This window comes from Cavia porcellus, unplaced genomic scaffold, assembly GCF_034190915.1.
Source record: "Cavia porcellus strain 051 isolate PalLab524CR breed Dunkin Hartley unplaced genomic scaffold, mCavPor4.1 scaffold_15, whole genome shotgun sequence".
In the NCBI taxonomy this organism is placed as follows: domain Eukaryota; kingdom Metazoa; phylum Chordata; class Mammalia; order Rodentia; family Caviidae; genus Cavia; species Cavia porcellus.
In genome coordinates, this window is record NW_026947498.1 from 33,191,973 (window position 1) to 33,264,061 (window position 72,089).

The window sequence follows — 72,089 nt, forward strand, 5'->3', positions numbered from 1 at the left end:
ACATTGTAGGTGAGATCTATGTTCACTGACTGCCAGTTTCAGCCTTCATGCCTAACAGCTTTCCTAGAGCTACTTTCTGTCCCTTTGTCACAGTATTTGATCTCTGATTATGGCTAATAGAATGAATCCAATGTTTGAGAAATTAGCAACTAAATTAGTTGGTCCGCACAAAGCACATTTGGAGTTTCTGATTGGTTCTTCTACTGAATGGGAAATGATGTTCATTTAAGAAGGTAAACCTAAAAATCATCAGTCTTTCTTCATATTGTCTTGAAATCTTCTAAGACACCATTAAATTTAAAAAATTTATATAACATCATTATCTTTTAAACACCAAGGATTTTCATTCAAAAGAATATCATTGACACTGTGTTTTTCCTAGCTGATATCAAACTCACTTGTAGTCATAAAATTAACATTCTCCTTTGAAAGTAATTTTATTTCCCTTAGGTGAAGTGCATTACTTGCCTAAGATGCTGACTGTACTTTAACACACTAAGGTCTAATCAGAAATAATTTATTAAGGTTAAATTTGATAGAACAATATTTTTCTAACACACTACTATCAAAATATTAGATAGCACATTTATTTTATGTGAGCTGCATTTTAAGTGATGTGCACATCAAATTTAATATATGACCTTACTGTTTCAAAAGTAAAGTGAACATCAAAATTTCATACTTAATGGAGGTAATCCTTTTTTTTTTTTTGTAGTATGACATTAACATTTAAGACTACAATAACATGTTGGTTCATGAATGTTTCTGTTTACAATCAAAATTTGGCAAAATTTTTGCTTTCTTTCATAAACTGCACAGTCAGTGACAATACAACCATGGCCATCTTTCCCCTCCAAACACAAGTGATGTCATCTTCCCCCAAATCATAAAACAAAATAAGTTCATGAACTGAAGTACTACTGTACTGTACTTTGAAAATCTAAAAGCACCAAGTGAAATTCTATTTTACTAACTACAAATATTGTATTGTTTCACTTGCAAATATGCAAGAGATGAGAATGGTGAAAATGTCAGCATTTAAGTCTCCATGAAAAGAAAAAAAAAAGTCACCTAGGAATAGGAGAGGAAGCCAAATGAGCACAAGTTCAGTTCCCAACCAAGAAGATGGATAGAGCAGGAGGAAGAAGTCCGACAATATGCCCACAAGGAAACACTAAAACTTGTGCTCCAAAACATCAAAAACACTCACTGAAGCTGATAAAATTTGTTTTAAATTAAATAAACACTGGATGAAACATTTGGAAGACAGGGCGCATAAAACGAAAACTCCTCTGTCAATACATGTACATTTATATTATTGTCATGCTATTTTTATTACTGTAGCCCCACAGGGCAAAGAACCAAACCCAAGTCTGTTATCCTTGAGCTCTCCAATAGTTTACTTGGATAAGTTTTGGACTTTCTTAGGACTTGTAGCCTCTTTTTTACTCTTTTTATTCCTCCTATTTGGAATTGCAATGTCTAGTCTATGTCTGTCCTACTATTGTATTTTGGAAGCACATACCTTGTCTAGTCACAAGTTCATGGCTGGAGAATTCTGGCGACTTAGAAGAAGATGTTTAAAAGAAAGCTTTGGACTTCATCCTTAAGTATTTGGAGACATGGATTGTTTGGTGCTGGAGATGGATCAAATGTATTTTACATCTAACAGAGACATGAATTTAGGAGGTCAGGAGAACCATGAGAAAATACTTCTCTGTCTTTTAAAATTCTGGGTCTATGACATTCTTTTCTGGAGGACCAAATGTATGATATAATTTTTTTTCTGCACATACTATATGCTGATTTCAATATCAGTGTTCAAATTCTAAATCATTTAGATATATGTTCTCATTTGTGCGCTACCCAGCTCAGTCATAGTTTATTAGGTAGACTCATGTCATTGATCCATAAAAATGAAACTGTGAAGAGCTGATTTGAAAATATATTTATTTTAGTTATTTTATTGTTAAATATTATAATTTATGTATCATGTATTTGACACCAAGGAACAAACTCAATGCCTCACACATGACAGGAAAATGCTATTTTTATGACCTTATGAAGGAGCAAAAAAAGAGGATGAGAAAAAGAACACGGAAAGACAAAACAAATAGAATTTCCAACTGTCGACTCCAGCAAAAACAAATAATTTGTCATGTAGTCTGGCAATAAGTATATTTGAGCAAAACCTAGTTGCACTGTGGGAGGATTTAGCTATTTTAAACCATAATAGTGCTAGTGATTTAGATAATTAGTTTTGTACAAAATACAAAGCACAATAACATTCAAAAACATGGTCCCTCAGAATTCACCTTGCACTGATGAGATCTGACGGACACTGAGATGAGGCTGCTCTCTGATGTGCAACAATGGCTTTGAACAGAGCAGTGGACTTTCAGCTGCTACTTTCCATTGATTCTTTCCCTTTAATCCTTCTTCTTCATATAAGCCAGTGTTATTATTTGCAAATTAACATCCCATAGCAGCATTCCTTTGCATAAAATCTTTACACTTCTTAGTATCTAACAGACTCATCCAAACACACACACACACACACACACACACACACACAAGCACACACATCTATATCTTCTCATTAGGTCATAAAGTCCACTTTTTCATGCCTCAAGCCTGCACAGACTTGTCCAGTTGGCTCCAAAATTGTTCAAACTACATTGAATTTTGCGTTTCACTACTGGAATTCACTGAATCCTTTCACATTCTACTTTAGTGCTAAATATTAATATCTGCAAAATAATTTCATTCTTAGTACTCATGTTTTAGAGAAAGTCATCTGACCTGGCATTATAAAGTAGTCATACAGCTCTGGAATTTTATGCAATTTTCTATCAAACTATCTCTATTGAGTGATGGTCTTTTGTATTTAGAGTGTTTCCTTCCATACAGGAAACTCCATGACAATAATATTATTGGTTTTCTTGTTCACTCCTAAATGACACAGTGAAGAATGATCAATTAGGAATTATTGTGGAATGAATGAGTGTCAATGGATAAATCATTCACAGTCAGACATTGGGACACTGTACCAAATTGATACATGCTAGAGCATTACTTGGAATTCGTTACATGGGATAACTAAGTAAATGTATACCTAGCCACATTATTCCTAATTTAGAATTAAGGAAAGTAAGTCTTGAAGAATATAAGTTTCTTAAATTCTTACAACTAGAAAGTGGTGGAGCTGGACTTCATAATTTTGTATTTCTGATTTCACATTTGGATATCCTATACCCCTACTGTCCAATGATACATTATGCGATGTGACTAAAATATATGGTTAATGTTTAAATAAAAATATATTACAGTAAAAAGTGAATCGCCATTAATACACCTCAAAACATTCTCTCTCCCTTCACACACACTTACTCCTTTCTCCTTGCTACTTTCTGAAGAAATTCTCTTTTAAGTGTTTACTTAGTTGCAGCATCATGGTGGTCTGAAGGTTCTGAATGGATTAAAAATGTTTACTTTTTATGGTCATTTTGACTTGATGGCATAGCCAGAAGTCACTTGGTGCTATAGCCCATGAACAAGGTAGATGAGGACACGCTGGAGCAGTCTGTCTTTCTGTTGGGTGATGCTGGGCAACAGTCTACCAAATTTTACATAAAGACACTCACAAAAGAGGTCTTCAAGAACTGATTCAGAAAGTAGCAATAGAGACAGGATAAGGGTGTTTAAAGCAAAGGGAAATTAAAGGAAATTTATCTTTTAATGTAATAATTTTTAATGAAAACATTCACTATATATTTTGACCGATCTTTACATTACCACACTAAATTTGTAAATCTTTGTCTTGTGATCTCTTAATTACCCACCTTTGAGTCATCTCAGCTCCCTTGTTAAAATATAGCCTTGAAAATTTAAGCAATATGTTCAACAATGTTTGCTGTCAGAGAATATACATTGTGAAACTGAAGTTTTAAGAAATCATCAACTGAAAAAAGGACATTTTTAAAATTCAGTAAAGGTGACACATTTAATTCTGAAAATAATGCTATTTCTGCTCTAGCAGTTTTTCACTCTTGTCTTCAGAAATTGAGAAGACACTTAATCACTAGCCTCAGATTTGTGCCTGAACTACTACTTAGAGCTCTTACTGCTTCAGAAACATGGAGGTGGTATCGAGAATTGGGCAAAGAATAGAAAATGAAGCAGCTGAATATCCTCAAATCTGACCAGAAACATTCTGTGCTGTAAATACAAATTCACTATTTGAAATAATGATTAAATATATTAGCAAAGAGAAATAAATTATTAAAGGAAGGAGGTATATACCAAATTATGCAATGATATGCAAGCTTAAGACAATTTAAGTACAGCATATTTAGGTATTATGGTTATCAATAATAAGTGACTAAGTAGACTATATACAATATTTTATATGCTTAAACAATATAATTACTCCTGTATTAACTAAAAATAGATATTCATATCCATAATAGTCTCTTATTAATACAATAATTTTAATAAGTGTTAATAATTCACTTTGCTATTCAAATATAGTACTGCTGCAGATTTTGAAATGGTGTTCAACTTTAAAAACACATTGTAAAACACTTTCTGAGGAAACTTAATAATAAAGCTTCTTCAAAAGATCCCTCTAATAGTCTTAGAACAATAAAACAAAATGTATTATCTTTAGAAAAGTGGTGTAATTTTGTCAGTAAATAGCCATCATTAAATTAACACTGAGTCTACTAATGTGAGCTTAATGCCTAAGAGGTCCTGAAAAACTGCTCAGTTGCATGTACTTGGCAACACGACAGTATTACTATTTTATAAAGTATTTTGTAAACACGAATGACTGATTCTTTCCCAAAAACATTTTATTTCATGTTTCTGACCAAATCCTCATTAAAAAAAAAAAAAAAAAAAAACCTCTGTGATACTATCAAAAGGCAAATATAGACTCACTCTTAAGTTGTTTTCCCTTATTTCACTAATTATTGGCACTTTACCCAAGACCCTGAGCAGCGTATATTTTTATATCCAAGTCTATCTTTGACAACATTGGGAGTCAAACAGAAGGATTTGCTCTGATGTAGAATTTTTTTTACAAAAAAATGCAGTTCGCATCTTCAGTTTTCAGAAAAATCTACTGAAAAGCTGTACTGAAAATAATATTTTTATAAAACCAGCTTTTATTTTGTTATTTTACATTAGAAATAAGGGAAGTGATGTTATTGCTTTGAAAAAGAATTTAAAATGTTTTGTGCAAATAGCTGCATTCATCTCCAGTTCCACAGATAAAAATCACATGTGAATAAATTACAGATCTTTAGTATTCAGCCTTTTTGTTTTTTTGGATACAGAGTCTCACTATGTAGTTGACACTCCTCTTGAACTCAGTAATATGTAGCATCCCCAAGTGGCCTCAAACTTTCAGTGATCCTCCTGTGTCTGCCTAGGTTCACAGGTATGCAACCCCATTGTCTAGCATTTATTTGCCTTTTTATAACGTATTTTGAGAGTTCAAGAATAGATTGCTACAGGTAGAATTACCAAGGACTCTTTAATCTTATAAATAACTTAAGGGCTTGTTTACAGTAAAGATTCTTTGGTCCACTGCAAACCCATCCAATTATCTTTTTTAAAACTATGCTTTAAAAAAAAAAAACTGAGAGGCTGAGGCAGCAGAATTGCAAGTTTGAGCCTAATGCTAGCAATTTAGCAAAACTCTAAATAAAAACTAATAAAAATGCTGGCGATGTACCTCAGTGCAAAGAGGAAGAGTTCAAGTCCAGAGAGGAAGATGCGGAGAAGGGGGAGTGGCAGAAGAATGGGAAGAAGGAGAAAGAAGAGGGGGTGCAGAGAAGGAGGGGAGGAGAAGACTAAAGAGAACAGGAGGATGAAAAACATTTTGTGATTAGAAATTTTAAACATATGAAAATTGTATATATTAATATTATGAACTCGAATGAAAACATCACTCAGCTTGAACAGTTAATAAGCAACTCATGCAAGACTCCATCTTTACTGTAAAATTTTTGGAACAAATTTCAGACATTGTTCTCTATCCTTAGAGATGAGAGAATGTATCCCACACCTAAAATCTCCTTTCAACATGGCCACAAAAATAGTTTCACACTTAAGTACCTAAGTGAGTCCCTGTACTTGCTAAATATCTTTAAGTAGCTAGTCTCAGTTCACATTTTCAATTTTGAGATAAATGCACTAATTCTTACAACTGAAAGAGCACAACATGTACTTTATTTGTATCTCCTTTTAGTGTGACTGTTATGGATGAATATGTAACTTACAAAGAGCCCTCCAGATTCTCATCCCAGCAGTCTGTATGCTCTGGGAGACCTGGCTCTCTCAGAGCACAGGGGCATTTTCTCCTCTCATTCCCAGATGTGCTAGGTCTGCTGCACAGCTCCAGGGTTGTCAGGTGTCTCAACATAAACTCAGACAAGACAGTTGACCTTTCTATTATTTGTTGCTCCGTGCGTAAAGCAGTGATAATACCTTCTTCACAAGGATGCTGTGAAGATTAATGAGCTAATATCGATTAAGCACTCTGAACCTGTGAGAAGAAAGGCTGCTTTGAAAAGCCTGTAAAAACCTCACAGCCTTTATAACACTCTTCAGGAGGAAACTGATCAGTCATCTCTGCGAGCACACTGTCTTCTGTGAATTGTGTGATAATGATGAATTAATAAGTACAAGTCAGTTTCTCTCAAACTAAGCAACTATAAATTACAAGGATATGCTCGTAATATTTTATATATTGGTAGTATGGCCACGATAACTTACGTATAGATTTTGCTGTTTGTCTATGTGGTAATTTATATGTCTTTCCATCAAACAGACATAAAAGTATTGTAAAAGCTGATGTAATCTTCAACTTAAATAATAAAAATTAAGCCTCAATTTTATCAAATCCTGAAATAACAGAAACATGTTTAATCTTATTGCAAAAAATGTAAATTGGTTTTTGACAATTTGTATAGAATCATTGATTTTTAAAATTTTATAAACTTAGATGTGTTGGTGCTGTCAACTAATATAAGTCATTTTTATGGTATGACAGTCATTTTGGTAAATATTGGCAAGACTTTTGGACTGAAAACAAGAAAATTTCAGTCTTAATCATTCTAAAATAATTAATATACTTGCAATCATGAACATAGCTCTATTTCTCTGAGCTACAATTCATGCTCTGGTACAATAAGTCATTTGTTCATCTAGACTGCTATTGTATTAATTAAAATTGTCCAACAAAATAAATAATTCAATTTATTTTTACTTGATTTTGCATTTCTTTTAAACTAAAATGAAGACTTCAAAATAATGAGAAATGTAGAGTAATATGAAGTCAAAATCTCTTTTTCTACTATACTTTAGATATCTTCTTCTGAGTTCTTGAATCCTGTTGTAATTTATAAAATTATAGGCTTAGAGAACTCACTTGATTAATAGCCCCATATCTCATAAACTTTATTGGTAACTAGAATAGTAAGATGTATGCTATTTGAAGTTTACTATCAAAACCCAGCAAACGATTTATTTTTGAATTCTATAAACTATTGCTTCAAAACATTGGCTTTCCTACTAGATTCAAATAGAAATACAAACAAATAAAGCCATGAACTTAGCAATAATTGTCTAGTATGTAATTTTTCAAATACTATTTTAAATAAATCATTGCCATAGTTTGTGCTTCTAGTTTTGAAATTTCTGCTATTTTTTCACTTAATCCCTTTATTGCATGTTTTAATAAAATGAAAGTTTCAGGGTAATATAGACCTAGTTGCTTATTTTGAGACAATACACAGAAAGATTATTCTCAATGTAATAAATAGCTTAAACAGAATTAACAGATACCTGAAAGGAATATAATTTTATTGTCTGTATATCCAAATGTCATTTATGATGAAAAGTCAATTGTGAATATAAAACCAGGTAATAAAGAAATAGAAGAAAATGAGAGAAAGCATTGGTCAGCAATACAAGTGGAACCATTTCTAGTTAATTAACAAGATCTCAAAAATTGCATTGGCTTAGAAACATTGAGAATGATCTTTTCTCCAACATGACATCAAGCATTTCTAAAGAAGAACATAGATGTCTCATTCTGAACTGAAAGATCTTACCTAGCATATATTTATATAAAAGTATATATTTACATTGTTAAACAGTTCCTACCAAGGAAATGAAATATATTTGCCAAAATGTCATTTGTCTTCAGATTAATGCAATGTAAAATTTTTCCTCTCATTTTATAATTTTAAAAATCCACCTTCAGAAGTCACATAGTAAAGGACATTCGATAATGTTTCAGCCTAATTCTACAGTATATTTTCATCTTTAGAAGACAAATTGGCTGGAGACTGTATTTTGTTTCCTTTTATCTTTGAATTCAAGCCACTTGTTTTTCATCCTATTCAGATCACTGATAAGTAGTGAGGATTCAATTTGTCCAATATTCTTAAGATGCTATTAGTATATGAGAATGTAAACATAGTAAATTTGGTCACAAACTCCTGGAATTCTAACTTTCCAATGGTTTTTAAAATTCTTAGGGATAGACAATATGTTTTTTTCACTTCATTACACAGAGTACAATATTTAGTAAATGTTTAAAACAAAGACATCTATTGAAAGTTGAGTGCTTGTAACCATGTTTTCCACTGTTGCTGTTTGATAGTGTTGTTGTGTTTGTTACCAGAAGGTCACATTTTGTTTTTAGATTCTTACTTCTGTTCACTAAAGCAGAATAGAGTGGCCTAGTGTCTACTTCCTATGACATCTCCTAACAATTTCATTTGTGTGTCACATGCTACGGGCATTTGAAGAGCTCTATCCACTTCAATCTTATTTTTTCTATTCTTGATATTTGACAAAGACTAAGAAAGATTAACATTTTATATCATTAATTTGAGATCTCTATTCACTGGTAGTTATTGTAGTCATCTTTCCATTCAGTGACGGTACTTGTGAGTTGTCTCAGAGTTGTAGGGTGTTCTATAGTTAAGGCCAATTGCTGAGCACCGTGAATCTGAGAGTCAGAATTCAATCCCTTTGGGAAGAAGCTAACCTCAGTGATATTCTGACTTAATTTCTACACTCCTGAGATTCAACATTTGAGGAAAATTAACAATTTGTAAGTCCAGTTCAAAACTGGAGACCTAAAAATCCTGTTTTTAGGGCCAGGAATATTGCTCAATAGCTTAAGCTCCATCTGTCTAGCAAAGGTAAGTTCTGAGTTTGAACCCCTGTGCCAAACAAAAATAAAAACACAAACAAAACTCAAAAAATAAAAAAAAAAAAACCCTCCTTTTGTTTCAATATGTTTACGTAAATCATGAATTACTCTTATTTTGACAAGGACTGTGTAACTGTTTCTACACCACTTTTTTAGTCTTTTGTTTGCTCTGATGCTATTTTACACATAGCTATGTTTTTTTTTTTTAATTCCCTAAGAGATCCTTTTTTGTTCGATTTGACTGATTTTGGCTGTTACATTTCAAAACTGCAAAATCACTTCCTTCTCTAGAAACTGTAACTACTTTGAGACTTTTAACTGATATATTTGTGTATCTTTCATATCTAACTCCCAGTTTTCTCACCCAACCTCTCCCAACCTCTCTCCATTCTCTCAATCTCTCTGTTTCTCTGTCGCTGTCTCTGTCTCTCTCTCTCTGTCTCTGTCTGTCTGTCTGTCTCTCTCTCTCTCTCTCTCTCTCTCTCTCTCTCTCTCTCTTTCTCTCTCTCTCTCTCTCTCTGGGTCTCTTTCTCTCTCCCACAGTCCCTTTTTGATCTTTCTGATTTTTTCTCCTCCTCTCTCTTTCTATGTCCCATTTTCAATTGTGGTGAGGTACTATATGAGATTTGGTATTCTCTACTACCTTTATTTTGGTCTCTTCTTTATCAGTCTTTAGGGGAAAAATAATTATTAGTGTCCATTTGATAAGAAGAGGATGATTATTATAAAGATTATATGAATCTGAGGTTTTGGGAAGGGCTAAAGGTAAAATTTTCACAGTCTATAAGGATGTGAGTTTTTAGAAAAAAAAAAAAAAAGAACAGATGCCTTTACTATATTTTCTTTCACTGGTAGAAAAGAAGGAAACAATATTGTTTTGCAAAGTCATAATTTGGTTCACTAATTACAGATTTATTTCATAGATGAATAAGCCATCTTTCCCTGAATACTTTATGGGAATGTCTTACATTTTCCAATTCTTTACTTCACATATTCATTAATAATACAGGACATGTGCAGGCATTTTCCTAAGTATGAACTTTTCAATTTCTGTAGTAATACTGTGTCAACATGGCCATTATAATTAGGAATGCAGTTCCTCTAAAAATTCTGGTTTTATAAGGATGTGTGTATGTGTTTTGATGCATGAGCATATGCGTGCATGTAATGAAGCACATGCTTTTTATCTTTTTCTTTATCCAGTAGAGTCTAAATATTTAAATCTGAAAAATTAGAAATTTTGCTAATTTTGTAAAATAACTGCCTTCTTTTCTACATAAACATATGATGACTATCTGATAATTTCATTCACAATCTTACTTTATAGACAATTCTGAATGTTATTATAAAATTTCTTTAGTAACTTCAAAGCATGGCATATTTGTATAAACTTCTAAAATGTGCCTATATCATTAGTTTGCAGCAGCTGTTTCTAGAAACTATACTTTGATGTCTTATTTTGGTGGGTGTTTGTAAAGGAAAAGACAGAACTAAAGATCCAAGTAGCAAATACAACAAATAGAAAAAAGTGAACATAGACTAATTCTATTCTACTTCAAATGTCTACTGTTCGACCGCAACTAGTTGAAATTCCACCCCAATTACTCTGTCACTGTTTTCCGGAAAGGGATGCTTTTGTGAAGCAAAGTTTTGGACCAAAGATACAATGAGTGGCAGAACATTTGCTGAAATACAAGGTCCTCCCCCAGTAGCACAAATGGTAATAATAAATAATAAGATGACTTTAAAAATAGCAATAATTGTTTTAAAATAATCACACTCAACTCCTCCTAGAAAACTGACCAGCGTACTACAAAACTAATAATAATAACAATGTAATGACTATTTTAACACTATGCTGTGACACTCATTTTATTGAGTTTTTGGTAAATGTAAAGATTTTGAATAATTATAATGCTTACTTTTTTTAATGATTAGGTAGCTCTCTTATGGTGATGTGAATACCTTTTCAGTACCTCCACACCACTGTGATATGCGTGCTTCTCTGCTCTACCTCAGGCTTCCATTAATGTGCTGTTTCTTTAATTATCTCTTTTAAAGGGGCCGATAGTCAACTCATATGACATGCATAAAGAAATATTTAATGCTACCTTTTAGAAGGTTTCTACTTTCAAAAATGGTAAGAACATATTAGGTGTGCTAGAATGTCCAATAAATGTCATTCAAAAGTGTTCTAACACTTCACAAATCAGACCCTGGGTTACATCAAAATATTTTATAGTGTATTTGTTTTCAGTAAAAGAAGAAAAATACTGATGCAGCTGTTCTTGAGTATAGGGCTAAGCTACTGTTGTGCTATTTACTAATCCATGGATAAAGAGGGTAGTTTCAGAGCTGATTAATTTTTTTTAAATATGGTGAGTAGAATTGATGAAATATTTCAAAGTGATATTAATATAGTACAAATCTTGAATAGGTACTTCTATCTCTGCTCAGAAAGGAACAGAGATTAGTAATAGATTAGCCGTACTATTGAAAACTTTCAATCTGAACAAAGCATATCAAATACATCTTTAAAACTTATGCCTCAAGTGGTTATCTATGAAAGAAATAATTAAAATAGAGCTCTAAAACTGTATTTTGTGGGTGTATTTCTTCAACAAGAAAAATACAGATGAGTACATAGAAATCCCAGTGTGTTGCCCAGACAGTTTAGGGTCACTAAAGTGGTAGAGATTGTGAGTATAGTATATAAGAGATGGAAACTATGCAGAGGAAAGCCTCAGAAAACGTCTTGGTGATATTCTTGAAGTTAGCTTTTTTTTTTTTCTTTTCAAAATATGATATACATTCAAGTTCAGAAATACTATTAGTAAAGTACAGCTATCAGAGAAAAAATAACCAGTTGATTCCTGTGAATTTATCAGATATTGAACACATATAAAACATTCAACGAAAGGATGTTTTGAACTTGTGAAGCAGTGAGGAAACCTGATGGTAAATGCTAGACATTAGGAGAGAATCTAGGGAGATTGTACATCTAATAACTCTAATCTAAGCTACTCTAAATGAACCATAACAAGAGTAAGGTAAAAAGATTCAACAGATGCATTTGGTGTATAGGAAAGCATGTCTGAAATCATGTTAAATTGAATACTAAATAATGAGTGCAAAATTCAGAACTCAACAATGTCAATAAATGATGTCTATCATCCAATAAATAAGAAAATACTACTAAGTACAGAGAAGCACAAAAATGTAACCTATTATTGTAGTTAAAATGAGTCAATTAAATATTGCAATAATTATGTTGAACTTAGCTTCCTTCTCAAAAGAAAAAATAGTTTTAAAAGGGTATTACAGCTGGGGATACTGCTCAGTAGCCTAGTACTTGCCCAGTATGTGTGAAGACCTGGGTTTGAGCCCTGCCACTGCACATGCATATACTAAAGCACATATTAGACTAGACTTTGGGGATCTGAAGGAAAACTTCAGAGTAACGTGCAGCAAACAGGGAATCTTAGAATTGTTCCTAGAACCAAAAATAAGACAGAACAAATGGAAATCCTAGCAATTAAAAAAAAAAAAACCCTGAAAAATGTAAAATGATATTATGTAGCTCAGAAGTTCCATTATCTCAGTGAACCTTTTAAAATCATATAATAAAAATATCTAGAGAACATTGGGAGTCATCACTGACTTGTGGAAGAAGAACAAACTATCACAGAAAAATTTCACAAAGACAAAATATTTGAAGAAATAATTATAAAAGTTTTGGAAAATTGTTGACAACATTAAATTGTTGAAAATTAATGAAATTATGTGAAGTGATTTCAGGTTGAGGAAAATTATTTTTTGTTACTTAAATTTTTTATATATTTAAACATTTTAATAGTATAAGTATAATAAATAGAAAAAAAAACACTACTAATATATCCCATTGTATTTTGAACCACTATATTAAAGTATTTTATTGCTTGTAAAATATTTACCAAGGATAGTTCAACAGAAGAACTTTTTTTTTTTTGGTGTAGATTATGATATGAAGCAAATGTCATGTCTAACCCCTAGCAAACTGTCAAAATTCTACCTACATTTGGATCAGCTTTCAACATTTCATCCTGTGTGGGTCCAATATTGTGAACTATTCTGTAAAATGGAGTTATTTCTTTGACTGGCACTTTCTCCAGAAGGCTTTCTTATGTCAATCTACTTTTCTTACTATTTCAGTGAGTTTGTCACTGTTAAATTCCTCTGGATATAAATCTAGAGGATATTAGATAACAGTAGTCCAAAGTCACGCCTGCCATCAGTTCTGTACATAACTTCAGTTATATATTTTAAAATTTCACTTTCAATGTTATCTCTTTTTTATGTCTTTGCTGCATGTTCATCTTTCCAAATCAATTCCATGTACTAGTTTTCCTTTTCTGGAAAATGTCACCAATTGTTACAGGAGACAAGAAGGCAGCATGCTTTGCTATCTATAAACTGAATAACAGATACTATTCAGCCATTCTTAGACTCTGAAAGAAATGATTTTGTTCACTGATCTTGATGTGCATTTTTATGTAGTTATTTGTGCCTGGAATAATGAGATTACTTTTACCTTAGCATCTAAAATTTGAGCCATGTCCTTGAGAAACTTTCATTGTTTAGCTAAACTGTTGAGAATAAAATTGGCCCTTATTAGAACCTAAGGAATGCTTTGTTAGCTTTTAACAAGATTCAATAGTATATTTTTCTCAGAAAGATATGTTCTTCATCTTAGAATCTAATGCCTTTATTTTAATTTATGGCTATTAGATAGTTATTTGTAGGCTGTGTCCTATGTAGACAATTATCACCTTTCAAAGTACATTTCTAAAAAGGTCACTAAGTGCTTGCCCTTTTGTGTCCCATTTTTGTGAGGTGCCCTTGGGTAGAGAGCCACTCTCCACTTTGCTTCCCAGTTACTAACAGCCTCCTCTTTAATAGCAAGAATAAAAGTGATTATCATTCCTACTTGCAAGCACAGAATGAGGCTATCTCATCCTCAGAGAAAAGCGAATGGCATCAGTGATGTTATTGATTTTACATTATTTTTATTTTAGAAATGCGATATAGTAGCTGATTCCAGGTATTTCACATTTGCAAGTATCTGTGAAAGCAAGTTACTACATTAATAGTTTAAGTATGGGTTCAGAATATATGGATTCAGTGATATTCTATCTTTGGATTGTGTGTTATACCAATAGAACCCCAAACGGCTACCTTATTTGTATGCCAATTGTAATAGAAAGACTACAGCACTGTATAATTGTGAAGATATTGCCAACAATATTTAATTAACTTGTCTGAATTGTTTAAATTTTCATGTCTAAAACTGAACCTACTGAAGTATCTCCAAAGAGACAACAAAATTTGTTTTAAATATTAAACAGGAAGAGCAAATAAAACTTTTGAAAGATCTATTGAAAGCCAAAAAAAAAATAGAACATTCTAAGAAATTAATTAGGAGGATATTAGGGCAGTGAGATTTCTTATTCATTTCTTCAGGCCAGCAAAGTTTTCAAACAAACAGCAGAAAATGGGAGTGTTTTGAATAACTAAGAGATGCTATTGTTCAGGGAAACCTTTCTATACAGAAAGTATAAATGAGGTAAGTTTTAGAAGACAGGCGTTTCTACCCTACGCCCAAATCCATTTGCTTACTAGAAAGACAGTAGTAATTATTGCTTGTCACTGGGTGATTAATCCATAATGACTCATTTATTCTCACATACGCAAAACTTGGCTAAAGTTACTATGATTTTCCCTAAGTAACACGTAATTCATTGGATCTGAGAGGAGAGTTAAATAACTTTGCTTATATCACACAATCACTATTTGTTCTGGCTGAAATTTGAACCAAGTTAACCAGACTTTGTCTTACTTCAGAGTGAGATATTTTCCAAGACCATGCTTTATTTGCCTCCACACATAGATATCTCATTATTTTTATTTGACCAAAACTGTCAAGATAATGCAAGATTGGGAGCTTTGAGATAAATAGTGTGAAAAACACAGCATGCCACATACAAACATGAGTCAGGGTAGACATTGACTTCTTTTTAATTATTTAGTCTTTTCACCTAAGTCCTTCAAAACCCAGCTTCAACACACACACACACACACACACACACACACACAGCAGATTAATGCATTGTGTATCATAGTCGAGATAAATGAAAATAAGTTAAATATATGTGTCTTAATGTCATTTAGGCATTTACAAATGAATGTTAGCCTAATATAAACAATAAGCAGTGACTAATAATTTGGAAATAATGGGGGGGCACGTTCTAAATATATTTTTAAAGTACTTGCCTTTCAATTATTTATTCTCTATATCATCTGAGCTTTTATTTTCAGTGAATGTATGTCACTGTACTAATCAGAAATACATATGTATATAAAATGCACATGCATACATATGCATTCAAATATATGACTATTTCTGAAACTTACTCAAAGCAAAATGTTTGTGAGTAGTTTCCTTCCTTCCCCTCAAGGGTTTCTAATGCTCTTGCATAAAAATTACACCTAGTAAAGTAATCTGAATGTTTATATCCTTCCAAACTTTGTATTTTGAAATCTTAATGACAAAGTCATTGTATTAAGAAGTAAGAACTTTTGAAGGTGATTTGGTCCTGGGGATAGACTCTTAGAGATGTTTCTTAAAGAGTGTCTCTACCATCGGAGGTTATAGTGAGAAGGTAAACAGCTCCTCACCAAACACTGATGGTGCTGACATCTTGACCTTGGAATCCACAGATTTAAGTATGAGAAACAAATTCCTGCTATCTATAAGTCATCCAATGTTTGAGATTTTTTTTTTTAGTAGTAAATTTATACTAAGATACTGGGTGACTGCAAAGCACATAGATTCATGGTTTGGTGGTATCTTGTGTCGGCAGTCTGTGCAAGGTAAACTGAGGTCTTACATGGCTGAAATTGAAATGTTGACCATGATACTCTGTCATCTGGAGTTTAAAATTGTCTCCCAAATTATGTTTCATAAGTAGGCAGAATCTATAAGATTGTAGTTACAGAGTTTCCTGCTCTTGTAGCTGGTTTTCAAGTAAGGGCCAATCTCAGCTCTTAAGAGTCTCAAGCTCATCAGCCTCATTCTATGGCTGCTTCTAATTAGGTGAGGAGGATAACTTCTCTGATACTTCTCCTGTCTTTACTGGTTATGTCTATGTGTATCAGAACTTCCCAAGATTACATTTATTTAACTGACTCAAAGCAAACTGAACAAAGCCAATGGTGCCAGAGTTATCACATGTTTTTTTTTAATAGCTATAGTCACATTCAAGGGAAGGACCTACTGGGCATAATATTACAATTGTACCTACAATACCTAAACATCTTAGCAAGGGTTAATAAATTCACACGTGGTTGCCTCTGCTTTCTAAATTTCCCTTCCTTCCTCTGTGTCACTGTTTTCAGATGACAGTAAATTATGGATGCAATGATATATTTTTTATTTAATGTGTTTCCTTTTCTCAGAGAAAATTAAAGAATAATTGTATGCAACAATCAAACAAACAATGTGTGGTGGCATTTCCAACACCCAGATAGAACAAAAGCAATCCATATAGAAACCTACACTTCTATTTCAATCTTCAACTTGTGTTCACTTCACTTTGTGTTCACTTTTTTACCATCTTTTTAGTATCTCCACTCACAGACAAATGAAAGATACAGATATATAGAGTACAGGGTTCCAAAATGTGATGTAATTATCTTATTTTCCTCTCAGACCCGTATAATACACTAACCTCTCTGTTCTGTAACAAACTCATAACTAATCTTTTTGAATTTTTGATTTGTAAGTATACAATAGCTTCAGACATATTTCTGAATCTATTTATATACCTTTAAAGTGTTATAATTTATGTTACGAGGCTGTATTTTATGGTCAAATTGATTCCTGTACTTCTTTATTATTTTGCCAGTGTTATGACCCCGTTGCCTGGATGTGGCAGAAAAGAGAAATCCAATATTTTTATATGTTTATGTTCGTAGTTATTGCTCACATTTTTTAGAAGGTCTTGTACCACTACAATTGTGATAATACCGTAGCTCTACTGGGCTATTTTACGAGGCAATAATCTTATTGCCTATAAGTGAACTCGATTACAGTCTTACAAAACTACAGTGGAAACGTTATTACCTTAAAATGTTTTTGGTTGATCTTTCATTTATTTTTAAATTATATCCAGCAGAGGTATAGTTAGAAGTCAAAGTTCTTTAAGAGCAACCTAACTGAAAATCAGATTAAAAAGTCGCAAAATGAAAATACTTGCTGATCTATGTGTCTTGAAATCCATCCAAATTACTTCTCATGAACTTTTCTTTATTTGGTTGACCTAGAATATGTAGGGGCCTCCTGGCTTTTGAGCAATATGTTGTGGAAACTCTGTAATATGAGTAACAAGTTTTCAAATCACTCACAACCCATAATTTATTTAACCAATATTTTAAGGTGCTGATATCATTTCTTGAACCATTACTTTGTATCTTCTAAGTAATCTCTTTATATAATCATAGGTGTTTAAATTCTATTTTAAATAAGTTGATGTCAGTGGCCTATAGCTTTTTTCCTCTATCTGTTATGATTTTTTGTTTTATCTGACAAATTTATAAACCAAAATAAATAAATACATAAATACACATACAGGTGCTTAGAGATTCTTCTTAATTTCAAAGGACATATTGGCATTCATATATTAAAAGGAACCAAATATAGTCTGTGCCCTTTCAACTACATGGAATAAACATGCAGAACAGATAAACAGATAATAGTTCATTTTGTTTATTTTGTCTTTGGAGACATCTTTCCTATGCAGCATCCACATAATTATACATACCAAATACCAAGCACAACTAACTCAACTTGATATGATTATGGATAAAGAGATCAAAGAGTTTTTTTTTCCTTCTAATTCATGACATTTATCATTTAAAAATAATTTGAAATATTTGTATCATTTTGTTTTGAGTAGGAAAATTCATTAGGGAATAAGATTGGGGAACAGGAGTGGTATAGAGGAGGGTCTCAAGTGCATTGCTCTGCAGCATATTTTTTATGCCTTCTTTCTTCTGATTGTTTTTAATGTAACTGTTTTTTAGCTAGCTGTCTGTCAAATAACCACCTTTGCTGACATTCACTTTTATCATTTTCTTATCCACTTGCCATTTAAAAAACATTTTGGACAAGACTGTGTCTTATCACTGTGGATTTTCTCTGGCTACAAGAATGTTTTCAACTCTGTTGGACAAAATTGATGGTCTAGAATAAGTGATAGTAAACTGAATTCACAGGTTGAATTCAACTTTCCACATATTTTCTGAATAAAATTTTATTGGGGTGCAGCAATTGTGTTTTTATGCTTTCAATTATTTAATTGAAAATTCTAAAGCTGGATGTGCTTTGGAATGTAATTTTCTCTGAAAGCTGAAGGTGCTATGGGACATGTAATAATATTTGCTTCTCCAGTAATTTGATATAAAATCATTTTTTGACATAGTGAAATATGAACGTTCATTCCTAATTGGAAAATAAAGAGAATGACAGATATATCAGGTAAAATACTAAAAGTTTTTTGATTTTAGAAATTACAATAAAAGACTTACTGGCTCTTTAAAAAATTTTTGCTTTATTTTATATTACAATGTGTTATTAATAAAAAATGGTAAATTTCAATTTAGAAGTTGGTACACACCATTAACATTTTGTTCATTTTCAACCCCATGATGCCCCTCTCCTTTCCCCACCCTACTCTGAATCTTCTTCCCCCTCCCCAAAAGTCCATCTTCCAGTTTCCATCCACGTCTCCTTTAATTAATTTTTATTTTTTCTCTTTCTTCTCTTCCTAAGGTTTCTCAGTAATAGAAACTATTTGTTATTTAACTTTTCAAGTCTGGCTTATTTTGCTGAATATTTGTCTTCATTTCTTTCAGCTGTTCTGAAAAGTGGCATTATTTTATTCTTCTTTAGGCTCAATAATAGTCCACATGTAGCTATTTTCTTTTTTGCATTCTTCTGTTTGCAGGTTTCTACGCCATTTTCACAACTTAGCTATTATGAGTTGTGCTGTTACGGATGTGTTACAGTTGTTACCATTTTTGGCATGTTATTTATGGCTGCGTTCATGTGACACTGACAGAATTTTGCAGTCATGACAGATTCTATGTCTGGAAAAATCTACAATATGTACGATCTGGCCACTTTATAGGAAAAGTTTGCAGACAGTATTGCAGAAGGTAACTTGCCAAAATGGAAATGTTAAATGCCTACCTGTATTTTCTTACCACGTGGGCAGGATTTTAGCAGTCGTTTTGCTCAGGATTCTCACTGCATTCCCAGTGGAGCTAATTAACCCACCATTAACGCTGGGTGTAGTAACATGCTTCTTGGCTTTCCTCCTATTTTGTTTCACATTCCCAGTTTTTTGTCATTTCCTGGAGTCACTCAAATAAAAACCTCAAAAAGTGATTGTAGGAAACCCAGGCTTGTAGATCTACTATTCAATATTTTTGTGTGTTCAAATATTGTATCACTTAACAGAGTGAGTTGTTACTCAAAAAAGTTTAATTCAATACTCAGTCGTCTTCACTAAAACCAGTTTTGTGACACTATAAAATGTGAGTAAAATTGCAGCTTATGTAAGAGATAAATTTGTAGTTTTCTCTTTCTCAGGTTCGTAATCATTTAATTTTTTTTCTATTTTACTATACATCTTGTGGTTAAAAAAAATCATCATACACATCAAGATGTTAGTCAACCAACATAGATTATTGTTAGATCATATAAAGAATCCTGAATGTACTAAGCCTTTAGTAAAAGGATAAAAAGGTAGAAACAACTCTTTGCTTCTATTTTAAATAATGTGTCGGTGGTTTAGCAATAAGCATCAAGAAAACTAAAATAACAAGAACTTTTTATTAACTTAAATTGGCACTGCAGTTATCCACCTTGCTATCAGCCAGTTATGGTTGTATAAACATATCAAGAGCTGACAGTAAGAGATGGCCTTTTAGGAAAAATATAAGCATAACCTGCTGAAGCTCTCTGTCACAGTTCATATTTATAGATATAGCTTGAAATCTGCAAGCTTGTAATATTAAAAGATGAGCTAATAAAGGAAACTCAAATAACAGTGCAGAGGGTACAAATCTCCTTTACATCTATACAGAGTAGCGGAGGAGAGTTGAAGGACTGTGGTTCTGTAAGAGCAGCTTAGGAGGTTGACCATGGCAAAGTAAAAAGTACTGTGCCAAATATTTAGAAAAACAAAGTTTCAGGATAAGGTGAGTTTTCATCGAAACATATTAATCAGTTGATGGTAACCATGATTTTATTGGATATAATACTTGTGATATCATAAGAGGTGGTGTGTGTCCACAAAGAAGTGGTCTTGGAGAAGATTCTACTGCAGTTTCAATTTTAATTGTCTCTTATTTTAGTATTCTATAGTACTTGAGGGTTTAGGGAGTCTAGCTGGTTTATAGCACATATTTCTGATCTTGATTTCAGTAACCAGATTATAATTACTTCTTTAGAATGTAACAGCTGACCACATAAAATACTCAAGAATTTTGAAACACATATTTGATATTAAGTAGTTGGAAAAGGTCAAGAGATCTTCCATGAAACATAAATGTTGGTTTGATCACTTCTCAGCCTTTTGCTTAAGAGGAAATATAAGACCGTTTGTGCTTGATCCTTAGAATTCCACATCTGTTAGTGCCTAATAAATCTCTTTCTCTGTCATATATGTTATTCCATATTCCCTAGTAATGTACCCTTGTATTTTAAAAATGCAACACTTTACTACAGATCTCATAGGCAATGTCTTTGATTCTGAAGACTTTCAAAGTTTAGTCTACCTCAAGAAATTTCATCTATGCCTTACTGCCAGAAATGTCTTCTATATTAAAATCACCTTGTCATTCACTTAAAAAATATATATTGTGTCCTAAATTATTGAAACTTCCCAGTTCTCCACTTCTGTTGATTTTGTCATCTTTTCTTTTGCTAACTTCCTGTTAGACTTCACATTTTTATGCCTTTTTACTTGAAACAGTATGGATCATTTTTAAGATGTTTTAATTTTTTATCATTTTAACAAGGTTTTTCTTAGTGTGCCAATCAAAAATTTGACTTGTGATGTTATTTTATGATAACATTTCAGTATTAAGTGGCCCATGAAATAAAAAGTTTTCAATAATATATTTCCCAGTTTATATTGTGTAAACTAAAACCTTTCCGCTTTGGAAAAAAAAAATTCCCACCTATATCCAAAGTCATGTATTCATATAAATGCAGGTAATATATAGTCTTCTCGACACATTCCATTTTGAAAGCAATTAGTATTTCTTCTTATTTTTTAGGTCGTTTAAGTTCTCGTTTTTAGAATACCTTTCCCCAATCAACAAATTACTTGACAGAGATTAAAAACTCTTCATGGAAGCCTAGGGACACAGCTCATTAGCACAGAGCCTGCCCAGCAAGCACAAGGTCCTGAATTCAATTTCTGGTACCAAACACACACACACACACACACACACACACACACACACACACACACACACGAAGAAATAGAAAGAAAAGAGAAAGAGGAGGAGAAAGAGAACTGGAAGGGAAAGGGGAAGGGGAAGGAGAAACAGAAGGAGAAGTAGAAAAGAAGAAGAAAGAAGAAAAAAACTCTTTGCGGAGTTGCACGGGCTACAGATGCTAAATTCAGTCAATCTCATCAATTTTATAATTTGCTATATATTTAATTGGATATTTTTGCATTTTTAAGTATCCTGATTATAAGGACATATGCTTCATTTTTAGATGATTTGAATTGATATTATATTAAAATATATTTCAAAATACAAAAATAAGTAAATTTTATTGAGGGTGAGTAATGCAAATAATTAAGGATGAGCATGAAATCTACTCTTTGTACATTAAACACACGAGTTGAAACTGACCTTTACCCAGTCTTTATATAAATATTTTCCACGCACAGCTTTAAAGTTTTCTTCCATTTTGCATTGCCACATAACCTAAATCTTTTCACAAAATATATGATAGGCATGGCAGGTGATGTGTTTTCTGAATTAACTGACCCTTATCCACTTATTCTACATAACAATATCAAAATACTACCTTGTTTCCCATAAACATATCTGACACTTTGTCATTAAAATGAAATTTTAAAATATTGCATTTTAAAAATATAAAACAGAAGGCTTAGACTAACTTTTCATTTACACAATGTTGAACAGATTTGCATGTAATCAGTCTCTTTCCGCTATTAGAATACAGCACATTGTAATGGGTCCCAGAGCGTCTCCCACCCCGCACTCCACCAGTACCAGCAGATGTGACTTCATTTGAAGGTCTGTTTTCATCTGGGTAGTACTGAACACATCTAGGCTGAGCACCTCAGCCAATGAGAACCAAATACACTATTTTCCTATGGTTTCCTTTCTTTCTTTCTTCTTCTTCTTCTTCTTTTTTTAATGAGGAAAGAATTTTTTCTTTAGTAAAGGGTACTTGTAAAATCAGGACATATTTTGCCTATGTTTTTGATCAAGTGGAGAAAAGAAGCAATATGAACAAATCTATTTTTTAGATAGGCAAAAACAAGGGTTAAGGATAGAGCAAGAACAAGAGCAGAGAATGACAGAGACACAGAGAGATGACTTAATATCTTTGGCTGATTACAGCCATTTTCCCAAGGCAATTGAGTACCAGCTGAAAGTCTTTTCTTTTTTAACAAACAAGATGTGACAGAATATGAAAGGGCAGTACAAAAGGCAAAAAGCAAATTAAATTATTTCTCTTTGACTAATGAGCTACAGTTATGGCTCTAGTGATATTATTAAGGCTCTTTTACAAAATAAATGATAAAAATTCGGGTTCATGGTGATTCCTAGGACTTAACCTTTTTTGTTAAGTAAATACTAACTCTGATAATGATGTATTTTCCAAGTCAGAACAAATGTTAGGACTCTGAGGAAACAGGTTTTCACCAAGCAAAACTGCCAAAACAACTTTTCACTAGGCACATGCTGTCATACAAGCTTATCTCTCTCTGTCTTTTTATGCTTTATTAATGGTATTCTCAGTGTGGCAGTCCTGCTGTTTGCTGAAGAGAGGACAGTTTTGTTGTTATGTAACCATGCAAATGTGTGTGCGAGAGAGGATAAGTGTGTATGAATGTCTGTGTATGTGTGTGTATGCGTGTATAAGTATAATGTAGAAGAGCTGCTGGCTAGAAAGGATGTTTGGTTTGTATCAGCTCTGGGAAGAACCAGCACAGGGAGATGGAGAAATTTCCATTTTCTAAAATGGAAATATGAGAAACTTGGGTTTACCAGTTAGGCACCCAATTGTGTGCCCAAGTGGTCCCCTGAGGGGATCTGCAAATACTATAACTACCCAGCTAAATTTTTGATGCTTACTCTTTACAATAACAGTAGCGCAGATGAACTGTTTTGCCATAAAGGGACCTCCACACAGCAGAACTGAAATACTGTTGTGTATTCTCATTAAAAATCAACATATTTGCCACAGAGTGTATACTTGTAAAAATGTATACTTTCATTGGCTAAAGGGACAGAAGATGAAAGCTAAGAGTTAAAACATAGTATGTATACCATTTAAATATTTTTGCAAATTTTATTTCTTATACATTCATGTTTGATTTACATTTGTAGAACTGATCACCTGTTCATACTGAGTTCATGTTTATAGGATTTTTATAACATACATGTTTTGTTTCAGTATACATAGAGAACTACAGCTAATTCTGGAGAGATTTATATTCTTTGATTATGGAATGATTCAATTATGTAAAATGTCTTTGAAGAATTAGAATTTTTATATTGTTCTGTATACCTCTGAGGAGTTCTTCAGCTATGTTTTCACAAACTCATATAGTAAACAATATTTTGGGGAAATTATCTTCAGTTACATAATATATGAAATCTAACATTGCAGGTTGATCAGACGAGTAAACATGAAAAATATTAAAGTAAAATGTAGTAATGAAAATACTCCTGTAAATGTTTTCATGTTCAAGTGTTTTATATAATTAAAAAAAACTTGAAACCATTTAAAATGCTAATTTTAAAATTCTTTCCTTATGTAAAACCTATTTTAAATAGGGTCTGACCTGAGTTCAAATAATAATGGTAGAATAAAGGCAAGTCTATTTGGTGAGATCAATTTTTATGAGTCTATGAGGAAATTAGCACTAACCATGAACTGGTAGGTCACATAGCTGTGCTAATTGCTATAGCTAAGCAGAATTATGATATCACTTCTTTCATCTCACTGCTATTTTGGTGTTGACATGGTCTTGGCCAATAGTGATTTGATCTTAGATGACATCTGACAAAAGGCAGAATGTGGAAAGGGTGAAATATAGATAGACTCACAATGAATTAAAAGCACTACATTTCTTTTTCTGTCAGGCCTACAATTGTGACCTGTTTGAAAAGGCAGAAACTAAGAGGGAAGAAAAGTCTGCGAAGTCTCAAATCTTAGTAAGAAAATGTCACTGCTAAGAGACAAATGACATTTATAGATTTTATTCTCCATGTTTTGGGAATAGTTTGAAGACTTAAATGTTGAGAAGAACAACTTGATTGCTCTTATCTCTAGCCTTGCTAGGAGAATTTTTGTTTAGTAACTTTAATGTTAATGCTAATTTGGAAAGAAGACAGAGGGGAACCCGTTTGTGTTGCTATGAATGATCTGCTAAGTACAAAAAGATAGGTCAAGGATAAGAGAAAATATTTTGCTTTATGTTCATTTTGTGCTTTTCTGGTTGTTTTCTATAAAGATTTCTGTATATCTGGGTCAAATTACTACATTATATCCTATTTTCTAGATCAACAATTTTTTTTGTTATCTTAAGTCTTTAATGTTAAAAATTTATATCTAAGCAAGTAGAAATCCCATCTTTTTTTTACTTATTCTGTTGATATCTATCTGGAGATAATATACCTTACATTTGTAGCATTGCAGCTGATTCATGTTGAAGAGTAAAAACTGAGTATTAGAAAAAAGAGAAGTATAAATAGAATATACATCAATGAATATTAATGTCTTTAACATTTTAAAATTTTAAAACTTCAAAATTTTCTTAATTTTCTAAATTAATGCATATTATCATTGAAAAGCACACACAGGAGGGGAGAATTTTAAGCCCTATTATTCTTATGCATCACTAAAAGGAAATTGTCTTACTCTTTTATCACAATATGTGTTTATAAAATAAAATTACATCATGGCATTTAAATTATTGCCAACTCTAATCTCCCTCTACTTCACCTTTCTTCTCTAAATCATAGGGAATCGGTGATTTAAGGTTAATTTTTTCCATGAAACTTTTTTTATTAATGCATGAGCACATTTCCTTTGAATACTATCGCATATATTATTTTTTAAAATTATTTTTATACTAACTGCCCAAATCTTTTTCTTTAGTAATGCAAATCTGTTTGAGGTCAGAATCTATATCTTACATGGGAGATAATCACTTAATTTGAAATGCTTCATCAAAAGATATTTTAAGCTTTGAAAATTTCAGAGGTAGATAATATTCCTTCAGTCTAACACAGTAACTTCCATGGAAATACAAAAGTTTATGCCAGTCTTCAAACTCACTTTTATTAGGGATTATTATTTTAAAACATATTTTGGAATAGAAAAGAAAATATATTGAAGGCAATGATTTGGTTGGGGTAATGGGAAAATATGGCAATCATAGTATTCAACAAAAACTTAGTGACAGTTTACCAATTTTACTTAGGATTTAATCACATAGACTGCTAGTACTGGTTCATACATAAGTAAAAGCACTCAACCATTGCGTCGGGATTATTTTACATGTTTTTCAAAAAAATACAACATTTTAATTGAAAACAAAAATATAAATTTGTATTTAATATTTTGTTATTTCACACGAGTGGTTTTTATGCTAAGTATCTAAACTATATTCTATTCTCAAAACATGGTAACAAATTGAAATGACAATATCTGTTGAAAATAAAGCCAAACACATAGATCTAGACAACAGAACCCAACTGAAGGAGTAACTGAAGGAGTAACCCCTTTCATTCAGGTTGACTTCAATCATTAGCACACATGCACTCAAAAAATAGTAATAATGAATAAATAAAACAACAAATTCTCCCAACTATTTCAAGCACATTCAAGGGGCACCGATGAATAGTAAATAAAACAGAACAGAGGTGCACAAAATAATTAAAAAGGAAACAAACTTAGCAGGTCCAAAGAATGCAACCTAAAGAGAGTGAAACTATCTACTGAGCAATGTCATTATGGGAGGAAAAAATAGTTAAAAATTGGAAGAACTGACCAAATTGGTTCTGAATTTGAATGGCAAATTTACCAAAAAGAAAAAAAAAAATACAGAAACCTCAGAGATAAAGAATTCCATTGAATTAATAATAAACAGTAGAAATGACCATTGTGAACTTAGGATTTGAAAAATTTAAGACAAAATGTAAATACATGATGTTTTAGTCAGGGAACCCTTAAAAATGATAAGAGAACAATAAAATCTTGTCAACAGCTACTGGATAATAGTAAGTAGACTAACCTAAGGCTAATTGTAGGAGGTTTAAAAATGGAAACAAGCACAGATGAAATTTTTAAAATCTACTTATACAAATCTTAGCATAAACATTTACAAGTATGAGAAAATAACTGCACATGCAGGTCAGTGAAATTTACAGATTGCCAAATAACTATGATTCAAAAAGTTATCTGTGACACACCACAGTCGTAACTCCAGAAGACCAACACAAAAACAAAATCTCAAAAGGTACCCCAGGAAAGATAAAACCATGAGGATAACAAGTGCAATTTTAACAAAATTTTTAAAAGTCAGGAGAGCTTGAAGAAGTGTTTAAAACTAAAGGCCAGCAACTTTCAACCCACACTAATATGCACCATAAAATCAAAAATTATGAAGAAATGAGGATATTAGATATCAAAGAACAGCATTAAAATTCATGAACACCAAAGTAGCACTTCAGAAAATACTGAAGAGTGTGCTAGACAAAGACAGCGGAGGCAACAAAGCCAAAAAGTCAAATGGAATAGACATGTCAAGGAAGACAATCAGTTAAGCCAAAAAGAAAAAAAAATGATGGAGTCAAAAATGGGAAAACAATATAATGACAGGAATAAGTCAGCACCTTTCATCAATAACTCAATATAAATGGACTCAATTCCAAATTAAAACATACAGATTAGCAGACTGGATTACAATCAAACCAAACAAAACAAAGGAATTAATAATCTCAACATTCTGTTGCATTCAAGATATTCATCTAATTCAAAAAATATTCATAGACTAAAAACCAAAGAATGAAAATGATTTTCCATGCACCTGGACCCTTAAAGCAAACAGGGCTAGCAATTTTATTCTCAATGTAAATTTTAATGTAAAATTGATAAGAAGGAAATAGTGCCACTACATACTAGTTAAGGCAATAATTCAGTGGGAAGTGATAACAAACGTAAACACGCATGCATCAAATATTAGTGTACCTAGTTTCATAAAACACACATTACTAAACATAAAAGATCAAATAAACATTAGCATAATCCTAATGCATGACTTCATATCACAACTTCACAAATAGACCAACTAACTGAAAACTTAACAAAGAATTATCAGAGATGAACTACACTTTTGAACAAATAGACTTAATAGATATCTACAGATGTGTTATCCAGCTACTGCAAAATATACATTCTTCTCAGCAGCACAAAGAGTTTTATCCAAAAGAGACCATATGCTAATCCTTAAACTTGCATAAACACAAAATAATCAAAAATAATCATATGTATACTTTTAGATCGCAAGGCACTGAAATGAAAACTGAGTGACAAAAGAAATCGCACAAATTTGACAAAGAACTGAACACTAAATAACACCTCCTGAATACTCAATTGATCATAAAAGACATCTAAAAAGAAATGAAACAATTCCTGGAATCATATGATAATGTTCGTAAAACACACCAGAGCCCATGAACCTAATACAATGAAAGCAGTCCTGAAAGGGAAGTTTATTGCTGTGAATAGTCACATAACATAAAATTAGGAGATTAATTAAATAACCTAATGGTGCACCTCAAGTTACAAAACAACAGAAAAAAAAAAAAAACAAACAAAAAAACAATGCCCAAACCAAAATGTGTTGCTACAAGGGAAATCATCATGATTACAGTAAAATTTTTAAAATTTGAGCCTTAATATCAAAATAAGAAATACAAAATTTCAATGAATCAAATACTGTTTCTTTGAAAGGATAAACCAATAGGATAACCTTTAGCCAAAATGATGGGAAAAGGAAAGACATGTATCAATGCAATTAAAAATGAGACCAGTGAAATTAAAATAGATACCACTGTAATCTAGAAGGTAATTAGCAAGTACTATAAAAATTAAATCTAAATAAATTGGGGATTCTGTAAGTAGTGGACAAATGTGAAATACCAAAACTTATCTTTGAGCACTCCAATAGCAGGTGATGAAATTGAGGCTGTAATAATAATTGTTATAAACAATTACCAACTAAGAATAGCCCAGGACTTGGTGAGCTCAACATTGCATACTCTGTGACCATCAGGAAGGATATAACTACAATACTCCTGAGACATTTTAATGAAATTGAAAGAGAAGGAGTATTCTTGAAGCTATTCCTGGACATCAGCATCATTGATTCCAAAACCAGACAAAGACTCAACTATAAAAAAGAAAACTGTGGAACAATTTCTTTAATGAATATGGTCACAAAAATCATTAAGAAGATATTGGCCAGTAGAAGGCAACAAATCATCACAATGATCACACATCACTTCATGCCAAGAACAAAGGATAGTTTGACATGAAAAACAATAAGAGTAACACATTACAGAGACAGAGCAAGGTCAAAAATCACACAATCATAATTCTCGATGCAGAAAAAATGACAATATCTAACATCAATATGTACTAAAAGACTGTACCTCAATATGATAAAAAGCCACTTATGATGAGTGAACAGTCAATATCAAATTAAATAGGTACAAACAAAAAAAGCTTTCCCTTTAAAATGAAGAACAAGACAAGAATATCCATTGCCACCTTTGCTGTTTAATATAATACTAAAAATGTTATCCAGCTCATTCTAGAGTTAATAAACAAATTCAAAAATGGAGTAGGATGCAAAGTAAGGTGACAAAAATAAATAATGTTTCTGAACATCCCTGAACACACTAGAAAGGAATTAGAAAAAATTGTACTACTCACTATAATATCAAGAAAAGCTATATACTTAGGAATTAACCTAAGCAAGGAAGTGAAAGATTTCTACAATGAAAACAAGAGTACTCTGGAAAAAGAGAACAAAGAGGACATTAGAAAATGGAAAGATAGCCCCTGGTCTTGGATAGGAAGAACTGATGTCACAAAAATGACTATATTTCTAAAATGATATATAAGTTTAATATAATATTCAAGGTACTGTGTTCCTCACTGCACTAAAGAAAGCAGTCTAAAAACTATATGAAACCAGAAGAGATCAGACTAACATAAACAATCCTACATAAGAGGAGCAAAGCAGGAGTTGCCATAATCCAGATTTCAAGTTACAATACAAAATTACACCAATAAAAAGCATGGCATGGCTACAAAGGCAGACAAGTGGGTCAGTGCAACAAAATAGAGAACCCCTAATCAACTCAAGGCACATTCTGCCTCTGAACCTAAGCAAATGGCCCAAAAATACATGAAAAAGAAATATAACTTCTTTTGCAAATGATGCTGGAAAATGAGCATGTCAAATACTGAAGATATAACCATATCTCTTAGTGCTACACAAAATTAAACATGGTTCAAAGGTGAAAATACTAAACCAGAAACACTTAACCTACTGAAAGATAAAATAGGCAAAACTCTTGAAGTCTTAGGTGGAGGCAAAATCTTTTGAATTCTAATTGTACAACAAATACCAGCACATCAAAGGAAACAATCAACAAAGTAAAACAAAAATCTACAGAATGAGAACAAAAATCCAGGTACCTTGAACTGAGATCTAATATCTACAATAAATAAATAAGTCCAAAAAGTCATATCTTCCAAATAAAAGACCTCTTCAAAGTATTTACTGAATTAGAAACTTCTGAGAATAAAATGAAAATGGCCAATAAATACACAAAGAAATGTTCAACATCACTGGTCATTACAGAAATGTCATTAATAAACACTACTATTCCATTTTACTCCAAAAATAACTACCACCAAGAAATCAAATAATATCAAAAGCTGCAAGCTTTAGGGTAAAGAAACAGTTCTATATTGTTGGTAGGAATGTAAACTAGTATGGCTAATATGGAAGTGAGTATGGAGAATCTGGAAAAATCTACAAGTTGAAATTCTATGCAGTTATACTAGCTATCTTCATGAAAGAGCTAAAGACATCGCATCACAGTGATATATGCATACCCATGTTTACAGCAGAGTACTTCATAATACCTAAGTCTTTGAACAAACTATATGCCCACCAACAGAAGGAACGGTTTAAAAAAATTGTCTTCCCAAGCAGTGGATTACTGCTCTGCCATAAAGAAACATACATTTGAGGTTTTTTTAATAGAAAAATAGATCTTCTTAAAACCATAATGTTAATTGAAGCAAATCAGATGCACAATTTTAACTACTGCATTATTTCTCTTATGTAAGAACTCCAAAATATAAAATAAAATAAATAAAATTAAAATAAAAGAGACGATATCAAACAGGTAAATAAATCTTCAGAAACATAGATCATTAGCAAATAAGGAGGGAATCAAGAGATGGAGGGTTGGAAAAAGAAGATGAAAATAAATTAAGATGTGTAATACACGTATGGCAAATACAAAGAATGTAATCATTATGGAATGCAAATACATGGTAATAAAAATCAAAGGAAATAGTACTTTGAAAAAATTTTGATTCCACATTCTTAAGCAATACTGTACTCAGTTTTTTTGTTCTACATGGACCTACTTTAATTTAAATGCACATATTTAAAATAAAGTTACCAAAAATTGTTTTATAAAAATAAAAGCAAAACACGAATTACATAAATATTTAATAAGTGATATTATTTATTGATTGTTTATGAAATTTCAATTTACTTTTAAGGAATAAAGCTTAGCTATATTTCCTAATCCTTGAGAAAATTGATAGAAGCTAATGTCTTCTGAGAATAAATTACTTTACACAGGAAAAAATTTCTTTGTTTTATTTTCAGTAAAACTCGGTTCTTTGGAGACAAGATGATGTTAGCACAACCTAACCCATCTTAGTCTTGATGAATGATGCTATTTTGAGAAATAAAAAGTCACCAGCACCACCAAAAATTGGAACAATTAAACTTTAAATGGATTTAATGTTTGACTGCATTAAGGTCAAATTTGTGAGAAACTTTAGGGAAAGTAACCAACTTTTTAAGGAAAGAATAACTATAACTTTGTCATCTTTCTGCTATTAATTTTTATGCTTTAGCTCTATGACAATAATGTAAGATCTGACTGATTGACTCATTAACATTTAAGGACTCATGTCTACTCTGCTGTATTGTGTTGTATTGTCTTATCTTGTCTTGTATTTAAGGACTGTATGTATAACATTTCAGGATTTATTGTGTTGTATTGTATTGAATTTTGCTCAATGTGCTCTCATTTTTTTTTTTTTTTTTTTTTTTTTGTACCGGGGTTCAAACTCAAGCCATCATGCTTGCCAGGCAGGCTTCTATGCTGCTGAGTTAAAACCCCAGTATTCACTCTTTTCTTATAGACAGTAAACCTTGAAGTCAGGCTACATTATCCATTTCTTTTGCAAGCGCACCTGTTCAAATTATTAAAAATTAGAATGCAGATCATGAGTTTTTTAGGGAAATGCCCCCTATTCTCTCCCAGTTGCTTCCACAGACAGGTGGGACAGAATTATTTTGCAGTTTTATTGACCACCTAAATGTTGACGTCTGTAACTCAGGAGCCCTTGAACCACATTGCCGAGAGTAACTGATACATAAACTGTTGACAATGTGTCTTTATGCAAGTAGTTGATGAATGAAAGGGAAAGAATATAATTATACCTATTTTCATAGACATTTGGATTTTTAAAAAAAGTTTCAAAGTTCTCCTCTAGAAGGGACTATATTTGCATATAAGGGAAATGTTTACTGGATAGATTGCTCTGTCACATAGAAAGTTACACAAGAATTCGAGATATTTAATTTCTCTTGTATGCTTTTTCACTGTATATGATTCTCAGGCAATGTGTTAGTTATCTTACCTATGCTTCTATTCCTTTGATATAGTTTATTTCTTTATTGGATTATATTCCAAATATCTTTTTGTAAATATCACACATTTATGCAGATATTTATATTTATAGTGCAAAGGATTTTTGTATGCAAGTCTTTATATCAATGTATATTGAAATTATGAATTGATAACTTAGAAATAGTCAAACATTGTTAATAATATATTTTCATTTCTTCATCTGCAATATAATTTTTAAAAGACTATATAAATATGTTCTCTTGCCTTGGTTGGTACTCAAGATACACTCTATCTTTTACCACTGTATCACTGAGGGTTCCCTAGAGGAAAGTTTTAAATATATACTGTATTATAATACGTTAAGAACCTGCATAGTCAAGTGTGGAAGAACGCAAAACGGCCATCTGCAATTCTGCATCAAATGTGGAAGCCCTGTAGCTCACTGCAGAGTCTGGTGGATCCTGTGTCAGGAAGTCGAAGGGTCTGCACTGGAGAGCTGAAGAAGCCTCGTGCTGTGAAAGGAGCTCTTCCATAGAAGTAAAAGTGAAACTCTGCTCTTTTTTCCTTTTAAATTCTATCCAGGCTAAAAAGTTACAGGTGGGCGTCACCCAGACCCAGGGTAACTCTTCAGTCTTCAGTGAGTCCTTGATCTGGACACACCCAGGACTGTGGGAAAACAATAAAGTAGGTGTCTCTTATTCACAAGAACACCACTATACCAATATTGAAGTTTACATTTTGAGATTAATATGTTTTCAGAGATTATATCTAGCAATGATGATAATTTTGCTCATTTTTACATTACAAAAACTTGTGTTTATTTTCTCTCACACTTTTTTCATTTTCTTTTTTTACTGATATATTTAATGAAAATGTACTTCTTAAATTACTATTTTATCAGGGCTCAGAGTAAATAGATTGAGAGGATGTGTATTAACACAATAAACAATATTTCTTTCCTATCTCTGGTACACCACATTCCATTTACCAATTTGTAAATGATTCACTGAGTAACTGCAATTTGATGTTTTAACAGAATCATTTTCCTTTTAATAAATACCTATATGATGTTTAGTTGTGTTTATTCATTATGAGGTTATTTAGCACTTGAATAAGTCATGTGGGTCACCCTGATGCAAATAAAACTTTCATTATTAGAAAACCTTTGAAGATTAGAGAAACTGTTTGCAGTGATTTCATTCCACAGATTTTATGTAATAGAAGAGTTCTTTAATTTCTAATTCTAGACTGATTTTTAAACTATTTCATTTGGCAGAAAGGCAAAGTAGGTAATATATGACTTGTATTTTTTCTTGTGCTATAACAAGTGACCAGTAGCTCCTTCCTTTACTTTAATAACAGAATATATATTTCCAATGTGTTTTATAATATTCCCTTTTTTCTTGATTTTTAAATAAATTTGATGTATATATTCACTAAAATATTCATACAGTTATATTTACTATAATTATATAGTAAATATAAAGATTTTTTAGGTTACTAAATACCAATGCGTGTGTGTGTGTGTGTGTGTGTGTGTGTGTGTGTGTGTGTATGTATTCTTGGGATCTTATTTTTAATTAAAGACATAATGATACTCAGTATCCTTGGTCTAATTCACTCACCTTTTCTGCTTAAGTCTATAGTCCTTCTCTAAGACTACATAGGACAGGGACTGTGCAGCAGATTATTTCTCCTTCCATTTCACTGTAAACATGAAGGTAGCTCTCTTTGTGCACAGGACATATGTTTAGAGAAGTCAAGGCTATCTTTCTAATATACAATAAATTCCAAAATATTCTCATTTTCATATCCTATCTTTGGGTAATATCCTATGCTTTTCTATAACAGCAAATCTGATTTTTTTAAGCAATAGAATGTGTAAAATTGATAGAATATTTTTTCAAGTTAAATTTTGTAATATTTTAAAGCTTGCTTTTTAAAGAGGGTTTCTTTCTGTGCCTAGATCAAGCAAATGTTTTTAAGAAGGTCCATATAGAACTGAGGTGCCCAATTTGACAGAATACACATTAAAATTGAAATAATATAAAATACACAATAAAAGGATAATATGCAAATTTATGAAGTGTTCTTTATTTTTATAAATAAAGAAAACAAGGTAAATATACACAATGAAATACTATGTAGTTATAAGAAAACATGTTTAGCCTTAAACTAACCCTATTCATTTGAAGTAAAATGAATGCACTTTGAGACCATAATGCTCAATGGAATAAATGGTCCGCAGTTGGTTAATTATAATATGGCTTTTCTTACATAAGAAATCCAAATTATAAATAAATTAGAGAAGAAAATAAAATATGAGTGACAGCAAGCAAGGAAATAGACTCTGTAGATCAGAAAGATTCTGAGGACAGGGCGAGCCCCAAGGGTATGCAGGAGGAAGGAAAGCAAACAAGATGTGACATGGATTGGTACCAATTCCTATGATGAACATATTTACTATTTACTACGTGTTGCAAATCTATACTATTAAACGCGCGCGCACACACACACACACACACACACACACACACACAAAGGATTGAGAATGAACTCTAGCCAACTGCCAGTGGAAATTTGAAGCTCTCATTCCAAAATCACGGGGAGTTGAATGCTGCCAAAAACTGTTTGATATTGAAAACAAATCTTTTTTTCAACAGAGCCTCAGGTAGGGCCATGTCTAAAGTCAGCCTCCTTATGGTGGCTTTAGAGAATCCTCACACAGAAGACCCAGCCAGCCATGTGCTCAGTATTAACTCACATACACCATGAAATAAAAATGTGTTCTTTAGTCTCCTAGAGTTAAGGTGATATTTTAATGCAGCTTAAACAATATATTTGATATTCTTTGATGGGAACATTCCCTTTAAGAGTCTATTCTTCACTGGGAAGGTAAGTACTTTCTAATTATGTTTTAAACAAATGATCTTAATTGTTTAGGTGTTGTTTAGATTGATTGTGCCAACTTGAGACATTTAGAAGCTTAACTAAATGGGTTTAGCAACTCTACACCTAAGGATGTACAAGACCCACCCTAGGGAGGCTGATCACCTGGAGCTAGAAAAGGGGAGGAGGAAGGGGAAAAGCATTCCATTCTCGGGAGAAGCTTCAGTCTTTGCCTTTGGTTTGGACTTCATCTCCTGACTTCCAGTGTAGACTCTTCAGCTTTCCAGCATAGACTCTTCAGCCTTCAGCCTTCTGCTGCAGACCCATCAGCCTGCTGGTCTTGGATAAAGACACTAGGGTGAACTCCAGACCTTGGATTGAATCCTTCAGCCTCCAATGTGTAGACACCCTCTGCACGCTTCCTCATCAGACTCTTTGGCTGACCATCCTAAGCCAATCTTGTTTCTGTTACATCTCTGTATCTCGTGTAATATCTGTTCTCTATAGTAAAATCCTGACTAATACAGATGTGTTCAATTATTTGTTCCTTATCCCAAAAAAAAAAAAAAAAAAAAAAAAACAGTGCTCTTTTTTGTACTAACTTTAACATAAGTCTCAAAGTCCAGATATAAGCAGCTTAACACAACTTATTTATTCTATCATTGAACTTGTGCTTGTTTCCTATCCTCCTATTTTGTTTTAATACAAAGCAATGTATTATTTTATTTAACTGTCATATGTAACCTCCTAAAATCTATTGGAACCCGTCTTTTCATTGTCAGTGTTCTTCCTCTTTCCCCTTTCTTCATTTTTTATTTTTTGCCTTTTCTCTAAAACATTATCTAACATGTTCTTAGCATGTGTTTTTCTTCTCTTCTCCTTAATCTTTCTTAGTTAACTTCAGCAAGTTATCTTCTTTTACTTCCATTGTTCATCATTACCCTTTAATTATCTGTTTCTTAGATCTGTTAGTGATTTCACTGTTACATTCCATTTAATGTATAATTTCCATAGCTTTATTCTTTACTTACCATTAGTGCTACATTTGTGTTGTTATCCACACTACTTCTCTGTAGTGGTGTGTCCTGATATTTTTTCCTAAAATCAAAAATTTTTTTTTTCCTTCAAACATTCAAGATGTCCAAGTCATATTCTCTGTTTTCATCTTCAGTCTTTCTCTCTTGATCTGTGCTCTTCTCCCCAGATGTATATATCTTATCATTTCCTTTAGTACGAAATATCCCAGTGAAGGGTATCCTGATTTCTTTTCCTTTTTTATTATTATTTAAACTGAGTTTAGATTTGAGTCATTTCAACTGGTTGTACTATTTCCTCTTTATGTTCTTTCTTTTTTGTTCCCCACTCATTTTCTATACTATTGTCAAATTGATCTTGCAAATAAGTGAAATACTACAATGATTTATATTTACTCCCATGTTACATTATTATAGTGTTCAAGTGCCCCAATAAGTGAACTATTTACTGCTTAGAAAGTTACCCTTCAGGGAAAGGTGGTGCACACTCCTAGATTAGGATTTGGGAGACAGAGGCAGGAAGATCACCCTGAGTTCCAGACCAGCCTGGGCTATATAATGAATTCAATTCTACTTCAAGCTACAAAAAGAATGTATCTCAAACAAACCAGCAAGCAAAGATATTCCCTCCAATTTTTGCTCTTTTCCTTCCTACACTCATATGCTTTTAGTAATCCAGTTTACACTTCCTTACTTTAGAGCTTCCATTTATTTTTTTTTTTTTCTAAGGGACATCGTACCTTATCTTTTGAGTGACATTCTTTGGAGGGAAAATAAATGGTCTGCTTCTTCTCTGACTTTTTAGATATACTTTCTAACTCTTCCACATTGAGTCAAGGTTTCCCTGTTTTTGTGGTACATTGTCCACATATTCATTACAGCAATCAATACACATTACTTTAGACATTTGCTTTAGTCTGAAATATCAAGGGCAACATAGATAAAAATGCCTAAATTTTCCATAAAGTCAGTTGATGATCTATAGTAGACACTAAATTTTTTCGAGCTTCAAATCAAGTTGTAGCATATTTAGTTCTTTAATAACCATCAATAGCCTAGATAAAAGTAGTGCTTCATTACTTTACCTATGTACCACTTACTGAAATAGGGGCAGAAAAGATTTAATTGTGGAGAAAGAGTCTTGAAAGTGGAAGAGAAGGTCCGAAAGTTAAAAAAAAAAAAAAGAAATAAGTCCAGCAAGTACTGGTACACTAGACAGGATTAGGAGAGTGAGGATTCAGAACAGGAGAGGAATCACACAGAGAAGGTTTGAGTGGTGCTAATGAAACACTCAATGTGCTTTTTCTCCTTCACAATCTCTCAGGCCCAACTGAGTGGCCATCTTCACTGGAATGATAAAAGTCACAGTAAGGATCAGTGATTTATCATTCACTTACTTTCCGGTTCATTGCCAACCACTGAGTTATAGTTTATCAAATGTAAAATGTGGATAAAGGCAAAGGCATCACTTTTAAAGCTGTGTGACTTGAAGAATGGAAGGCCTGATGCATCACTTGATGGATCTTTGGCTATAATCCAGTCCTCCAGCTACACATGCCGACGTGACAGATGGCCACTGAAAGTCTCTGTTAGCTGTGCATCCTGAGTCATAGAAAGAACAGAGGGGTCAAGGCTCAGCAGCTGATGAACTGCTGCACTGAAGTGCTCTTCTCTCCTTGATCCAAGAGCACTACATGGCCCATTGATTGGGAAAATGCCTGCATTAGGTTTTGTGATACATTCTTTCATTTACTGTGGGGTGTCAGAGTCAAAGAACTCTGAGTATTTCCATTCAGGCATTTTGTTTTAAGAACAAGAAACTTAGAAAATTGCATTTCTTATCTACTAGTAAGGCCAAATTAGCAAAGATATTGGGTAAAATACTTAAAGCACAATTTTCCGTGGCATGGTTTTTCACCTTTAATTCACAGTGTTTGTCACTTAGTTTTATGTGTAAATTTTCAGTTTGTCCCTTTTTAGAATAAAAATGTATTTTAATATAATATAAAGATTCAGTAACAACTATCTAATAATAATAGAATTGACTGCTTCATAAACAAATTCAATCTCATCACAAAAATTATTCAGAAGCTATCAAGGAAGCATCACAAAGGAAATCCCTGAGTTGACTAGAATTTTCTTTGACTGTTAATTCCATGAAGGAAATAATCTTCATCTAGTTCTTATAAAGATCTGCAGTTTAATACAAGAACTTAGAACGTGAATGAGAAGGTATAAACAAATGGACCCGATTTAGGTGCTAAGAGTGGTAACTATCTAGTTCCTCAGAATAAGCTTAAGTTGCCTATCATCGTGCTATATAAGGACTATTCCAAAGGGTAAAGAGTTTGTGTATTTGAATTAATGATTTTTGGTTGTAAATAAACGTAACTACCCTAAAGCATCTTAAAAAGAAAGTATCGCTGTCTTCTAAAGAGAAATAGGTCATAACACCTAAATAACAAGAAATCTGGGCTTTGTAATGGTAGCAAAATCAACTCTTGAACACAGTTCTCCATCTTTGGTTCTCCTCATATTCTTGATCCACTTTTATCTCTACACAATGCTTCTCTAGTCCACAAATGAAACACACATATTACATCATTCTCAAATACTCATTTGCCTTCTTTTCTATAAGCCCTAAGCCAATTTCCTGAGGAAGATACTGACTGAACCTCTTAGGTACAGTCCAACAAACTATATCATTGGGTTAAAGTCAAAATTACTTGAGGATTTAGAGATATAACTGCAGTGCAGGAATGAAAGTGTCACTTATTCCAAGTTGTAGTTCCATGCCAGATTGTTTCCATACCTTCATCCAGATATTATGCTAGAATCTCCAATATGTATTTCCAGAATTAGGGTTTTAAAAAGAACACATTTTTCCATGTTATTGTGACAAACTATTTTTTGAAAATCATGGACAAAATATATTGATAAGTAAAGCAGGTTATGCTTAGAACAAGTTGTGCTATTTTAGGTATTTCTGATGACCCATGTGAATAAACCAGGTCTGTCTAGGTCCATATTAGTTTAAAATTTTTGACAGTAGAATGACCATTAGCTTATGTTAATCTGACCTGTTTTGTGCTTGGTTCAGTGGTGAGACAGAGGGAGTTAGAGTTATAATACTGTACAAGTCATAACAAAAAGTATATTGTAGTTAATAAAGAAAAATACTCTTCAATTCATCACCTAAGTTGTTTTGGTTACTTTTCTATCATGGCGGAGACAAAATACCAGATGCCCAAAATTAGGGAAGGAGAGGTTTATTTCTTATAGTTTTTGGAGGTTTCAGGCCATATTCTGCGGGCTGCAAGGCAGGTGGCATGGCTGTGGGGCAGCAGTTCATAGTCACTGCAAACAAAAGGCTAAAACCCAGAAAAAGAGGAGCAACGCCTTCTTCCTGCCCTTACACTGTATCCTTGCTCCATGCCTGAGCAAGTGTACCACTCACACCACCAATCCCAGCACCAGAAACAAACCAATCACAAATGCCAGACTCAGCCTCATTCATGATTACACGAGGCTTAACTGGAGGCACTCTGAGCATACTATGGCATTCCAGCCGAGGGCCCTCCAAGATCAGGTACATTCTTAGTGCATCTCCAAGAGTTATCAAAGTCCTAACAGTTTCAGCATTGATGAAAAGTCCAAGTCCCAAGTCTCCTCCAGATCTATGGCAAACCCTTACCTGTAGCCCCCTGTACAATTGAAACAAGGTTAAACATTTCCCAAATTTAAAGGCACAAGATAAACATTACCATTCCATAAATTACAAGCAGGAGAATGCAAATCATTGGAACCAAATCAGTCCGGCAGGATGAACACTAAGTGCTGGAGTTCCTCACTCAGTATTTGAAGCAATCTGGTTTCAAGCTCCCAAAACCTTGAGTGACTCTATACCATCACACATTCAGGAGTACCAGTTCTCACAGCTTCTTTCTTAAGCCCATTCTGCTCATTTTTTTGCAGCTTTCCATGGATGATCCATGTTGCTGGCTTTTTTTTTTTTTTTTTTTTTAATCTTCTGGGATACCCACTGCACTTTAGGCTCCAACCTTACATCTTTACATACGGCCCTCTCAGGGGCTTGCTTTCTGGCCACCCAGGCCCCCTGATATCAGGATGGAAGCTGCCTGAACCTCAGATCTCATGCATTTTCCTTGCACTTAAATCCAGTGCCACATGGACGTCATGACACTCCACTGCCAGAGTGGTAGCCAGGCTTTCCATTCTCTCAGCTGTAGGGATTGAGTGCCTCACTCCGCACTCTGAACCTGATTATGAAGAACAGCTTCTCTATGTCACTGCCATTCTGGAATCTGATGTAGCCACTGCTGCTTTAGCACATTCTGTGCCCCCATTGCCAGTCTGGAATGTGGCACTTTGTGGCTTTCTCCTCTGAGCAAACTCTCTCACTTTTGCTGGTTTGAGGCTTCAAAAGTTGGTGGCCCACTCCTTCCTGGCATGGCCTCAGGCCATCTTTCTTATTTTTTTGTGCCTTCTCAGTAATTGAGATCTCAGCTTTATCTTTACAGTCCACAGCTTCCTGGCCAAACTCACAACACATTAAATCATTCTGCTGGACTCTTTGTTCTTGATATGCAACATGAATCTGGCTAAAAGAACCCAACAATGGCCATGACACTGCCTCAGCGTTTGACTGCCTTGAAATTTACTTTGCCAGATTAGTCAATGCATTGTCCTTAGTCTCAGGTAAAGTCTCTGGGCACAGCACAATGCAGAAAACTTTCTGCTAAGCCATAAAACACATCATGTGGAGTCCAACAATTAACGCAGTTCTTCTTCCCAGCAGAAACCTCCCAAACCTGGTCTTTAGCAACAGGCTATCAGTCTTCTGGCCTCCTGAGCTCTGACCAGAATTTCCCTTACACGAAAACTTAAACTGTTCTAGCTCTATGCATTCAGGTAACATCTTTGAATCTTTCTAAACTCTTCCCACAGCCACTCCCAATGGCACTTGAACCACATGGTCAGGTATAATCATAGCAATTATTCCACTCATTGGCACCAAAATCTGTTTTGGTTATTTTTCTCTCCTTGCTGAGACAAAATACCTGATGCCCAAAATTAGGGAAGGAAAAGTTCATGTCTTACAGTTCTTGGAAGTTTCAGTACACATTCAGCTGGCTACAAGGCATGATAACATGGCTGAAGGGCAGCCGTTCATGGCCACTGCAAACAGCAAGGCATGAACCCAGCAGGAGAAAGAAGCCATACCATCTTCCCTGCCCTTAAGCTGTATCCCTGTTTCACTCCTGGGTGAGTATGTCATTCATATCACCAAGCTCAGTGCCATACAACAAACCAATCACAAATGTCAGATTCAGCCCCATTCACGATTACATGAGGCTTAACTGGGGGCCACCCAAGCACACTATAACAAAAGTACAAATAGTGAAATGTCATGGTTTGTGCTTTTGGTTTCTTTGACACTCTGTTCTTTTTTCCTGTTTCTATATTTTTACTTTCTTCACTAGTCAAATCGTCCATGTTTTAGAAATGATGTCTCTGACTTTCTGAGACACTTCTAGACAAAAGTTACCACTACATTTGTGGTTCTTAGAAATATTTTTAATTTTTAAAAACAGCAATACTTTTGGTTGCAAAACTTCCAAGATACTCAGAAATCCAGCTACACTCTGTATATGTGTTTGGGCATAGCCCTTAGATTTACATTCTCTGAACATGATATTCTCTCAGTGAAACTCCTTAAAACAAACACAGAACCTAAGATACATTAATTTTTCCTGTTTGATTATGGCAGAATATTTTCCTTGCAAACAGAAAAAAATATATTTTATAAGAAAATTCTTTTTATAGTACTTTCCTTAGAGGTTATTTTAAAAGTCTTTCAATTTTTAAAAGCATATTTTAACAATTATTTTTTAAACACTCTGAGAATATTTGCTGAAGGTTAGAAAAGACATTAAGCTTTCAAGAGTAGGTATAAGTCTGTGCAAGGTCATTATTAATTTGTTCAGAGTGGCAAACATTTAAAATAGCTATCTGTGAATATAAATCAAAATTTTATGTAAAATGTTTAACAAAAGGATAAGAATAGTTATTTTGAAAGCTATCTCAAAATACAACACCGGGCTAAAGCTTGCCTTATTTTTGTGTTTGCAGTTTTAACACAGTGCCTTGTGCATAATGATCCTTTGTTTGAGTAGATTATTTTAACACACCATTCTATTTTTTAAAAGAAGTATGCATAGTGTATTAATTCATTTTAATAATTCACTGTTGACCTTGATATTTTCTGGTGTCATTGTACTGTTAGCAGTGGTAGGAATTCATTCTATTATTTACTGTAAAGTGCAAAATTAAGAACACAGAAAGATGGCAATATGTAATCCATTAACTAGTGATTTCCTACTGCGCATTTTTTTCTCCTGTAAATCTGTATAACTTGTACCCCTTCACTGTTTTTTTTTCCTTTCTTTTCTTTTCTCCTTAAATAAAAATTAAAAAAAAAAAAAAAAAAGAACACAGAAAGAAGGATGCTAAATTTTCTTCAGTTAAAAACCTTTCAATATATCTTTGTGCTAAAACTTAATTGCAGAAATAAAATGAACATTTCTTATGGTTCATTAAAGTCAGTAATACAGTTTTAGGTTAAATTCTATTAATGCTTCTGCAGCTGCAGGATAGCAATAATTTGGAGGGCCTGAGTCAGAAGTAGAAAGAAGAAAAGAGAAGAAAAGGCATCTTTATGAAGTTTATAGGGGTTTCAATGGCATATTTAAAAGTATTTAGCAAATTATATTACAAAGTAAGGATTTGTGAAATGTAAAACTTTTCTTAAGTCTGGAATTTAGATTATTAAAAGGGTTAAACAGAGGCAATTTCAACAGATATAGCTGAAGACAGGATAAAATTACTATTTTTCTTTCTAAATGAACTACACAAATAAATAATATCTCATTAAATACATTTTATAGGAAATTCCAGAAATGATTTTGTAAGAAAATTCTTAATATTGCTTTTAGAATAAGGCTAATTTTATTATAAATAAATTAAGATTACAAATTTAATTCTTGATCTTTTCTTGGTTTGTATTTATGTCTGAGTAATATAGAATGAAATGCAAATAGGTTCTATTATGAATCAAGCCCAATTCTTATTAATCATGTATTCATAAAATAACTTTGTGAGATAGATGTTATTAACCTAGATTTACAGGAGGAAAACACTAAAAAGAAAATGATTTTTTCAGATTAATATACATAATAAGTGGCAGATCCATCAATCAAATGAAGGACTCTTGGGTTTCCCATAATTGTTCTTTCTTCATTATTCAAGTTCCCTATTAGTGATAGAAGATAAATAAAAACAAGAAAAAATTTAAGTACTTAGAACATCACCATTGGACACTGGTGGTTATGGCTCTGTCCTATGGTAAGTCATGAGCAAGCATTTTGAAAGAGGAAAACAGAAATTAACACACACTGAAGAAAAACCGTGTGTGTGTATGTGTATGTTTTTCAAGAAAGTAAAAACTTTACTAAATAAAAACTAACATTTTATTCTCATGGAAATACTAAAACTTTTAACCCTTCCCCTATGTAAAGTAATGACAAATGTCCTGTTTACTGAGAAGAGGTGGGTAGCAAAATTCTGACTTCTAATGATATATGTTCTTATAATTATTATTATAGCTACGGTGTACATTATATCTATTGCTTTGTATAAATTTATTCATTTAATCTTGAGAGCAATCCCTTAGAGTACAATCTAGTATTACTTTACTCCATATGAACGGGCAAACTAAGTTTTAAAGAGGTCCTGTAAGACAAGCAGCACCACACATCTGTAAGGTCAGCACGGCATCTATACACAGGCAGGGTGGTTCTGACCACCCTTCTGCAACTTTCAGTATAGATGCAAAGAGAAATATGGCACAAAGTGAGAGGGGAATAAAAGTAATTACAGCTATTCAAATTTTTTATATTTATAAATCTAATTAATGGTTATTGTACAGTGTTAAAATATTTGTACCCTGAGAATTCTGTTTTTAAAAATCAAGTTTTAGTTTCTCAGGTAACCAAAAGATGTATATTGCAAAATTAATTTTAGATACTTGAGTGTTACTGGAAAATGCCAGATTTTTAGACTCAGATACAAACTGTCTACCTCCTTTTCTTTTTTTCTTGTGTATTATACAGGCTATATCTTGATTATTTTAGAGAAGAAGGATGTAACATATTCCAAAGAAAGGAAAGTGTTAAGTTTTTAAGTGTGAACTTATGAGATAACTGTAGATATTACTGAAATTTCTTATTGTAGCAAAATGAGAATTTACTGAAATTAAGTGCTAGAAAGAAACTGCAGTCTTACAAGTTTGGCATTGATGTGTTAAAATGTGTGGGTCCATTTTCATGATTATAATTAAAAATGTATATTAAAATTAGGAAGGTTCAACTGCAATTATCTGTGGCTCAGAGCATAAGACAGTGAAGGATTTCTCAGATCTTCTCATGTAAATGTTGAAAAAATGTTGAACTCCCTGGAGAAATAACTTGAATAGCAATTGATTTTACTCATACAACAATTAAATAGATTCCCTCAGGAAATATGCTAGAATGCCTGCTAACTGAATATTGAAGGCCATATAAGCAATTTCCTAATTTTTAACTTTTGGATAGATGACTATTCTTACATTTATTACCTATGTATGAGAAAATACATCTTCTTTTATTATTTTGTTTTTTTCTGGCATTTGAAAATTCAAAGGTTTTTAGGTAAATCTATGGAAAACAAAATGTAAATTTCGTTAATAACTTACTTTGAAATTTACTGCACCAAAGCCTCAGTGTATATCTGGATTAGTACTGCTTTTTCTTTCTTCTGTTATTGTTATGTTTAAATCTTTTCAATTAAGTCTCAAATATTTGCTACTGAAAAAAATGCTGTTGTTGCAGAGTCTGGTGAAACACATTAGCTCACCCCATGGTTCCCTGAGGCACAGTTAGGGGTGAATATTTTCTGGGTGCCTCACAAGGCATGGGGCACTCCCACTTCTAATGATATTGTAATCTATTTGTAATTATTCTGCTTTCTGGAGCGCTGATCACCTGTTTGCTTGCAAGTTATATTTAATTTAATGTTTGTCATTTCATAGTTTCTAGGTTGATGACTTATTTTTATGTAATACCTAAACACAATTAGTCTTAAAAACCAGTTGTAGTCTTTGTGGCCTCCAGATAGAAAGACTCCAATTACAGAAGTGGTTATTGAATGCTGAAATGGGTTCCTATGCTGCCATGGCCATGCCAACTCTCCCTCTCTTCTATTTAGTTCTCATGAAAATCTGAATGTGAGGACATTGCAGCATTGTGACACAGAAAAGAACCAATGAGAATGGTCTGGCTTTGCATGAGTTTCTCCTAAACCGGATATTATGCAAGTCTTTAGCTCTGCAAATGACTCCTGAGCTATAGAAGTAAAGAGTGGCCTGATTTGGCAGTTCTTCAGGGGCAGTGTGAGAGGAGGCATACACACAAAATATACCCTGTCTTCCTTAAGGAAACTTCCTGTGTCTTGGAGAAATACTGATAGCACAATCATCCCGTCTGACAGCACAATCCTCATGATGAAGGTTCAAAACTGTGCCATGATGATGCATAACTCCTTCTTCCAAGAAGCCCCTATGGCTTCTTCCTCCCAAAAGCCTGCCAAAGCTCAGGCAAGTAAAGATTTACCCAATCCCCTGCACTCTCACAAAATAAATCAGCTCACATCAATCCCCAGAGCACTTCCCCCATCAGAGCCTATATCAGGTAGAAACTGCCCTTTGTCTGCAGAGCCACCACAGCCTTCTCTGTGGTGACTCCCTCTGTTCCCTGGTTAAACTCTTACCTAGCTGCCTCCTCTCTTTTAACATTCTGTGCTGTTCTAGATTGAGTATAAAATTTAAACTCAGTCAAATACAAGCCATGTGTGTCAGACTTCAGTTCGTTCTTGCTGCCTATCTGTAAATAGTCTTAGTTTGACCAAGTGTTCTTTCTTACCATAGGCATACACTGCCAACCAGATTGTGGATAACCTCCTGCCAGATTTAGGAACCTTAGCAGAAACTGATAAAGGCTTTAGCACTCTTTCCTGAGAATAATGGTCTCCTACTTTCATTGATCTTAAAATGTTGATGTAGATAAGACTAGGAAATGAAAACTTTTAATAGAATGGACTAAGTGTAATAATGAGAGAGAAAGATAAGGAATCACACAGGAAGAACCTGTTTCTGTTGTGGAGTGGCAGTTCAGCTTTAGGACACAGTCACCTAAAAAATATGAAATGCTTTATTGGAAGTATATTACATCAAGGGTTGACTTTTTCTTATAGTACTATGAAGATGACTTAAAATGACCAACTCTTAAATATGGATACACTTATACCCATTTTTATAGCATCTCACAATATATAAGCTCTCAAAACAACTTTGATGTCCACCTGCAAATGAATAAAGAAAACATAGTAGGTACACACAATGGAATATTACTCAACTTTAAAGAATATTGAACTCATATTATGTGCAGGAAAATGGATAGAACTTGAACACAGCATGCTAAGTAACATAAATTAGACCCAGAAAGTAATATATTACAAGGTTTATCTTACTGAGAGACCCAAATGTAAAAAAATAAAAGAGTGAAATAAAGAGAAATGCTATAAAAATATAGAGTTGCTTGAGATGAGGAAGGGTATCTGGGAAAAAGAAGAAGGTTTCTGATGAGGTGACTATAAAGTATCACATTGCAAAAACCTGGGCAGTAATCAAATGGAAAAATTCTAAAGTAAAGGACAGCCAAACAAAAATTTTTTTTTGTAGAAAGTAAAACCAAACTGGGTGATGTTATCTTACCAAAAGTAAATGTGATGAATAAGAAAGGAAGCCTGTAATAAAACCCTGAATACATTGTCAACTGAACACGGAGACAACAATTTATAGAACTAGTGCTCTACCAATGTGCTATCATGAGGAGATTTGAATTTCCTTAGTAAGCTAATTATTTAATAGTCAATCAGGAGTTATAAACTCAATGATACCATGAAATTTAACCCATACAATGGTAGTGTGTTTTTTTTTTTTTTGTAATGAGAAAAGATCTCACTACATAATTCAGATTGGTTTTAAACTCACTATGTAGCCTAAGTTGGAATGAAACTCCTAGCAATGTCCTGCCTCAGCCTCTGAATAGAGTTCCCCAACGTTTAGCTATAAGCAAAACAATATATTTGATCACTTCTAATATAAGATGTTATAAGATTTCCTACCATCTAAGATTAAGTAAATACTTTCTCATGGTTAATGTTGTAGTCAGGAATGGCAAGAAGAACAATTACACAAAGGACACATAATTTATTGTATTATTACATTATGGTCACCCAAAGTCAAATACAAGGAAATTGCGGGAAGTTTGCTCACACACTAAAACTCCAGAGCATCCATATGAAGGTCTGGATCCCAAGGCAGTAAGCTGCATGAGTTCAGCTGAAAATGTAGAGCATAGTACAATGCTTCTCATGAGTCCAGCTGGAGACCTAGAGCCCATGATGATGACTCATGCAAATCTATTTCATGGATCTGTACTAGGAAGCTTACAGGTCAGTAGTGGAAGCTACAAAGTCTATGCCAGTAGGTTGAAGGATCTGTGTCAGTAGGCTGAGGGTTCTACACTGGAGCCAAGAAGCGATGTTCAAAATAAAGACCAGGGATCCCCCCAAAATTACCACAGCCATCCTCAGAAACAATGAGGCACTGAGCTCCTTTGATGTTAAGAACAGTGAGTTCATATCAGGAGGCCAGTGCAACAAGGTTCTCCTTGAGACTGAGCAGCACATCATCTTCCAGAGCTAGGAAAGGATGCTCAAAGTAAGGAACAGAGCTCCTCAGAGTAAATCCCAGGCATTCTCAGCAACAACAATGTCCTGAGCTCCTCTGATGAAAACAACCAAGTTCATATCAGGAAAGAAGCTCCACAAGCTTCTCCAGGAGAATCAGCAGCTTCAACAAAAACAAAGCTTAGGAGAACCCACTGCTACTCTTCCTCTCTATGTCTCTTTTTCTTCTGGCAGCAGTACTCAGGTGGCCCATCTATACTCAGCACCACGCTGATTCATTCAGCTGGTGTTTAAGTTGACCACCAGTTTTAAATCCAGCACAGTTAATAAAACTCCTTTTTCTGATATACACAAAATTCCTAGATTTATACTGAAATTCCTGGGGAAAGTAATCTTTGGACAAATATAATGAGTTTCCTCTGCTGTATAAATGAAACAGACTTTTGTGAATTATTTTTAAAACCTTTCTATATTTTGTTAACAGTATTACCTCAGATCATCCATCTTTGAAAAAAATTCCTTGAAAATCTTAATGCAATGAGGAAATATTCACTATAGTCCATGCTCTGAGAAAAATTACTTTCTAATAATCTTGTCAAATAATATTTCCATAATCTGAGAGGTCAGATTTAATTCCTGCCACAGTTTATAACATCAGTGAATTATAGAAACTGTGTTAATGACCTCCAATAATTTTCATAGCCTTCTACATGGTATTGCTTAGTTTCTCTGTGTTCTTTATCTGTTTGTGTCCTATGAGCACAGAGCGTCAGAGCCAGAACTGCATCGTTAAATCTTTGCAGATACGGAGAGATCAAGGTTTAATGAGCCTTGATGTTATCCAGTTTGCCGGCTGCAGAGCTACCATAGATTGTGCTGTGAGCCTAGCCCTGTGAAAGCTTCACACTGCTACTTCTGAAAGGCAAATCTGATCATATCACTCCCTATTTAAACTCTCCTAATTCTCCCTGTAGCCTTCAGAATAAGATCTAAACTCTTAACATCACTCACCTACAAGCTACTTTACAATTTAGCCCTGCTTACCCTTGGCACATCTTGCGTCTTCCTCCAATTATATCCTGCAGACATGCTTAAATACTTTTAGGTCACTGAGCTCACCATGTTATCCTCCTTTTGAAAATTGGGCCTTTTCATTTGATGCCTGCCTTAACTGTTTTATTCCACCTCCATACTTGCTCAGTAATGTACTATTTATACTTTGTGGCACTTGACGTCCAAAATCAAAGGGGCCTGTTTATAAATTTGTAGTCTATTTCAGAAGACAGAGACAATATCGTTTTCTTCATAGCTGTGCTAGCAGTTTTCCCAGGACTAGTGACAGACATTTAGAAAGCTCTTGACAAACACTTACTGAATGAATCAGTGATGCAGAATCAACTTATAAAGTGTCCCCGGCTCCAGCAGGGATCCAGAGTTCTCATCCTTTACAGAATGGCACTGATTACCTTACTATCTGGGCAAGTCCCAAATCATTTTGAATGCGTGTTCAAACATGAGCTTTATTTACGTCTTTTCTATGGTAAATCCTAACACATGGATCACATCATGTAATAGAGTTGGACCAAAAATATTTCCCTAAGCCACCACAGGAAAACAGATATCTGTATGTCACTACTTTAAAATGAATGGGAAAAAAAAAGAAAAAAGAAAGCTAATAGTAAGATCAGCTCCACTTCTGACCTCTTAAAAATCTGACATAATTTATAATCTGATTTTCACTCATCATTTAAATTGCTGGGTAATTCAACAGGAGAAGAAAAATAGCTGTTTTTCCCTTAGAAAACTATTGTTTCAAATGAAAATGTTGGAAAACAAACCCTGAGATGGAGAGTTGAATGCAGAAAGATTATTGAAGAGTGTTCTAGAGGAAAAATACCTGGGGAAAAATTAAGGAAATGGTACCACAGTGATGTTTGAATGTGATGAGTCACCCACAGGCATCTCAGCTAATTTGCACAGAGAGCCGAAACTGGGATGATCCTTGATATTCATGCTAAGTTTAGGTCCAGAATGTGGGTCTCTATCAGCCAATCATTGTTAAAGGCAATTCCTAACATAAAAATTAGCCCTGATACTTACCAGCCAACACTTTCAGAAATAATTCCTAATGATTATTTCCAGAGAGCAAACATATCTGGAAATCACATAAAGTGTGATCTAGTGGAAACTTCAGGTGTTTCCTACTTTCTTCCTTCATGACTGAAGCACTCTTTCGGACAATTGCATTGAAAGAAAATTTGGCATACGTATTTTACTTAATTTGGGTCATTGTTATATTTACACATCTAGTGTTATCTCATAGTGTCCTAGACACAGTGTTAAATCTGCTATCTTGGAGGAGCACTGTTTTATTTTTTCCCCTATTATTACTGTAACACATTCTTGAAGACTTAATGACTTGACACAAGTCATCTTAAACTTATAGAGGGTAAACTGCTGAAATAAGTCATTGGGTTAACTCCAAGGTGTTGGCAAGAGTGAGTTATTTTTAGAAGTTTTAGAAAAGAACCATCTGTTTTGCTCTTTCCAGTTTCTAGGGCCTCTTACCCTCAAATTAGTTGGTTTGCCACTTCTATTTTCATCCTCAAAGCATATTATGTTAGGTTGTATCTTTCTCACAAGATATCGCTCTGATCCACCAATCATGTTTCCCTTTCTAAATGTGTGCCTCTTGTCTGCTTTTTCTATTCACCACTCTTCAGATGTTAAGAATCCTTATAATTACATTTTAACAACCCAGAGAAGCCAGGATAATTACCCTATATTAAATTCACATTATTAACAAGTTTAATTCCATTTAAATTCCCCTGTACAACACAAGGCGAAATACACTGATTTCAGAAATAAGGAAATGTAAAGTACTGGGGTAAGATAAGCATTTTCATTCCTACTACAACTACCAAGACACATCTTCAGTAGTATATAATAAAAATGAAAAAATATTCTGTTTTTATTTCCTCATATCTATGAGTATCTAGATTCTACCACTAATTTTGGCTCTTCTTGTTTGTTTGTAAAAATCTGTTTCTTTTCCTTGCTTTGTAAATCCAGTACTTACCACGTTGGACTATGATGTGACAATTAGAGTCACTACTATGAACTAAAGAATAATTGGAAATGCATCTGAAGCATCTCTCTTCACGCAGGCACTGAAGGAGCAATGGAGCACTGCTAAAAGCTTACTTCATTTACATGATCTGTAAATTTGAGATATTGAAGTGCATCTCTCCAGTTGTTATATTTACAGGTAACTCCAATTAGAAACTTAACCTTAGTATTAGCATACTTGCCAAATGGAGAACACACAGCTTTCTGAAACTCTACTTTTGTAATTAAACTGTGGACCTAGTGCATAGCTAATTTGCCCTTTTGAGATTAAAAAAAAAAGTATGCTGCTTAGGAGTTCACCTGCCTTTCACACAAATTGGGGATTTATTTTCTTTCCTCATTATGTCAGTGATATGGCTAGCTGTTCTAAACTTCTCACAGAACTTCTTTCATTGAAGTATCAAATATCTGAAATATTGCATCAGGGATTGCATTCCCTCTCACGATCATTTCATCTATTTTAACACTATTGAAGTTTTTAGTTTTCCTGATTCAGCACACTAGGCGTTATCCATACTCTGTGTACAGCGAAGCGATCCTCATTTTCAGTCAGGCAGGAAGTACTAAAATCCAAAATTCCATTTTACTTTATATTTTGTAAAACCATCAGTTACACAGGTAATATCTCCCATTTAAACCACCTGAGTTACAGAGACATATGTGTAGGTGATTTATGAAGAGTCATATTCAAAGGAACTGATGGCAACAGAACTACCTGTAACAAAATACTATTAATATTTTGCAGCAGAAAGTACAGGTAAATTCAGTGGAAGCTGCAGAACTAGGCAAGTTTCAGATAAAGCAAAGTATTGATTTGTATCACTGTATTGATCAGTTATTGGATGTCAGGAGCCTGTAGGGAGGAGACTTGGGTTTTGGCAAAACATCACTCTTCTGTGAAGGGCAATTGCTGGAGAGAATATTAGCTGTGTGTTTTCAGCAGTCAGCGTTTCCTGAAGCTGGGATAGATCTGGCTGGCTCACCACAGCATCCACTACTGTTATTTTATTTTCTTTCTCTCCCCTCTATGTGTCTCTAGCTTCACCATTCTTTAATAAATGGACATGACACTGCATTTTCAATAATAAAGTTTTTTTTTTCATTGTATGCATTAAAGTTTTATCCATTGCAAAGACACTCTTGTGTAAATTCATTGCATATAAATTAAATAATATTATTAGTAGAATTCTAGTAATTTCAAGGAGACTATCCACAATTGATGATATATTATGTATTAAATAGATTATAATGTCTTTATTTTTTTTTTTTGGAACTAGGTGTCAAACTCATGACCTCATGCTTGCCAATCAGGCACTTGTGTGGATCTATACCTGCAGTGCTAATACTGTCTATTAACCTTTACCAAGCACAAAAATCTATTATATGTACTATATTTTGGGAATCATTTTAGGAATTTGGATTGCATGAATGAAGCCTAACGATACAGAGCCTTGCCTCCTTGAGATCTAATTTCTATGGAACTAACGGCTAAAAAAGCTTGGTATAGCAGAGCAAAGTTACACAGTCAGTTAGGAGATGATAAATATAATGAAAATAATAATAGAGATGAGTGCAGAAAATTATAATTTTAAATAGCTGGTAATAGTAAGAGTGGATGAGCAAATACGATTTAGGTAAAGATTTATAAAAGGTATTGGAAGTAAAGGTGAGAATACTTCAGGAAGGAAAGCCAAGGTAAAGAAAACAGTTTGTGCAAAGGCCTGTGGCAGGAATACACCTGTTAGGTTAAAAAATAAACAAGAATAATGTAGCTAAAATGGAAAGAAAAGTAGGGAAAAAATCAGGTCAAACAGTAATGGAATCTGTAGTTAAGTTGGGATTTATAAGCCACTGTGAGGACTTATTTATGAATTTTAGTGACACTGGATTCTGTTGAAGAATTTTAAGCATATGATATGCTCTTCAGAAGGGCAAAAAGTTATTCATTATCCTCCAGTACTCACTAAGTACGCTGGGGAAAGAAAGCAGTGAAAATAGTTAGCTCTTTAAGAGACCAAGTTGGATAGCAATGTAATAGTCATCTACAAAAATCACAGTAATAACAAATGTCACAAGATTCTAGAGTCACAATATTTGCTGGAGAATTGAATACATGGCTTCACAAAATCAGAAAAGATGTGATTTGAGTGACTGGATGGATGAAATTTCTATCATCTGAAATCAAAACATTTGAATGGAACAAAATTTGAGAGGAAGATCATGCATGACATAATACATATGTCAGTTTTGAATTTTTAAGTGAACATCCAAGTCAGGATATTGAGTAAGCAATTAGATATATAGCTATATTTTGGGAAAGTGGTCTGGGATACAAATGTCAATCTAAAAGTTATGAATATATAAATAGGATTTCCAATGGGCTAGATAATGTAAAAGTAATTAAGAAGAAGACTTGTTAGTGAAGCCCACAGAAGACCAAATTAGTTGATGAGAAGAGAAATGAGAAGCTAGAAAACAAAACAGTCATTTGGACTATTTTCTAAAAAGGAAAAAAAAAAAAAAAAGCATAATGTCTTGTAATCCAAACAAGATCATGAATACTAGGTGTAGTGATTAACTGTAATTATGCTTAAAATCAACCTAGGCTATAAACGGTATGCCCATATTAGAAATAGTTTTCTAATAAACAACATGCATTGATTTATATCTTGAAAACAACATGACTATGACCTATTATGCTTACTGTACAAATGTACAGATATCAAATGTAAAGTCATTTTCTAGGTGAATAGTGTATTCTAGAGCTGTTTTCTGCAGATAAGAGATTTCATGCTCATCGTAATTAAATATAAAAGTTTTAACAATGCCATTAAAAATAATATCTGTATATGCTGCCATTGGAAGCCCAGGTAGAGGTGGTCAATACGCATGTTAGCTGTTCAGCATGTCTTCGAAGTTATATTTTCCAATGTTTTTAGTTTCACACTTATATATTCAGAAATCACTTTTTTCAATGTTTGTATTTGTTCATTTTATTAGAGACTAATGAAGATAAATGGATTATGTGTGAATGTTAGAATCTAGTATCAAGGTTATTAAATTTTACCTTTTATGATCACTTTCCTTTACAACAAAAATACTTGTGAAGCTAACTTAAAGATTAATAATACAATTAGTTGAGTTTAGATTAATAATAAAGGTAACTTTAAAGACACAATTAAGTGCTGAGGAAGACCATGAGTATTTTCCTGTCTCTGTAGAGATCATCTTTCTCATACAAGCAAACATGAGGTCAAGAATGTTCAAATCTGAAACTACCTACCGATGGAAATCTAAATACATTCCCCAACCTTTGTTTGTGTACATTTCATATAAAAATTATGTTTTAATTGCACCTTGCAGATAGTATCACAGTGTAAATTAATGCAAATTGTGCACACAGTACACACACATACACACACACGTGTTATTTGGACTGGCTTTCTGCATCTCTCACATTCAAAAATTCTAAGACTTTGTAACTCATGGACCTATCTATTGTATCTTATTGTTTCCTATACTTCTGTGTCCAGAATGCTTCTTTTAGTAAAAGATTTTGTTTGTTTATGAGAATAGTTGTACAAATGTGAAAGTGAGACATTAAGCAAACAATTTGCCTGTGACCATTTTGTTTTGTTTTTGATTATTATTCTACAAGAAATATTTAGTATCTTTTTTCTGAAAATGTGTTCATACGTGGAAGGTGAATCTAGAAGGTTTATTAGTACAGTGTTTTAAAAATTAAAAATGTACTTGGAACTAACTGCTAAAGTCTTGTTTATATGTCAAATAAGAAACAGGATAAAAACTAAATTATTCAACATAATATAATATATTTTTAAATTTATGGAGGAAAAAAATTATGAAATATTTAAAATACTAATACTAGAGGTTAAAAGTAATTAATGTGGGGCTGGGGATTTAGCTCAGCGGCTTAAGCGCGTGCCTTGCAAGCAGGGAGTCGTGAGTTCAATCCCGGGTACCGATAAAAAGGAAAAAGAAAAAGAAAAAAAAAAAAGTAATTCACTGAAATTTCTAGGTTGTTTTTCCTGTTCATTGTACAATGAAAATCTCAGCATAAAATATCAATGCTTTATGGAATTCTTATTAAAATAAAGATGCAACAAAAATTCAGTGTATTTGGTTTTTAATAAGTGTGAGGCATTACTTTTGTTGCTAAACAGGGTTCTATTGGTTTTATCAATTATTCAAGGTCTTGATCTTATCTATAACCTCTTTCAAATTTTGAGTATCTTTCATGGCATTTGATTACAAATGGAAGCACAACTCCAAGTGTATCTACATTTAATGTCAGAACTGCTAGATGGTATTGAGAAAGGGAGGAGAGCAAAATGGGATACATACATTTTCGTCTCTCTCTCTCTCTCCCTCTCTCTCTCTCTCTCTCTCTCTCTCTCTCTCTCTCTCTCTCTCTCTCTCTCTCTCTCTCTCTCTCTCTCTCTCTCTCTCTCTTCTCCCAGTTACAGTTTTGCGTAGGTATCACTATCTAGATCTAAAATTGTTTAGTCATCATAATTCCAAAGACATGAAAAAATGGACAATAGGTCTTCAGAAAAGGATTTAAGTTTTAATGCAAGTATTTTGTTTCTGAACTGATTTCTGGAAAGAATGGTAAGTAACCCCAGTACTCGGAGAGGCTGGGGCCCGAGGATAAGAAATATGAGCCCAGTCTAGGCAACTTAGTGACTGGGATAGCCTGTCTACAACAGGAAGGAAAAAGAAAAAAGATAGAAGAAAGAGCAGGAGGAGAAAGAGGAAGTGAAACCTGAAAGGAAACGACATCAAGGAAAGTGAGATATCCCTTGAGAATCAAAAGTTTACTGTCACTAGGAATCTTGGGAGATGGTCTACCACATATATCAAATACTCTAACTTAATAACCAAATTGTCTTTAAATTGAAGTATTCACCACTACTGGGGAATTGCAACCTGGAAAATTTTTATTGTGCAACTATCAGCTTGCCATACACCACTAGGGAACTGACATGCTCTCAGCGATAGTAAAATCTAATAGGCCATCTTTAGTAATTATTGTAGGGAACCTGTTTATGTAGTGTTAAGTGCCTCGTGACTATGATATGGTCTCTCTAAGTCAAATGGTATTTTTTGTTAACCTGAGGAATAGGAAATAAGGCATGATATTGAATGAGACTTGATAAATTCAGCCACAGATTGAAAATACTATTAATGATTTATGGGTGCCCTTAGTTGTGAGGAGATCAAAAAGTTCTGAATCTCATTTCAAATATGCATGGTATTAAACTAAGGGTTCACAAGAGACCCTGCTCTATTAGAGTTATGTGTATTTAAGATAATTTAATTTAAAAAATGTTTATTTTCATATTAATACACAGGCCATTAAGTGACATTTAATTGGAGTCATTTGGTCAGAGCATAAGTGTTTATCTACTTGAGTTGGCTTAGCCATAACAGCCATTGCTAAAGATAAAATTTTCTACTAAGTAGTCAGTCAAGAATGATGAGAGCCTAGAAATTATGTGGCATTCTAATTCAACCTCAAATAGTGACTGTAATTTAGCAAATTCATTATTGGAAATGATATTAAATGGATAGATGTCAGGAAAAGAAAACATTTCATAGAAACCCCAACTTTCTTTTTGATAGTTTTCAGTATTGCCCTCCTCATCAGTCTAGGGCAGAGTCTCCTATGATGCCACATCTAATGAGAGGTTTACCCAACAAATTGGCAGAATTGGTTCCCTTAAATGTTTAAAAGTAAATTTGTAGATTTGTAGGTTTTCAATTGTGACATTAAATTTGTCTTTCTCATTGAAATGAATACTTTTGTGCAGTTCACTCATAAATCTCTCTCTCTATTGAAAGCTTTTTAAAATTTAGATTGGATGGTGCAAGACCTTTTATAGGTATTTCAGGGTACTTTAGAAGAAAAATAAAGATAATCAGTGAATATTTTTAGTAAGTGACAGAAAATTACTGATTTCTTGACTAATAAAGCATTTAACATAATATATCTCAGTGTTTATTTTTGGGATGTGTTCTACAAACCTTCATTATATTATTACTCACCTTAGTTTTGCTATTCTGGTAGTAGTGGTTCCTTCAAAAAGATAGATCCGTGCCCATCTTTTCTTCTATAAAATATTCCATGTCACTTACTTGCTTTGCTCAAATTTTGCTTCTTTACCTCTCAAAGGTATTTTTAGTCTTTGGACCCATGAATTTTTATTTTTTTGTGCACTTCATATCTTGTTTTCCATTATCTTGTTCTGTTACTTTACATAGTTTCTTTATATTTGATGATTAACAGAAAGACAACTTACTATTGAAATTATATAGCAAGTATGTGAAACAAACCATAAAATATCAAATGATTTTCTCAAGGAAACACTATTAAGGTCTTACTTTTCTGGCTCTCTTTTATTTCTAAATTATCTAAACTTGGAAATGCAAGTAAATTATCTAAACTTGGAAAAATTGAATAATTTCTTGCATTCATTACAAAACATTTAAGTTAATGTCTAGCATAATAATATTTTAAATCTGTAATTTTTCACAAATCATCTACCAAGTCATTAGGGTTATTATTACTTCTAGCTACATTTATTTGGTCGCTTTAGTGTACTAGCAGTTAGTATTCTTCAGCTGCAAGCAGGTCTCTTCTGTATAATAGGAACTGAGAATCAATTGGACCTGAAAAAGTGGAGCAAAGACACAGAGAAAGTAGAAAATCTCCAGGTTCTATCTGGATGTTGTGTACCACTGGAGGTATGCATAAAAGTTACTAAAAATGAATGACTTGGAAACATATTTTCTACTTAAAGACCATTCCAGTCTTATGTTTAAATCTAGGAAATTTAACTTTCACAATTAATTGTGAAATTAACTTTTCACAATCCATGGGGTTTCACTAAGGAAGAACAGGAACTGTTCCTTTACTGTATACAATGTTTTTAAACAAAACAGTAACAAATAAGAAATTAGTGTCAGAATTTTTGTTATACAATTAAAAATGGTCAAAATAGTGTATCTACACAGTTTCTTTAGAAAAACAATTTAATATATTCTTTTAATTTATGAAAATGCATATTGCCAAATATGATGATTTATTGTAATGAGTCACAATGTAATATACAATGAAAAATTATACTACATTTGTATAAATTGTCATTCCATTGTAAATACTTATAAATGCATATAAGATGATACAATTAAGTAATGGTAATGCTATCAAAAATAATTTATATTTCAATGAATTCTAAGTTTGCATTTCAGCCTATTCTCTATTTTGAAATTACAGTTATGCATATCCAAAATCATTATTTCTTCTACTCTTGAACATTACATGGGAACACAAATTCAGCATGTGGCAATTGGTTTCTCAGTGTTTTCCTTTTCTAAACCCATTTCTCTAAACTTCTCTTCTCCAAAACGTCCTTTTCTTTGACTGATTTCTCATTTAATCAGAATAGGAAATAATGAGTTATAATAAATAACCCTTGCCACTTTTGTGAATACAATAAGTTTTCTTTGTTAGTCTTTTAAAACTATATATATCAGGGCTAGCATGTCTTTTGGAAAGTTTTGTCACAGAGCAAGGAAACCAGCCTACTACTAACATTGTAGCAGAACAATTTAGAAGAGATTGATTTTAATGTTGCCCTGGGGAAAATAGGATGATTTTTAAATTGCATACCGTGTTTCCAAGAATTGACCCTAAAAGTGGCTTTTATGAGTACCACTCACAGGATTGACTAAAAGTCAGTCGCTAGAGGTTGGAAAATATATATTTCTGTGCTTCATAAAAGGAATAAATGAACTGAACACTCACGCACACAAAATTACCTAGATGATTTCATCATTTATCTAGCTGCTCAAGTTAGAAAGCTGGTGGTTGCCATTAACTTGTTTTGTTCCGTCACACCCCGACTCTAATCAATCACTTAATCCTCCTTGGTGAAGTGATTGATATCTTTTTAAGCTACTCAGATATTTTCACCATCTCTCTTTTTACCATGGTTCAAATTTTTATCATTTGCATTTAAGTTTGTTGCTAGAGTCTAAGTTGTGCTATCCTCATGTCAGAGAACTGTTTTCTAAAATTAAGATGATAACTCAAAGCTTCTCCAAATATTTTCTATGGCATCCAATGTTCTTCTGGATACCATTAAGCCATTTTAGCATGTCATAATGGTCTTCACGTGATAGGAACTATGCCCAGGCCTTGACTAACCCTCCATGCTGTAGACTCCTCTATCAAATTCAGCACTCAAATAGAGCTTTCTTGTTTCCCATACCATGTAGGCGTTCCTTTTTCATAAATTATCCTTTAATAATAGCTAACTTCTACTGATGCTTTAGGAATTGGCATCACTTCTTTCAACCTGTACTTCCTAATCTGGGCACTGTGTCTGTTTCCCCATTTTATTTTCTCCCACAGAGTTTAGAAATGATCTATTTCCACATTTGGTTACATTATCCATTGTAATCTATTTAAATTATCTAGTCATCTTCTCTATCTTTGCAAGTAAAGAATAAACAGGGTAGGAGTAAAGTATTGATCTGCTTTATGTTTGTAACCTACTTCACACACAGTGGGAGCTCAGTTTGAAACCGGAGTGTCTTACATGCTTACTGTCCCTGTACCTCTCAAACTTCACTGTGCTGAGGCAAGAATTCTGATGATACAGTATGGCTGTAACTGGTTTAACTTCCTCCTTCATTTTTAAACCCAATCGTTAAAGAGATAAAAGCGACTAAATGTCTTCCTTCTTACACTTAATACAGTGGTTCCTATATAATTCTAAAAATATTCCACCAAAGGAAAAATGTGAAAAAGTCATTAGAAAAACTGAAGGAAACAATGGAAGATAAAACAACACAGTTCCTAGTTTCACAACCTGTATTCAATTTACTCTAATCAAATTTTTGTTTCATTTCATTTATGAGCCTCCTTCTTGTGTAATAAAACAAGGGAGAAAAAAATAACAAGAAGGCTGGCATGTATTTTTCCACATTGTTTTATACACAGTTGATGAACTATTGCTACCCTTTCATTGCTTATTCTAGTTGTTTCATTATTTAACTAGCTAATAATGTAGTAGAAAATACTGAACCCAGGGACTTCACTCTCTTTATCAAGTTTGCTGTTATATGTGAAGCAATTAACATGACATTTAACTACAGAGATAAATTTCAGGGATATTTCATGCACTATAGACCCAGAAAAGCGTTTTATTTTATTTTGTTTTTGGTGCCAGGAATCGAACTCATGACATTGTGCTCATCAGGCAAGCACTTATACCAGTGCCAAATCCCCAGCCCCTGAGAAAACATTTTAAATTCCTACATAAGATAGGTAATTTGACAAAGTAATCCATATCCCTCATTTAAAAATAGAGTATATTAAATCTAATCCAGATACATAGGATGAACCATAGTATTTTTAAATGAGGAATAGACTCAAAAATATACCAAAGTATGCAAGTACAAAGTAGACAATCCAAAGCCCTTAAAGTTATACATACACAAGCCCCTAGCCAGAATTGCACTGTCTGGGCCCAAGGCCACATCTCTTTCTTGCTATAAGTTATAATGCTTTTAAAACTTAAACTCTGCTTCAATAAAACAAAATATGTCCATATCCAAATTATCCTTTCTTACTGTTACAATAATGAGCACAGTGCTCTAGTTGCCTTTAAGAGCTTACTGTCTGGAGTTTTTGTTAAAAATAAAACAAGATTCCATTACGTGTTTTTAAATATAAAATTATTTTATAATATTGAATTTGCTTATTTAAATTTTATATACTTCTCTGCATCATACTGAAATCTTTGAAATTATCTGCAATAAAAATGGTAGGGCCTATTTAAACCTTTTGGTGCTTTAAAACCTGGATTACCATTGAAAATAAGAGTCAGGTTTGTAGCCAGCATTTTACTTCACGTTTCATAAAGTTAGTGTCTTTGAATACTAAATGATAAGAACCCTTTTTTATTTTTTAAAGTCATTAGCTTAAAGTGTTTTCATTTTATGTGGTCAACAAAGATTTCTGAAGGTGATCCAGGACATGTGCCTGGAGCAGAACTGATCTTGTTACAGGTGTGAGATTATCTTACTTTAAAACCTAAGTCTTGCCATTAAATTACTTTCAAAGCTTTCATTCTAAATGTGCCTTTAAATGCATAACACAACAGAGGGACAATTAAAGATAGTCATAGTCTATTATCACTGCCATTGGTTCTGCTAATGAGTTCTGTGACTTGTTTCAGAATCAAAATGCTACTCCTGAGAAAGCTTATCAACCTAAGTAAGTGAGTCTTTATCACTTTGCCCTTAAATAGCTACTGATCTGTGCCTTTGAGTTTGGGGAGCAGTGCTAAAAGAAACACTTTATAAAACAGCTATTAGTCTTATGCAGTCTAGGATTTGACAGCTCATGAGGTTACACAGACCATTACATTACTGAGATCATTTCCAATTCCATAGGCATCTCCTCTAGCACTTCTAAAGAAATACCTCAGCTGATTTTATTCTTTTTCTCTGCCACTCCTTCCTTCCTTTTTTTTTTCTTTCCATGTTATTAGCCTATATCAGATTCTTGGATACAAAATCATACTCTTTATTTGAAGTTTTTCATCCTAATATCTATTTATATATATGATAATAATTTCCCAATAGTTTGAATAGGGAAGAGATAATAAAATCATAAGAAGGAATATTATTTAATTTTGTGTAACTAAATAACATATGTTAATTTTGTTTATTAAAATAAAGATGAATTATAATTATATATTAGCATTAAGTTTCATTTGTAATTGAAAAAGTTTTATGAAATAACAATTCTCTGAGCTCCAAGAGAGGAATGAGTTAGATACTTAATGATATTTAAATATGAGTGTTTCTCAAAAGGACAAATAGTATGGGCATATTTTTCTGATAAAATGGTAATATCTTGAAATATATCTTGAATGATATATTTCAGAATTGTATATGTTACCTGTAGGTTTATATTTTAAATTGTGTCTGCAGATGGTCCTATAAATTTGAACTTAAAAATAGCAAATGTGTGTCAACATAGCATTGGTACATCATTAATATATACAATGATCATTTTCAGATATCAGTAAAATGAGAAAATATTTTCAAATATTATAAAGAGCAATGTTATAGTTTTGTATTTAAATTTTCATTGATCAGAGAAATATCTGAATGAAAACACTGAATTCTGGTTTAAAAAAACAATATAACTCTTGTTTATTGCATTCTGTAAGTTTCTATATGTGGATTTTTCTATTGAGGTTGTTTTACAAATGTATTTTTCATTCTATTATGACCTTCCTATAGACCAATTCTGTATTTCTAAAGAACAGAATCTGACAATATATATTTATATATTACATATCATATCCGTCTAAAGATATTGCAGGCAAGGTGAAAGCTAATTCCAACCAAATTGTATTGTAGTTGAACAGTTCTTTCATTTTTTTTCTCCTATTTTCATTCTTATCTCTCTTTTTCATGCCAAATATCCCACTCCACTTATTTTCTAAGGCACTTGTAAATACACTCACAAGCACCATGTAGCAGAACATAGAAATAGCATTCCCTTCTGTAAATTAATGCTTTAACAAGCATGTATGTAACTCTACTGGTAATACTGTATATTGTATGTGTTGAGAAGTGATGAAGATCAGATTCAGAAGTCTGCTTCAGACTAGATCCTTTTTACATTCTATATTTAAAAACTGCTTTAATACTTTTATTAAAAAGAATTTAAACTTCCTAGGGATATTTGAGAATCTGGTCAAACTGTCCTCATGTTCCAAAGAAAGCATCTCAAGTAGCACAATTTTATGAAACTCAGTTGGTACAAGGTGTTGGTCTGTGCATTCTCCCCTTGGGGAATGTTGGATTTATCGTCCTCCCTTCAAAGACCCGCATTTGACTTTTATGTCTTGGATTCTTATTTCATGGCTCAAAGATTAGTGATATCTTTGTCTCCAAGCACTTTTTTTTTTTGGCAATAAGAAATGTCTGAGTTCTAAGACAAAGAATAAAGGAAGAGAAAACTAGACCAGAACAATTTTGGGTATACAAGGTCCCCATCACTGTACTTTATTTTTCAAGGTTATATATTTCTTCAAAAAAGATGAATATAAACTGTTTTATTTTTAATAGTTGTTTGCTGCATCTTAAGAAGAATGAAATATTTCCTCATTAAATATTATGTCAGTATGTTGAATTTATATGTTTAGAAAATGGTGCAATAATAAGAATGAATAACTTTAGATTATCTAAGAATTCTATCGTGGAATGTAGGTGTGCTCATTCATGATGATGATAATTGTGTTCAAAGATATGAAAGAAAATTACAAGATTTTGTCAAAGCCTTTTAAATTTAGCATACAGAGAGTATATTATAATTAGGAAACAAATTCTAATAAATTGTATAAACCATTTAAAATTTTAAATAGGCCAGGTATGTCATGTGTACCACTGACCACCAAACACTTTGAATTTTAAAGCAAGATGTTTGTGAGTTCAAAGCCTGCCTAATAACAAAGTCAGACTCCATCTTAAAAAGAAAACTCTAAAACAATGGTAGATTTCCTTTGAGTTTCATAACAATTAAATTCAGCAAAAAATGTTTTGTGAATTTTTTTATACATCAAATACTGATTCAAATTGTTTTTCAAAGGTGATTCAGAATGCTTCAGCTCACTTGGCACTGACAATGAATCTGTCATATATATTCTTTCAGAAAAATTAAAGTGATCTATTTTTGAACTGATAAGTATGTTTAAAGTAGATTAGAAGATCTTATAAAGATGTTTTAAATTTTTGTAAATAAAATGATATTGCTCTGGTCCATGTGGTCAATGCATAACTCTTTAATAATCATCTTTATTGAATCACTTTAATAAGGAAACCAGCATGGACTCTATGTTTATTAACGCATTTTTAGTTACATAGCACAACTATTGCTATAGATTTGACAGCATGTTTTCTGGAAATAAATGAAGATCAACCAAAGGAAAAATGTAAACATTTCTCTGAGCTTGTTATAGCAAAAAGTCAATCATTGTAACTTAGGCTTTGGAAAAGGAAAACAGAAGAGAGAGAAAACTTTGTAATGAATAAGAAGGAAGTCTCCATGCATGTCCTCTTAGGAGGCTGCTTGGTAACCAAACTGTAGGAGGGCTGACCACAGGCTCTGTGTTCTGTAGCATTCTTTAGGGGTACATAATTGGTTTGTCTGGTTAGTCCTCAGTGGAAATTTCAAACAAAAATGTGGGAAACTTGCAGTTTTGTTGAGTCCAGTCCATTCTGTTGCAAAAATTATTCTTTAACTTCCTGTGTAATTAGTTGAGCTAGGAATCCTAGCAGCCTACATTTTAGGGTTGTTTTCTGTTTAATATTTATTATGGTTTATGTCAAAATGTCCCTCAAAGCATCATGGACTCATAGATGGATTTTATGAAGGTGATTGGATGGATCTTGGCCTGGGTCTTTTTTGTTTGTTCATCTCTCTTCCTGTATCTCTTTCTCATCCGTCTTTCTGCTATGGTTTGTATGTGTTAACTTGAGAAGTATAGAAGTTTAGCTAAGAGAATCAGCAGGGAGCTAGAATCCTTAGTTTGTAAATAGCCTCATCCTGTGCTAGAGGAGGAATCAAATTTTGTGAGTGCTACACCTTCCCAGGGGGAGAGGAGTGGCCCTTGTACAATATAAGGGAGAAGAGGCTTGTTTTCCCCTTTTTGCTCTGGATGCTGTTGCCCCAGGGTCATGCCTCCCTGCCTTGGAGCCAGCTGATTATGGACTGAAACCTCCACAAACAATGAGCTAAATAAACCTTGCCTTCTGTCTTAGTTACTTTTTTACCCGTTGCTGAGACAAAAAACCTGAAGCCCAAAGTTGGGAAAGGAAAGGTTTATTTCTTACGGTTTTTGGAGGTTTCAGTCCACACTCAGTTGGCTCCAAGGCAGGCGGGCATGACTGCGCCATAGTTCACAGCGGCACAAACAGCAAACAGGAACCGGCAAAGAGCAAGACACACCTTCTTCCTGCCATTACATCACATCCTGGATCCACCCCTAAGTGGGTGTAGCACTAACACCATCAATCCAAGCACTAGACAACGCAAATGCACAAATGCACAATGCAAACTCATGAGGCCTGGAGGACACGACATAAACCATGACACCTTCTTTCATTTTGGATGATGGGTATTTTATCCTAAGAATGAGAGAAAAGCATTCGAGACATTTTCTCTCTCTCTCTCTCTCTCTCCCTCTCTCTCTCTCTCTCTCTCTCTCTCTCTCTCTCTCTCTCTCTCTCTCCCCCTCTCTTTCTGTCTCTGACTCTGTCTGTCTCTCTCCCTGTATCCTGTCTCCCATTGCCATATCATGAGCCATGTCACAAGCTCTTTACCATGTCCCTTTGCCATGATACCAGGCCTAGGAGTCAGCCCCATGAACTGAAGCCTCTACAAACTGTAATACAAAGGAAAGTTCTCCTATTTAAATTGTGGATGTCAGGGATTGTGTCTCAGCAATGAGAAATTAACTAAGACATTGTATATTTGCTGCTGGGATATATTGCTGAAAGTTTGAGGTCAAAATATTATGTATGGTCTGGCTATTGTCTGTTAATAATATTCTGTCTCATAATAGTAATTCAATTAAGAAAAATTTGGGATTAAGTATCCTATATTAAAATTCTAATATCTTTTACAAGTATAGAGAAAATGATGAGAGAAATCATTTTCCTTATAAACTAATGACAATCATGAAAGAGAATTTCTTTTCTCTATAAAGTCAGGTAATTATTTAAACACAATTTATTTCATTAAAATTTCAAGGTCTATGGGAAAATAATTGATTTCATAAATCTTACTTTACTAATTACTCCAGTAATTTTATTTTTTTGTCTTTTTAGAGAGGACCTTCATATGCAGTTCAGGCTAGACTTGATTCACTCAGTATCCCAGGCTTATCTCAAACTCACAGCAATCCTCCAGCCTCAGTTTCCCCAGTATGGCAATTATAGGCATGTGTCTTTATGCTGGGCTTCCCTAATCCAGAAAAATAAAATTCATTTTACTAAAACCTTACCAACTGCAGACAGTATTGCAGCTTTTTCCTAACTTCCATGTAAGTTTTTGGTACTGAGGATTCAACTTAGTGATTTTTCACTAAGCAACATCCCTTTTCAAAAGTCGAATTATGCTAAATCACGAAGCTGTTCAGAGTGGACTGAAGCTTGCAGTCTTTCTGCCTCAGCCTTCCAGAGTTCTGGGCTTAAAAGTATGTGTCATTTTACTTGACACGCTTGCATAATTTTTAGTACATATGTTTCCAAAAATACAATTCATTAGGTGAAAATATTCCTTTTTCTAAGACATTTGGTATATATATAGCATTATATTAAATACTTTGTGAACGTAGAAATAAGTGATGCAGAAAGAGTTTCTGCTCTCAAAGAGCCTAAATCTAATGCTAGAAAAGGGATACTAAACAAAGTTTTTAGGAGAATAAGTCTGCTATGATGTTTCTTCTATTGTTAGGGTCAAATTAGCTATAAGAAAAATATCTATAAATTTCAGTGTAGACTCTATAAGTTTTATTTAATTAACTTTGTGGATTTATAAGAAAAATATTTACCTATAATATTTCTTCCACAATAATTGAATTATGTCTGATAAACTTTGTGCGTTTTTATGATTTCCTTTGGAGAAAGAAGTTACACTTAAATGAGGATAATCTACTTACATTTCCTTCAAGTTTTCTTCCAAAAATGAACAATAAACCCCTCAGACAATTTCAACTAATTTTCAGAGTTAAGTTGAAATTTCCCATTTTTACAAATCCATGCGTAAAGTTTTATGAACATTCATGCAAATTCATAAAGTTTGCATGATGCTGAAGAAGTAAACCAGAAGAGGCACATTCCTGGGTAAGCAGTTAGAAATCTGGCACACATTTTATTTGAAAACATATATACAATTTCATCAGAAAAAAGTTGGAAGACTTACTAAGCTGAAATGTGTTATATTTTTATAATCACTGATATTTTTCTAGGATTTTATGCTTAGGAAAAGCATTTTTTAAAACAATAACATAAAATGCGGTGAAGATGTAAAAACTCAAATGGAGAAAAAGAAATGAAAGGTTGAGATTACATTTTAACCTACTAATTCACATTATATTTATTGATTTTTCCCATTATAAGAACAATTATTGTTTAAAATACAGAAAACTAAATAGACAACAAATGAATTATGTGTTGTTGTTGTTGTGTGTGTGTGTGTGTGTGTGTGTGTGTGTGTGTGTGTGTGTGTTGGTAAGAATCAAGCCCAAGTCCTTGTGCTGATAAATACGTGCTACACCATTAAGTTACATCTCCATCTTAATAAATATGTAATCTAAAGTTCCTTCAATAGCATAACTTTAGATTTTTTTCTAGACTTCTTTCCATCTATACTTTAGTTTAATTTCCTTAGCCATAATAATTTTGTGTGTGTTCAAAGATGCACTTGTACATTTTAGTAATTCATAAAGTTGTTCCGCAAAGTTGTATTTCTATTACACCTCAGTACATAATATCTTTGCAGTACCCTCAATGTCTTAAAGTGACTTGGTTGATAGCATGAGAGGTCACGTGTTGTATACCACCTTCTGTACATGCCAGCAGTCTCCTTGAACTCACTATTCTTTGCAGAGATGAAGGCTTCCTGGCAGAGTACATCTTAATGATATCTCTCAGCCTTTGTCTTCAGCTCCATTTTCTCATTGAGAAAAATAAGAACCCAGTTTCTGACCTGCAGTTGAGCTTGAAGTGTAAGTGAAAATATAATGTGTGTTATGTAGAAACACAGTGTTTGACTTTAGTTTATGATGTGATCTTGACAACCTATTCTGGTTATTGTATGCACTGCTTCCTTTTTTACTCTCTCAAGATCTGAGTCAGTGAAATTGTCACTTTATCTAAGTTCTTCATTCAATGGAAAAAATTCTTGGATAATTCACTGAAACATATCATATGATAATGGCTTTTTTTGTTTACTATTATGAACCATTATGTGAGCCTTGATTGTGAAAAAAAGTGTTTTTGAAGCTGAGAATGTGGTTCATTGAGGCTCTAGGTTTGAGCCTCATTCCTGATAAAACAAAGAAAAAGGAAGGAAAGAAGAAATACAGGAATGAGGGACCTAAGGAGACACAGAGAAAGGGAAATAGGTAAAGACAGGAGAAATGAATTCAAGAAAGAAAGGAGAAAGGGGATATATATATATATATATATATATATATATATATATATATAAGTGTGGATGACATTCAATTTATCTAGTATTTTTCTAAACATAATTTTATAAGTTTGCCATTACAGGGTCATATAGCTTCTGACACACACCTACAATTTCCTTAACAAGCTACTTACTGAGTTTCAGCTACAATATCATATCACACCCATCAGCATTAGTGCTATCCTGCTTAATATATGAAAATGCTACAAATTACTTAAATTTAGTCCTGTATATTATTATCCAACAAAGTTTTATAAAATAAAATTTTTCTTCAATACCATTTCATGTCAAAAGCTTCATTTTAAAAGTTTAAAAGTACGTTTGAGGGGCTGGAAATATAGCTCAAACATACAGTGCCTGCCTGGCAAGTGCAAGGTCCTGAGTTTGATTCCTGGCTCAAAAAAATTGTGATTGAAAACGAAGATTTTGTTTTGCATATATATACTCACTATATAACAATAAATTCCACGTAAAGTATATGTATGCATTAAAATAAATAACTACAATACATGACATTGAAAACTATATGAACATCAGTCATAAAAAGTGTCTCTTAAAAGAAATTCAGATACATGAAGGAAAACAACCTTTTAAAGGTAAAATAGATACTAACGTAAGTTAAAGCAAGTAAGGTATTCTTAATCATAATGCAGGCTGTATTGAACTCTCTTGTATAAAAGATATGTGTCAAATATAAATTAAGTCTCTCACTATAGGAAAACTAAAATAATGATGAGTTACACAAAGATACATTGAGCTTGATCAATTCTAAAAACATGAATGACATATTATGCACCATTATAAGGCTTAATTTCTTTACATAAGAAATAAAAGTAATAATAACACCAGTCTCCAAGAATCATTTTGAACATTATGTATGATAGTGCAAGTTAAACACCTGGGTCAGTTCCTCAGGTAAATAGTTTTGGATTTCCTGAGAAATTATTTTCTTTGTGATTCTATTTTGCCTATTATCTCAAATAGAATTTGTTTTCTTCATGGGTATATTACACAGAGCTTCCTTCAGTTTTTTCACGAGTCTTTCCATCAATGATCATTTGCAAAGATATTAAAAACGTTTCCACAAATATGTATTGTATCTCTGTGACAGTTAACTGATTGTGTCCATTATGAATAAGAAATGCACAATTAAATTGGGTCAGCATAGTTCTGGATGTGGCTGAGGGATTTATTGAAAGTTTACTGGAAGCATTAGGCCTGCCCCTGTGTGGAATAAAAGGAAGTGAAAGTGAAGACTTGTTTTGTTTCTTCACCCTTTACCGTGCACGTGGTCTCTTGGCTTCCATAAAGGACCGTTTGACGTTCTGATATGAACTTTCATAGCACACTAAAGTGAGCTCCAATCTTTCACTGGTTCTCCACATCTCCAGTGCACAGACTGAACTTTTGCACTTTTCTACATCTAACTCTGTGGGTCGCCATTGTAAGTCCATCTTGTAAATTCATATATATGTATCTCATACTGATTTGGTTTCTCCAGTAAGAGCTGACTGACACAAGTCCTTTGAAGATGAGTTTCTACATGCTTACATGTAGGCTTACACTGTAGTTTGCTATAGTTTTGTCTGTTGGAAGATATGACCACACTAAACAGATGATACATCTTTGAAAATGCATTTTAAAACAACAAACATTCTTCTAAATTCCAGATTTAGAAAAATATAGAAAAGTCAATCACCTGAACATAGCCTAAATTTCTGGCATATAGAATTGTAATCTAAAGAAGTTTGTATATGACAGTGGCTTATAAAGCAATAGAAAGTAAATTATATTTCAGTAGTAATATTCAGCTTCAGTCATAGATTTCCTGACTTGGGCCTTCTATTCAGTAATTAATTTTGAAAACCACAAATAACTATTGAATACCACATGCACATCACACATTCCAGGTATAAAAATAAAGCAATAAAATTTAAATCTTTATAGCTTCTGGGAAATGTGTTCAATTGTCTGCCTGTTTTTTGCTGCTTCATATCCTATTACAATCAGTGAATTTGATGAATATCATCTTGAAAAGAATTTGTGTATTTGTATGGGTGTGTACAGACCAAGCACACCAAGAAAATACTGTTCTTCAACACTTTCATCAACACAGTCATGAAAGAAAAAACACCAAAACAATGAGAGACAAAATAGAAGCATGTATATGTTAGAATGAGTGTAGGATGATAGATCTCCAGGAAGTGTCACCAAAGTTTCACAAATTCTCAATTAAAAGAATCAAATATTCTTTATCACACAGAGAAAATGAACATTTTATTGCAGAGAAGTTATATTCAAAGAAATACAGTTTAAGGAAAGTGATGAGTAGAATTCAGAGAATGAGTTCTCAAGAGAAGAAATTTGAAACATAGACTATGTTAGAATTAGTAGATATTATGCCTTCACTGCTAGTAGACACGAGTATGCACCACTTTACATTTGAGAAAATTGGCTTAAATAATGGAGAAGAGAGTTTAGTATAACCAGTTAACTTACTGCACAAGATAACACTTTGCATTTACTCATAACTTTTTTATTATCATTATAGATTAAATTTATGCATACTTTTAGAACTCACATTTTGCCAGTTAATGTTTTAAAAGTCTTTCACAAAAAGATGATACGCAGTACTCTGAGTTAATTTTGCAGACAGAAAATTAATATAGACAAATAACCTGGAGATATATCTAACTTCAACTGAAAACATGAACTCAGAACCAATAAAAAACAACAACAACAACAACAAAACACCTTCTTTTGGACCATATGTCATTAGTTTATGTGCCAATTAACGCTAATTGGTCACTTGACAAGACAGAAAGATTCCTGCAGAGGTGACTGAATCATGAGAGTACTATGCTAGGCAGTAGTTTATTCCACTGATGTCCTTAGCTGTAGGTGTTGGCAGGAAGCAGGCTCCAGTCAGAGGTGGTCACTAGCTCTCCTGCTGACATTCTCTTGTGCTATTTTCTTAATCACCACGAAGCAAGAGGATTTGCCCCACCATACCTTCTCACTATGATGCTTCTGCTTAGAACAAACCAAACATGGACTGAAACTTTTGAAACCATGAGTCAAATTAAACCTCTCTATTCAACTGTAAAGATTACATATTTTGTCCTGGCAATATAAAAGCTGACAAATGTAGCCTGTTTCTAGGTTGCCCCATTTTAAAAGAAGCTTTCCCATCATGGTTTCAAGATTGCTTTCTCAGCTTTTCATACTACATTTGTACAGACTGAAAACCATAAGGAAAGATGCAGAACTCCTAAGAGGC